At 46.8% G+C, this 62,442-nt stretch overlaps 4 protein-coding genes across 4 annotated transcripts in view; all 4 read left to right on the top strand.

Annotated features, from left to right (window-relative positions):
* The first annotated feature begins 10,307 nt into the window (after nucleotides 1-10,307).
* On the top strand, nucleotides 10,308-20,226 carry LOC142471084 (extracellular calcium-sensing receptor-like). The gene is made up of 7 exons (XM_075577881.1): nucleotides 10,308-10,345; nucleotides 10,682-10,828; nucleotides 11,303-11,594; nucleotides 16,575-17,405; nucleotides 18,070-18,297; nucleotides 19,111-19,234; nucleotides 19,316-20,226. The coding sequence occupies exons 1-7, from the start codon at nucleotides 10,308-10,310 to the stop codon at nucleotides 20,224-20,226; spliced, it is 2,571 nt and encodes an 856-aa protein (XP_075433996.1).
* A 139-nt stretch (nucleotides 20,227-20,365) lies between these two features.
* Nucleotides 20,366-33,556, top strand: LOC142471083 (extracellular calcium-sensing receptor-like). The gene is made up of 7 exons (XM_075577880.1): nucleotides 20,366-20,403; nucleotides 27,342-27,488; nucleotides 27,972-28,263; nucleotides 28,559-29,389; nucleotides 31,383-31,634; nucleotides 32,441-32,564; nucleotides 32,646-33,556. The coding sequence occupies exons 1-7, from the start codon at nucleotides 20,366-20,368 to the stop codon at nucleotides 33,554-33,556; spliced, it is 2,595 nt and encodes an 864-aa protein (XP_075433995.1).
* Nucleotides 33,557-47,451: 13,895 nt separating this feature from the next.
* On the top strand, nucleotides 47,452-52,149 carry LOC142471082 (extracellular calcium-sensing receptor-like). Its single transcript, XM_075577879.1, has 6 exons — nucleotides 47,452-47,669; nucleotides 48,153-48,444; nucleotides 48,713-49,543; nucleotides 50,033-50,260; nucleotides 51,035-51,158; nucleotides 51,239-52,149. Exons 1-6 carry the CDS (start codon nucleotides 47,452-47,454, stop codon nucleotides 52,147-52,149), a joined length of 2,604 nt encoding a protein of 867 aa, XP_075433994.1.
* Nucleotides 52,150-61,412: 9,263 nt separating this feature from the next.
* LOC142471081 (extracellular calcium-sensing receptor-like) overlaps nucleotides 61,413-62,442 on the top strand; it is an 8,536-nt gene continuing 7,506 nt past the window's right edge. The window contains exons 1-2 of the mRNA XM_075577878.1: nucleotides 61,413-61,608; nucleotides 61,750-62,045. Of these exons, the coding sequence (XP_075433993.1) occupies nucleotides 61,413-61,608; nucleotides 61,750-62,045 (492 nt within the window). The remainder of the gene's footprint in view (nucleotides 61,609-61,749; nucleotides 62,046-62,442) is intronic.

Here is a 62,442-nt window from a genome sequence, read left to right as displayed (position 1 = left end):
CATTGATATCTGCCCTCCCCTCCTCTTTGTGAACGAATTCTACGGAGGGGAGTCTGCAGACCATCCATTTCATGTGTTAGGCTATGGCCCCAGTGCCTCCGCTGCACGCGCACCCGCGAGGCTGGTGGCGCGTGCAGCCGATTCCCCGGTCTGCAGTGTGCTGCAGGAAGAGAGACCGGGGGGTGGAGGGGGGTGGGGGCGTGGTGGCGGAGTGACGGGGGCGCGGCCATGACGTCACCCGGCAGGTTCGCCCTCATTGGCTGAACCGCCGGGGGACATGGCCTTGCGCTCCGTCGCGAGTCCTGCTCGAGAAACTCTCCCCCTCGCAGCTGGCCTGGCGCCATTGAGGGGAGGCAGTAGCATGGGGGGACTCAGCCTTAGTCACGTTATTCACATGATTAATTATTGCACGAATATCACCTATATGGCACATTGAATGCCACAATATGAATTAACTGTGTTCTTGTTTTACTATCATTCAATTGCACTATGTTGCACTTTGTTTTGCACTTTATTGCACAATTGCACTTATTAAAATTGCACTAAAGCGCCCACCCTTTTGTTCGATTACTTAATTGACCCATATACCCACTCCCTATAACCCCTCCTATTACCCCATATAACTGCTCCCTATAACCCCTCCTATTACAGCATATAACCTCCCCCTATAACCCCTCCTATTACCCCACATAAACGCTCCATATAACTCCTCCTACCTCCCCATATAACCTCCCCCTATAACTCCTCCTATTGCCCATACACCATAACATGTTAACACAGAACAAGAACTGTGTGGGCAGCAGCAGTGTCACTCTCCCTCTCACAGACTACTACACCATGACATGTATACACTGCACAGGTACAGCGCGGGCAGCGCAAGTGCCAGCCTCCCCCTCACACACACTTCTACACCATGTATTCACAGCACAGGTACAGCGCGGGCAGCGGCAGTGCCAGCCTCCCCCTCACACACACTTCTACACCATGTAAACACAGCACAGGTACAGCGCGGGCAGCGCCAGTGCCAGCCTCCCCTCACACACACTACTACACCATGTATACACAGCGCGGGCAGCGGCAGTGCCAGCCTCCCCCTCACACACACTACTACACCATGTATACATAGCACAGGTACAGGGCGGGCAGCGGCAGTGCCAGCCTCCCCCCCACACACACTACTACACCATGTATACACAGCACAGGTACAGCGCGGGCAGTGCCAGCCTCCCCCTCACACACACTACTACACCATGTATACATAGCACAGGTACAGCGCGGGCAGTGCCAGCCTCCCCCTCACACACACTACTACACCATGTATACACAGCACAGGTAAAGCGCGGGCAGCGGCAGTGCCAGCCTCCCCTCACACACACTACTACACCATGTATACACAGCACAGGTTCAGCGCGGGCAGTGCCAGCCTCCCCCTCACACACACTACTACACCATGTATACACAGCACAGGTACAGCGCGGGCAGCGGCAGTGCCAGCCTCCCCCTCACACACACTACTACACCATGTATACACAGCACAGGTACAGCGCGGGCAGTGCCAGCCTCCCCCTCACACACACACTCTACACCATGTATGCACAGCACAGGTACAGCGTGGGCAGTGCCAGCCTCCCCCTCACACACACTACTACACCGTGTATACACAGCACAGGTACAGCGTGGGCAGCGGCAGTGCCAGCCTCCCCCTCACACACACACTACTACACCATGTATACACAGCACAGGTACAGCGCGGGCAGCGGCAGTGCCAGCCTCCCTCTCACACACACTACTACACCATGTATACACAGCACAGGTACAGCGCGGGCAGCAGCAGTGCCAGCGTCCCCCTCACTCACACTACTACACCATGTATACACAGCACAGGTACAGCGCGGGCAGCGGCAGTGCCAGCCTCCCTCTAACACACACTACTACACCATGTATACACAGCACAGGTACAGCGCGGGCAGCAGCAGTGCCAGCGTCCCCCTCACTCACACTACTACACCATGTATACACAGCACAGGTACAGCGCGGGCAGCGGCAGTGCCAGCCTCCCTCTCACACACACTACTACACCATGTATACACAGCACAGGTACAGCGCGGGCAGCAGCAGTGCCAGCGTCCCCCTCACTCACACTACTACACCATGTATACACAGCACAGGTACAGCGCGGGCAGCGGCAGTGCCAGCCTCCCCCTCACACACACTACTACACCATGTATACACAGAACAGGTACAGCGCGGGCAGCGGCAGTGCCAGCCTCCCCCTCACACACTACTACACCATGTATACACAGCACAGGTACAGCGCGGGCAGTGCCAGCCTCCCCCTCACACACACTACTACACCATGTATACACAGCACAGGTACAGTGCGGGCAGCAGCAGTGCCAGCGTCCCCCTCACTCACACTACTACACCATGTATACACAGCACAGGTACAGCGCGGGCAGCGGCAGTGCCAGCCTCCCTCTCACACACACTACTACACCATGTATACACAGCACAGGTACAGCGCGGGCAGTGCCAGCCTCCCCCTCACACACACTACTACACCATGTATACACAGCACAGGTACAGCGCGGGCAGTGCCAGCCTCCCCCTCACACACACTACTACACCATGTATACACAGCACAGGTACAGCGCGGGCAGCAGCAGTGCCAGCCTCCCCCTCACACACACACTACACCATGTATACACAGCACAGGTACAGCGCGGGCAGTGCCAGCCTCCCCCTCACACACACACTACACCATGTATACACAGCACAGGTACACACTGTCCCAACCTATATCTCTTAAAATAAATACTAATAGACTTGGCATTATTTCCTGTGTCCCATTAAAGGGAATCCCCGGCGCCTCTCCTGGGATAACTCCGTCCCACCGGTTATATAATTACCCTGTTATTAATATCCCTCACGTTACCCCTCCGTGCCCGGCTGTCAGAGACACGTTGCTCTGCAGAACTGAAGAGGTCAGTGCTAATTAGTGCTTTTCTGTTAACGAGGGAATTCATTTATGTATAAAAAGGGGAATTTATTAAAAATAGCCACACGGGCGAGATCTAGAGCGAGAGAAAGAATGAGGTACGATATATACATATTCACTGAATTTACCTGCCTGAGTGCTGTCTCCTTTTTGCCAGTTTCTGGTAATGTATGCTTTTGTTATCTTTATGGGATATGCACCAGCCCATTCAGGATACTATATTGGAGTGCCTGTGAAATATTTTTTAACTATATATATATATATACATATACATATATATATATATATATATATATATATATATATATATATATATATATATATATATACATATACATATATATACATATATATATATATATATATATATATATATATATATATATATATATATATACATATACATATATATATATACATATATATATATATATATATATATATATACATATATATACATATATATATATATATTTAGACAAACAAAAAGACTGCGCCCCTCAGGAATCTGTCTAACCTAACACTTTGGTGGTAAATATATCAAGTATAATAAACTCATATGTATAGGTTACCAAATAGATATCAGTAGCAATATCCAAATTATATAAATGACACACAATTAAAAATAATACTAATATATAACTAAATTAGTGTGAGCTAATGACTAAGTGTCCAAAAAGATGCATGATTAAAATTGCAGACAAAAAAAACCATTGAAAAAGAAAAATCAATAAAAAACCATAAAAAATAAATAGTCCTGTAAATATATTAGGAATATAGATGATGGCCCACTAGTCTGGATTCCGGCTGCTCTCTGTAAGGAACCAACGACCTCCCAGTAGATCTACAAAACGAAAAGAAAGAAAGCGCCCGATCCTAGTGTAATATGAAAAATACACATTTAATATTCCAGTATTAAGTCCAACAAATTTAAACTCACAAACAACTGTGAAAAACAAGCATGTAATGCGTATACTCATTCGCCAACCGCCGGAAGACACTGCTCTGCTCACACGCCACTCTTTTCCTCCGTGGAGTCCCAGCTCCTCTGAGCCACCGTCCAGCAGGGGCCTCAGAGAATGCACAACCTCTCCCGATGTAACCCGGAAATACACCGTTCAGCACAGCAACTCCGGATGGGAGGAAATGGTTATGTGACCCCGTGGAGGAGAAGGGGCAGTAGTTCGCCGATGCGTAGCAGCGTTTGCAATGTCCCAGCAGAAGCCAAAGTGTGAATGAATATGGTGACAGACTGTCAGTAGCTCACACTAACACTCCCAACGCGTTTCTTCACGCTATGGTGATTTCATCAGGGTATAAATGACGGACAGCGGTTGGCGAATGAGTATACTCATTACATGCTTGTGTAACGGGTGTTCCCTCTGGCCTGACCCACCCAATCTCATATTGGCCCGTGTAGTCTAACCAGTCTCCCATTACAAGGCGTGTGTGGTGGTGCACCTGCAAGTAACAGGACTCTTGAGTCTCCCGCTGGGTGTTATTAGGGGATGTCATCAGGACAGGTAGCTGAGGTAGTGGGTACGAGTCCAACTTACTTCATGTGCAGCGCCTCCACCTCATCAGGATCTGTGCTTCCGCAGTGAGATGGTCCTGGTGAGGAACTCCTTCTTGGTGCCATCCACTGTTGAGTAATCTCACACTCACACAGTGGGGTTCTTTTTCTCAAGGACATCTTTATTGAATACAGGGATGTAGCAGACTGCCCCATGCAGCTGCCGGCTCTAGCCACACATCTCTCCGTGATGTCCCTTTGCCAGGTACGCCCTCCCGGACTGAAGTGGGATTCCCTTTTCTCCTAGGGAGATCACCGCTGTGCCAGGTCCCTGGACACAGTGTGGCATAGACAAACTTAATCTATCACTCTGCTGCCGCTAGTTACTGCACTAGGGTCACAAAAGTGTTACTTCTTCTCGGTACCTTCGGGTTACTATTTCTTCACCAACAACAACACTAACTGTCAGTGTTGTGCCCTTTATACTCCAGGGGGCAGGCGCATCTCTGAGGTCACTATCCAGGGACTCAGAGCATACAGCCACTCCCTTCCTTACACAGGGCACCACACAAGGGTGTGAGGGAAAACCTCCATAACTCCCGTTGGCAGACCTGTATTTACCAGGTCTTACCGCCAACAGGGAAGATGTATGCAGTCATTATTATGCATGGCTACATACTCCCCCTGGTTAATACCCACCGTCCCGGCTGGGACCTAAATTTGGTGTACCTTGCGCCAGGAAACACTGCAAAAGAACACACAAATAACATAGCAAACATCATTGCATGGACATAATAATGTAAGCCCAATACACTCACTGACCAGCAGGGAGCGTTAAAGAAAACAACAGACCACTCTATTGGATACTCAATAATAATGCCGAGGATCTGGCTTCTTCACCTCTCGCCCCGCGGCATCATGTACAGTCACGCTGTATTCTCTGGGTACTCCTCGCTCATTGCAGTATACTACCTTATGCATATATACACTGCGCCCTATCTTCCATACCCTCATCAGTTGAGCTACCCTCTGCTCAGCCTGTATCCCTTTTATGGCTCCCCCTCTCTCCACGATATAATACTGTATATCAGTTTTGAGCCATCTCTCCCTATTCTCCTCTATCTCTCGCATTAGAGGTTCAGGGACGTAAGGGTAATCAAGCCCATGGGACTTCCTATACTTCGCCGCAATAGCCCGTTCAGCTCGACACGACCTGGTCAAGCCACCTTGCCCAGCCGCTCCGGGCAACACCCATGACAGGGGCTCATCCGTTTCTACCGGATCATCCAACCCTGCGGACCCCTTAGGTATAACAAGGCCTGCCTGGATTCGATCCCACCTTACCCTTAGGGCCCTAAGGTATGACTCGTCGTCAAAGTCACCGGCAGCCCACCAGTGATCAACCACCCCCTCCCTCTCTAAAATAAAGCGGGTGCGGTCGAACCATGATACATACCCCTCGTACAATGGGGCCCACCACCTAGTCTCCTTCCGTTCCTCGGAGCTAGGATCTGTACTCTCTTCTATGAACTCCTCATCAGGCCCACCAGAAGACACCCCAGACGTACCCTCAGATCTCTCATTAACTCTTTTATACTGAGAGGTGTTTCGTACTGTGATACTAAGCCCACTAGGACAATCGCTAGATACAGACACTTGCCTAGACATACTCCCTCCTCCCTCCGACCCATCATCCGACGTACCCAAGTCCAGGCTTCCAGTCCAATCACCGGAAGGACCCCGTGACTCCCCGGACAACCCTAAGCTGGAACTGGACCCAAATAAAATAGTGACGGGTACAGGGGCTTTAACTAGGGCCTTGGGGCTAACCTTGGGTGTGGATGGGGTTTGGGGACGGGACCGAACAGTAGGTACTGACAGGGTTTCGACCTGCTCTCCAGCGATACCTGTCTTGACGTCGCCACAAAGTCCATCTTTATGCTCAACAGCGGAGCTTCTGGGGTTGCAGTTCAAACGTCCGTTCCCCCTGGTAGTAGGGGATCGTTTCTCGCTGCTTGACCTCAGAGGCGGCACCATCTCCCACTCGGGGCCTCCCTGGTCCGCCTTCACCACTTCCGCACACGCACGTGCTGCGACGCCATCTTGGGATGGATCCCCAATCGAGATCTCTTCCTCCACCATGACATCCGGCAACGCCCGTCTGCTGCGCGATCCAGTCTGGCTCTGGACTCGCTTCTCCGGCTCTACCTCCCCTCGGTTCTGCAACAGGCACTGTGTCTTAGCACCTCGCAGGGTCGGGGTTGATCGACCCGCATCCGATCCACTAGTCACCACGGCAGTGGGACTCCGGCGATCGGGAGGTCGCGGTACGGGAGACTCTCGACTCCGCGTCTCCACACCACGAGGAATTTCATCCCTCCATGGCGTACCAATGGTATGACAGTCTCGTCTGATGACCGTCTTACTCGCCAGCCTTGCACACTCCTCATCCGAGGATTCCAGTTTGCAATTCGGCCGAGGCATCCCGGTAGGAGACCGGCGATGGGCTCCTCGGTGGTCACCTCTCCGATGACTGGATTTCTCTATCGGAAGCACTAATGATGGCTCCGACTCTGCGGGACTGGCCCTCTTGTTCCAGAGAGCTCCCGGCTGTTCTTCTCTTGGAATCGGGACATTCCCGGCTACTCCCACAGCCTGCACCGGTACGAATGTGGTCATTGGCCACATGTACTGCAGTCCGCAGTGGGGGCATCGGGCCTCGCTGCCCACGGCTCCGCCCGGCAGTCTGCACTGCAGGCAAAGACATGCCACAGTCTCCACACCCTCCACACGGATTATCAGGAAGCCTCCTGGAGCCGAATAAGGGTGAGTGGAAATCACAGGACCTTGGTCCACTTTGTCAGCAGCTTCAGCCATCTTTACCAGCGGAGGCACTCGTCTCAGAGGTCTATACTGATCAATGGCTCTTCGCAACTGAAAGGCATGGGCAGAGGTAGCAACCCTTCCTCCCATTTTCTCTGTCGACATCCGGTGTAACCGCAAACCACTCCCCCTGGTTGAAACTAGGGGGATGTCTCGTAGATTTGTAGGCTGACCCAGCACAGGTGCGGAGTGAGTCATAGTCCATGAGGGCGCGGCTCCAGCTTTCGCGCCAAACTCCTCAGCGGGGTGGAGTTTTCTCGTTGGCGCCAATCCTGGCCAACAATTAGCAAACTGCAAAGTTGCAAGACTTTCTGCAGCATGCCCACGCGGCGTCCCGGGGAAGCGGGAACCGCCATTTTGGTAAGCATTGTCCTTTCTTTCATTTAAGGCAGCGTCTGGCTGTTTGTTAATTGGGGTATAACAAAGTCCATTTCGTTCCTCCCATCTAAGCACACTGTCCTGCTCATTATTCTCAGGGGTATCATCCCGAGAACAAAAACACGACAAACACGGCGCAGCCACGGCTTTCACGCCATTCCACAACAAACTCACAAAAGTCTCTTCTGTAGCTTGTTCTTCGTCTGACCGCAATCCTGGACCTTCTGCTCTATGCAGATCCTCCATTCTCGTGGTTCTCTCTCTCCGCCATCCTGGACCTTCTGTTCTGTACAGATCCTCCATTCCGACAGGTCTCTCGTGATCGTTGAACACGTCTCTCGTGATCGTTGAACACCGATTCTCTGTACGTGGAGCTCCGCTCTGCGGGGCAGCTACCACATCTGTACAATAAACATGCCTTGTGCACCACCTTGTGTACCTAACGTAGATCTGACTCGTGTTTGCACTACCTCAGGCTAGGCTCACTCTTTCTGTGTCTACTGTAACACGTTCCTCCAGTCTGTGCTCCTTGGTAAGTGATCTGGAATGGAGACTAGAATACTCTGGCTCTTCCATGCAGTACTTTGGGCGTCGACCTACTTTTGGCTAGCCTAGTGCGGACCCTTCCAGAATTCCTGCTCTCAGTTACCAGTTTACCCCTTCAGGCGTCCCCCGCTAGCGCTACCTCAAGGCGACTAGAACAGCAATAGCCCCCGGCTCCAGACTCACTAACCCCTAACGGATCCCAAGGCGTCTTTGCGGCATGCATCTCCAGCATCTCCCTGACTACCCCTGGCTCCGTCCCACGCAGCACAAAGTGGCAGCAGACACTTCTCTCTTTCCTAATGTGTGCCTAGCAAAAGCCTGTCCTGTTGACAGGTATCTCAGCAGCGCCTCCAATTGTAACGGGTGTTCCCTCTGGCCTGACCCACCCAATCTCATATTGGCCCGTGTAGTCTAACCAGTCTCCCATTACAAGGCGTGTGTGGTGGTGCACCTGCAAGTAACAGGACTCTTGAGTCTCCCGCTGGGTGTTATTAGGGGATGTCATCAGGACAGGTAGCTGAGGTAGTGGGTACGAGTCCAACTTACTTCATGTGCAGCGCCTCCACCTCATCAGGATCTGTGCTTCCGCAGTGAGATGGTCCTGGTGAGGAACTCCTTCTTGGTGCCATCCACTGTTGAGTAATCTCACACTCACACAGTGGGGTTCTTTTTCTCAAGGACATCTTTATTGAATACAGGGATGTAGCAGACTGCCCCATGCAGCTGCCGGCTCTAGCCACACATCTCTCCGTGATGTCCCTTTGCCAGGTACGCCCTCCCGGACTGAAGTGGGATTCCCTTTTCTCCTAGGGAGATCACCGCTGTGCCAGGTCCCTGGACACAGTGTGGCATAGACAAACTTAATCTATCACTCTGCTGCCGCTAGTTACTGCACTAGGGTCACAAAAGTGTTACTTCCTCTCGGTACCTTCGGGTTACTATTTCTTCACCAACAACAACACTAACTGTCAGTGTTGTGCCCTTTATACTCCAGGGGGCAGGCGCATCTCTGAGGTCACTATCCAGGGACTCAGAGCATACAGCCACTCCCTTCCTTACACAGGGCACCACACAAGGGTGTGAGGGAAAACCTCCATAACTCCCGTTGGCAGACCTGTATTTACCAGGACTTACCGCCAACAGGGAAGATGTATGCAGTCATTATTATGCATGGCTACACTTGTTTTTCACATTTGTTTGTGAGTTTAAATTTGTTGGACTTAATACTGGAATATTAAATGTGTATTTTTCATATTACACTAGGATTGGGCGCTTTCTTTCTTTTCGTTTTTATATATATATATATATATATATATATATATATATATATATATATATATATATATATATACTGCACTGACATTGAGCATGCTGCGCTGTACAGTGATTCTAAGTATCTTTATACACTGATAATAAACACGGCAAGCTGTATATTGATGCAAAGTTCCGACACACTGATTTGAAACACACTGCCCTATATAATGATTATAAGTATCTGTATACACTGTTAATGAACAAGCCGCACTTTATAATGATGCTGAGCATCCATACACTGAGAATGAATACAATGTGCTGTATAATGGCAATTTTTCTGATATATATATATATATATAAAACATGCTGCACTGTATAATCATGCTGAGTATTTCTATACACTGATAAAAATCACACCACACTGTATAATGATGCTGAGTTTCTTCAGTATACACTGATAATGAACGCGCCAGGCTGCAAAACGAAGCTGAGTATAAATACACTGATAGCGTACATGCTGCACTCTATAATGGTGACGAGTATCTATATACTGATAATTAACATGCCGCACTGTATAATGATAATGAGTATCTCTATACACTGATAATAATCATGTCATGCTTAGTAGTGATGCTGAGCTTGTACAGTATACACTGATAAAAAAAACATGTTGCATGGTATAATGATAAGTACTGTATCTGTAAGCTGATAATGAACACTCTGTGCTGTATAATGATGCTGAGCACCTCTATTCACTTCCACCTTCTGCTCAGGTAATGTCTTTAACCTATATCGTAATAAAGCCTGGTATATAATGTTCTCCTGCAGCTGAGCAGCAGCGACAGTTTGGGCCAGTATATTTTCTAATACTTTCGGCCTCTCCCTGCCTTTCACCCAATACCATGTGCGCTCGCTGCTATCTTGTGTTCATCTGGTATATAATGTGTTCGAAGCTCGTAGTTCGTATTACATTGCAGGATTTCCTGTCCTATAAATGAAGGATCCAGATTTAACATCCTCCTGTCTGGTTGCAGAGCGATGTCCCTTTTATACTGGTCCATATGGCACCTCGTTCTCTCCTACCTCACTCCTGCCTCTCGTTCTGACAGCCTGGGGTGCAAACTGCGGGGCTCGGACCTCACTGGGGTCTACAAGCATGGAGATGTCTTAATAGGGGCAGTGATTGCGTTCCATCTTGGCATAGAGTACCTGGAAACCATTTTCACAGAGACCCCCCCACAGGGAGCCTGTCAATTGTAAGTTTTACAATGTCCTCTTTGTATCTCACAATATCACTTATTGTCCCTCTCTCCCCATCACCTTCTCCCCCTCTCTCTAAATCTGCTTTTCTTTCCCCCTCTCCCCCCATCTCTCTCTTCCTCTTTCTTCCCATTCTTCTTTCCTTCTCTCTCACATGATCTCTCTCCATACTATTGTATTACTGTTTGTATCACTGATATCTTTGCTCTCTAAATTTCTCTCTCTCCTTATTTTCCTCCTCTTCTGTCCCCCGCTCTCATTTCTCTCTCTATGAATTGAGATTTATTATTCTATCTCTCCCACTCTCACATTCTCTTACTGTGCCCCAGTCCTCCATGGGTACATGATATGAAATTAGGGCCTCATCTCCACAGAATTTTGTCCATCTCCATCTCTATCCTCTGTATTCCCTCCACCATTTCTCTTTAGGTAAAGGGTAATATCCTTAGTGTCTTCCTCTTCACCCCCAGTTTCTATTCTGACGTCTTCCAGCAGTTTCAGGCCATGAGGTTCACTATTGAGGAAATCAACAGAAGACATGACCTCCTCCCAAACATCACCCTGGGCTTTCAAATCTATGACTCTTGTCGTGTACTACAGAGGCAGCTGGATGGGACCCTGAAGATTATAACAGGTCAGAACCAGGGTATCCCCAATTTCTCTTGCCGGGAAAAGCCACTTCTGGCTGCCATCATTGGACACTCAACCTCTACTTTCTCCATTCTCATGGCTCATATCATGGGTGTGTACAGATATCCACAGGTAAGGATTAGTGGGAGCTGTCCACAGTGCTGAACCTCTTATCTCACTTTGCAACAGCAACTCAACCCTCACAGTAACTGTCAGTAATGCATATTATGACAGAGGTATGTGGCTTGGATTGGGGTTATTACAATGGATATTTTTAATTCATTCTTTTTTTTGTTTTTAATATGATGTTTTAAAATAAATCATTAAATAATATTAATTATAGGCTAAAGCAGTAAAATTCAGGGCATTATTGAAAACCCTGCTCTCTGATTGGTTAAAATTCCGGGCATTATCCATAGTAATGCCCTGAATTTCAGCAGCTTGCAAAATGCAGTTGTCAATCTGTTTATTTCCAGCCAATCAGATTTCAGAACAGCTGAGACAGGGCAGGGGATTGGTTTGAATTAAGTAAAAGCTCTGAGACATGGCAGGGGATTGGTCAAAAAGTATCAGCCACTGTTTGACTCCTCCCCCTCCCGAGCTGACTGAGATTTTCTGAGCAGATTCAGTTGAATTGGGGGGGAGGGGGGAGAGACTGCAAAGAAGTGTGTTGTGTATAGCGGTGCAGTGTTGTGTGTGTGTGTGTGTGTGTAGAGGTGCTGTGTTGTGCTGTGTTGTGTGTAGAGCTGGGGGAGAGAGTGCAAAGTTTAGTAAGTGGCTGCATTTTTGATTGTGGCTGCAGTGTGTGTGTGTTGTAGCTCCAGTGTGTGTGTCAGTAGCAGTGTTTATGGGTGTAGCATGTGTGTGTAGCAGCAGAGTTTGTGTGTGTGTAGAGCTGCTGTGTGTGTAGAGGTGCTGTATAGTGAGTGTAGAGGAGGTGCTGTGTTGTGTGTCTAGAGCTCCAGTGTGTGTGTGTGTAGAGGCACTGTGTTGTGTGTGGTGTGCTGTTTTCAGTGTGTGTGTGTAGCAGCAGTGTGTGTGTGTGTATGTGTGTGTGTGTGTGTACACAGAGGGGGCGGCAGTGTGTGGATATAGATATCTGCAGTGTAAGCATATATAGAGGTGGTTTCATGTATTTATGTATTAAGGCCTCGGGCCTTCAACTTTTTCAGCCAGGGCATTATTGACCACTAATGCCCTGTTCTTCAGGGATTATTACTTAATTAATAGCTCTAATGATATCAATATTATCAGTGTTCGACAAATCACCCAAAAATCTACTCGCCCAACCCAAAAATCTACTCGCCACCTAGTCCCGCCCCCAACCCCGCCCCTAGTCCCGCCCCCAACCCCGCCCCTAGTCCCGCCCCCAACCCCGCTTTAAAATAAAATATATAAATAAAATACATTTAATAAATTCCTAGTCAGAACAACATTCGTTTTTGACATAAATGTATTTATTGTATTACATTATACTACAATTAGTCCTTGTTACATGTGTGTGTGTGTAAATGTCGGATCTAGAAATAAAAGCCAGGTGTGAATGACTAGTTTCCTGAACCCCTTAACCAATGTCTGGATGTCCCCGCTTCACAATATCTAAAGCAGCAATCCCACCTGGGATCTTACCTGATCCGCAGTCCCTCAATGTCCAGGTACGCTCATTCCCGCAATGTTATACATTGGGGAGGTGTTCATTACCTGTCTTCTGGGTTAGGGGGGGGTTCCGATGTCTTCCGTGTGAATCTTGAGCCAGATCTGGAAGAAAGCAGTATAGGGTAGTTAAGATTTCGGTGTAGTATAGGGCAGTTAAGATATATAGGGTAAATAAGAGATCCAGAGTGTGAGTGACAGAGAGAGAGAGTGTGGGAGTGACAGAGAGAGAGAGTGTGGGGGAGAGAGAGAGAGAGAGAGTGTGGGGGAGAGAGAGAGAGTGTGGGGAAGATGGAGAGAGCGTGTGGGGGAGAGGGAGAGAGAGTGTTGGGGAGAGGGAGAGAGAGTGTTGGGGAGAGGGAGAGAGAGTGTTGGGGAGAGAGGGAGTGGGGGAGAGAGGGAGAGAGAGTGTGGGGGAGAGAGGGAGAGAGAGTGTGGGGGAGAGAGGGAGAGAGAGTGTGGGGGAGAGAGGGAGAGAGTGTGGGGGAGAGAGAGAGAGAGTGTGGGGGAGAGAGAGAGAGAGAGAGAGAGAGAGAGAGAGAGAGAGAGAGGGAGAGAGGGAGAGAGGGAGAGAGGGAGAGAGGGAGAGAGGGAGAGGGGGAGAGGGAGAGAGGGAGAGAGGGAGAGAGGGAGAGAGGGAGAGAGAGAGTGTGGGGGAGAGAGAGAGTGTGGGGGGGAGAGAGAGAGTGTGGGGGGGAGAGAGAGAGTGTGGGGGGAGAGAGAGTGTGTGGGGGGGAGAGAGAGTGTGTGGGGGGGAGAGAGAGTGTGTGGGGGGGAGAGAGAGTGTGGGGGAGACAGAGGAGAGAAACGGTGGGTGACACACACAGAGGGTGGGTGATACACAGAGAGAGAGGCTGGGTGAGTGACTGGCTGGTTGAGTGGTTTGCTGGGTGAGTGGCTGGGTGGGGCAGGGGTGACTGGGTGGGTGAGTGACTGACACTGACTGGAGGTGGGGGGTGACTGACACTGACTGGGGGTGGGGGGTGACTGACACTGACTGGGGGTGGGGGGGGGGGACTGACACTGACTGGGGGTGGGGGGGTGACTGACACTGACTGGGGGTGGGGGGGTGACTGACACTGACTGGGGGTGGGGGGGTGACTGACACTGACTGGGGGTGGGGGGGTGACTGACACTGACTGGGGGTGGGGGGTGACTGACACTGACTGGGGGTGGGGGGGTGACTGACACTGACTGGGGGTGGGGGGGGTGACTGACACTGACTGGGGGTGGAGGGGTGACTGACACTGACTGGGGTTGGGGGGGTGACTGACACTGACTGGGGGTGGGGGGTGACTGACACTGACTGGGGGTGGGGGGGTGACTGACACTGACTGGGGGTGGGGGGGTGACTGACACTGACTGGGGGTGGGGGGGTGACTGACACTGACTGGGGGTGGGGGGGTGACTGACACTGACTGGGGTTGGGGGGGTGACTGACACTGACTGGGGGTGGGGGGGGGGTGACTGACACTGACTGGGGGTGGGGGGGTGACTGACACTGACTGGGGGTGGGGGGGTGACTGACACTGACTGGGGGTGGGGGGGTGACTGACACTGACTGGGGGTGGGGGGGTGACTGACACTGACTGGGGGTGGGGGGTGACTGACACTGACTGGGGGTGGGGGGTGACTGACACTGACTGGGGGTGGGGGGGTGACTGACACTGACTGGGGGTGGGGGGGTGACTGACACTGACTGGGGGTGGGGGGGGTGACTGACACTGACTGGGGGTGGGGGGGTGACTGACACTGACTGGGGTTGGGGGGGTGACTGACACTGACTGGGGGTGGGGGGGGGGTGACTGGCACTGACTGGGGGTGGGGGGGTGACTGACACTGACTGGGGGTGGGGGGGTGACTGACACTGACTGGGGGTGGGGGGGTGACTGACACTGACTGGGGGTGGGGGGGGTGACTGACACTGACTGGGGGTGGGGGGGTGACTGACACTGACTGGGGGTGGGGGGGTGACTGACACTAACTGGGGTTGGGGGGGTGACTGACACTGACTGGGGGTGGGGGGGGTGACTGACACTGACTGGGGGTGGGGGGGGGGTGACTGACACTGACTGGGGGTGGGGGGGGTGACTGACACTGACTGGGGGTGGGGGGGTGACTGACACTGACTGGGGGTGGGGGGTGACTGACACTGACTGGGGGTGGGGGGTGACTGACACTGACTGGGGGTGGGGGGTGACTGACACTGACTGGGGTTGGGGGGGTGACTGACTGACTGGGGGGAAGGTTACTGACTGGGGGGGTTACTGACTGGGGGGGGTTACTGACTGGGGGGGGGTTACTGACTGGGGGGGGGGGGTTACTGACTGGGGGGGGGGTTACTGACTGGGGGGGACCTCTGGTGTCACACACATACTCCCATACACACATACATTCATTCATTCACACACACACACATTCTCCCACACACACACACACACACACATTCTCACACACACACAGGGGAGGAAAGGCCGCGACCACCACCACGCAAATCCCCCACCCACCCGCGCCCATCTCCCGCTCGTGTGGGGGGCAGGCCGACATCCCCCCCCCCAATCAGCAGGGTGGGTGGGAGGCACGTGGCGAGGTATCCCCCACTGGGCGCGCCAGGTGACAGTCAGCCCCGCCGTGGCCGCCACTGCCCTGCTCCCCTCGCCGGCATGTCACAGTGCCTGGCCAAGCTGCAGGCTGCTTCTTCCCCCCCAGCCCGCGGCGGCATGATGCTCTTGGCGGGGGGGGGGGGGGCAGGCCGACATCCCCCCACCTCATGCGGCGGCTGCGCCATCATGAAGGTAGGGGACGCATGGGAGGCACGTGGCGAGGGCCGAGCCCCCCCCCCCCCCCGCAAGCCAACCGGGCTGCAGCAGCGGGGACCTCCCGCCCCTGACATCGATCGGTGGATCGAGGGGAAGGGGACAGGAGGGGGGAAGGCTACAGGAGCAGGAAGAGGGGAAGGGAGCAGGAGGAGGGGACAGGGGACAGGAGGAGGGGACAGGAGCAGGGGACAGGAGGAGGGGAATGGGACAGGAGCAGGGGACAGGAGAGCTTCCGCGGTGGGGAGTAGGGAGCCATGTGGGGACCAGGGGGATCGCAGGGAAGGAGCAGAGGGGCCGCAGCATGGAGAGTACTTACCCTCCAAAAGAGCTCCAGGCAGAATGGCCGCTCGTTGGGGGCGGGCTCATATAGAGCCTGGCCGCGCGCCCACAAAGGCTGGAGCGCGCGCCAATCAGGAGTCAGGTAGGGGAGTTTTTTTTTTTTTTCAGCGCGAGCAGGGAAATTTCAGCGCGAACGGGGGAATTTTAAAAAAGACACGTGTGCTGCTTGGGCCAATAGTTACTCGCCCGGGGGTTAAATCCACCCGCCCCGGGCGAGTAAATGTATACAATTGTCGAACACTGAATATTATTAATGAAACAGGATAGTTGTACATTATCAAACTCCTTTTTGTCACTTTAGATCAGTCATGTATCCACCAGCTCCCTCCTGAGTGACAGGACACAGTTCCCTTCCTTCTTCAGGACTGTCCCCAGCGATGCATTCCAGTCCCAGGGACTGGCCCAGCTGGTGTTGTATTTTGGCTGGACATGGGTTGGGTTGGTGGCATTGGGAAATGACTATGGGCAACAGGGCATCCAGGTCATCAAGCAGGAGATCCTGAAGGCCGGAGCTTGTGTGGCATTCACCGAATTCATTCTGCTCAGCCGTCTGGATAAGAACACTCCTCACCTCATCAGGGTCATTAAATATTCAACTGCCAAGGTTGTTTTGGTCTTCTCCACAGATTTGGACACAATCCCACTTCTTGATGGGATGCTGAGGCAGAACGTGACTGGGAAGATCTTTGTTGCCAGTGAAGCTTGGTCCATCTCAAAAATATTATCAGTGGAAAAATACTCTTCAATACTCTCTGGCTGCATTGGTTTTGCCTTCTACAGCTCAAAGATTGCAGGATTTAGAGAACATCTCAACAGCGTCCGTGTCTTCAATACCACAGGTGAAATTTGGGCCAAGAAGTTCTGGGAAAAAGCATTTGGATGTGAATTCTTGGACCAGAGAAACCTCAACGGATCATTGACAAATCTTACAAAATTGTGTACAGGCAACGAGGAACTAGGGAGTATCCAGAACAGTTACAACGATGTGTCCAATTTAAGAAGTCCCTACAACATTTATACAGCGATTTATATCATAGCCAAAGCTCTGCATGATCTACAAACATGCCAGGGGTGGAGAGGACCATTTTATAATGGAAGTTGTACAGATATTCAGAACTTCAAACCATGGCAGGTAATAATCTCTTTTAATCATTGGTTTTATGTGAAGGGACAATTTGCCCTGTAAGTCAAGAATATATTGGGGGGTCTTTGTTACTCTGGGGTTCAGACATTAAGTCTGTGAAAGTACCTTCTCTCCTCCCCCTGCCTCCTCTCTATCAGTTCCAACTCTTCTTACCTAAAAAAAATGAGCTCCATGGGATGTCCTTTAAAGCAGATTAACCAGCCTTAGTTTTATTATTTTCCTAACTGTAATAATTTTTATTTACATTTTATTGAAAAGAGCAGAAGCCTGAAGTATAGTGTGCACATGGCAACTCAGGCTATTCTAACTTTCTCCACTCACTGATTAGCATACAATTGTTTTCCATTCATTCTGTATTTCAGACAGGAAACTACTGTAATATCTCCATGGTCGAGTATAGGAAGCCTGGTGTGGGAACAGCCTTTGTTTGGAGAAGTGTAAAAACAGAGACAAACATAGGTGCAAATACAAATGAAAATAACAACACACAATGTCCCATTATGTGACGATGCCATTAAGAATCCCAACACTGGTGGAAAAATCTCTCAATATCCGTCTTCCTGGAAGGGTAGAGAGATTGAATTATTTTTAGTGGACGTTGTCAGTCCATAAAGGGCAAACAAATTTAAGGATGATCCTTTCCCCCCTGCAGCTGTTACACTACATCCAGAACGTACGTGTGAGGCTGAGCAATGGAAGGGAGATTTTCTTTGATAGGAATGGGGACCCACCTGCGGTGTACGATATTGTGAACTGGCAGCTGGGTGCAGATGGCGTGATGAGGCAGATCAAGGTGGGAAGCTACGATACTGCGGCCTCAGATGGAAACACTTTTAATATAAATACAAGCGCCGTGATGTGGGCATCAGGGAGCAGACAGGTATGCAGTGTGTAGGCTTTGAGTGTGAGTTCTGCATGTACAGAACATGGCAGTGCCACATAATATAGACGTGTTTTACAGATTCTCTCTGAAGAGTAATTGAATTGGTGAATCTTGTTTGAATCCCAGTGTCAGTTCTACTTGTGACATTAGGCAAGTTAAGGGAAGTAGACAGGACAGTCTCTCAGTGTGTCTTTACAGCACTGTGTATAGTGGCAGTGTTATAGACAGACAAATATTAAAATAATTGGGAGGTCTTGAAAGTTTACTATTCAATCTATAAATACATACATGTCACTTAGGACTATGGTCCATGGAGTTTGTCTGTCCAACCACAGGGAGGGAGAAAAAAGATAGAAGGGACATATGGAATGTGAAGTCTGTCGCTTCCATTACAGGGTGACAGAGACACAGACATAATGGAGCTATGAGTCTGTCCCTCCCCCCGCAGGGTGACAGAGACACAGGCAGAAGGGAGCTATAAGTCTCTCCCACCCGTCACAGGGTGACACAGTGACACAAACAAAAGGGAGCTATGGGACCGTCCCCCACCTCGAAAGTTGACACAGTGACAAAGACAGAAGGAAGCTATGAATCTGTCCCTCCATCCCCAAGTTGAAACAATGACACAGAGAGGATGGTGCTATAAGTGAGTCCCTCCCCCACATTGTGACAGTGACACAGACTTTGTCCCTCCCACCCTACATGTTGGTGACACAGTGAGGCAAATAGAAGGGAGCTACGAGTCTGTCACTCTCTCTGCTTTGCCTATTGTGTCTTTTTGAACCTGCAGAATTGTGCATTTTCCCCCAGATTCCTCAGTCTTTCTGCAGTCAGAGCTGCACTTCTGGATACAGGAGGGTGTTGAGAAAAGGGGAACCTGTCTGCTGCTTCCAATGTGTCCCCTGTCCCCAAGGAGAGATCTCCAACCAGACTGGTGAGCAGTTAACATAAGTGTCAAAAACCCACAAAAAGATGTAAAGTGTTTAAGTGTATTTTTCACACCTTTATCTTTCAGATTCCATTGATTGCTCCAAGTGTCCATGGGATAAGTGGCCCAGTCTCCAGAAAGACAGTTGTCACCCAAAGACCATTGAGTTCCTCTCATATGAAGAGCTCTTGGGTGCCACCTTGGCTGCAACAAGTCTTTTTTCCTCAGTTATTCCGGTTTTAATATTTGGGCTTTTCATCCGTTATAAGAACACGCCCATTGTCAGAGCCAACAACTACACCCTCAGTTGTCTTCTCCTGGTGTCCCTGTCCCTCTGCTTCCTCTGCTCTTTGACTTTTATTGGTTACCCCCATCCTGAGAAGTGTCTTCTGCGCCAGGCTGCTTTTGGCATGGTCTTTGCCTTCTGTGTCTCATGTATCTTGGCCAAAACTTTCATGGTGGTTTTTGCCTTCATGGCCACTAAACCAGGAAGCAGGCTGAGGAAATGGACCAGCCCTCGGGTGTCCTACATGATCATAGTGTTCTGCTCCTTCTTACAATTTCTTGTGTGCATCTCTTGGCTTGTGCTTTCTCCTCCCTTCCAAGAAAACAACATCCAAAGCCAACCCGGGGTCATCATCGCTGAGTGTAATGAGGGCTCCACCACTGCCTTCTGGTGCATGCTGGGATATCTCAGCCTTCTGGCCACAATCAGCTTCATTGTTGCGTTCCTAGCCAGACAGCTGCCTGACAGCTTCAACGAGGCCAAGTTCATCACATTCAGCATGCTGGCCTTCCTCAGTGTCTGGGTGTCCTATATCCCGGCCTCTCTCAGCGCCCGTGGCAAGTACACCGTGGCCATGGAGGTCTTCGCCATCCTGTCCTCCAGCTGGGCTCTGGTGGTCTGCATGTTTGTGCCCAAATGTTTTATCATATTGTTCCGACCCGACATGAACTCGAGAGAACGTCTCATGGGGAAAGCTAAAGGTTCAAGCTAAGAGATTAAAAAAAATACCTAAAATGTTAAATCTAAATATTAAAATCTTTTACTTCAATTAAAATTGTTACTTTTTATACTGTTTCTGGAATGTTGTACAATAAATATTTATATTTTGAATCTTGTCAATCTCCAAAAAAATGATCCATCCGTCAGAGGGCTGGAGGATGGAGAGAGGGTGAGGGGGAGAGGAGAAGGGTGAGGGTGAGGGCAGCGGGGAGAAGGGTGAGGGTGAGGGCAGCGGCTTATTACACATGGTTGTTACAGCTCAACCCTGTTATAGCGCGATCTGTTACAACGCAAATCCGCTTATAACGCGATGTGAGCGTTGCTCCCAATAATATGCAGCACCATGATGCAAATCTCCTACCATGCTGTTTTCCAGCTTCTCCTGTATCCTGCTGGCTGACCAGGACTTGTCATGTCCCAGGTGGCAGGGATCTGGCTGCCGGCTCGCCCCCCCCCTCTCTCCTCCTCAACTCCTGCGTTAAATAACGTTGCAGTGTCATGTGATGGCACGTTGTCATGGCAATGCGATGTCACGTGACCCCACCGCGTCATTTAACTCCAGTTACCCTGGTGACTCGTCGCTCTGACACTCTCTGTTCTCGGGGAATCTCTGTCAGTCTGATCTTACCACCCACTGTGCTGTCAGAGAGCCAGGAAAAGCCGCAGGTTTTTCAAACTTTTGTAACGCGATCCGCATATAACGCGATGAGATTATTCGGACCCCAAGCACCGCGCTATAATGGGGTAAAACTGTACATGTTATTAAAGGAAAGATATACATTTAGTCTATTCCAGTATTTACCCCTTTTGATGGGCAAGGGTAACCAGGCTATATAATAATGATTAAGCCCTCTGGTTACCCTTGTGCCCTGTGGGTCCCTGGCAGCTTCCTAGCCCTATAAGCCAGGGGCCAGGTATCATCACAAGCAAAAGTTAAAGTGTCCCCTGCTTTTCTGCTTTTCATGTTCCCTTTGCCCCAGTCATGAAACATTCTGTGTGTAAGTTTTAGGTGGGATATTTGGGTAAGAATATAATTATTTTGTTTGCAGGAGTTTGGGGTCCGGAGGTACTGGTAGTACCTTAATTCTACCCGGCGAGCAGGCATGATTTGCTGGAACGTGGGTGGAATTACACCGGGGCTGTCCAGCGTCCCCCAGACTCCTGTTTTTCGAGCTCACAAATCTCAGTCCTATTTCCCTTACAGTCATGAGTCTCCCCGAGGTCCCCCATGTATTAAAATATGTTTTATTGTGTTTTAATCATCAGAGTTCCCTGTGGGGAGGATACTCTGGTCAGCCAGACTTAGTGAAGCCTGCCCAGTAAAAGGCAGTGGGCTGGCCATGGAAAACGATGGAATGTCGACACGTATCCCAATGGTCGATTCATATGTCCCGCCCACAGGGCATCCCGAGCCGGCTTGGCATGCCCCCTCCCCTGACGTCAGCCAAAGAATGAGCCCCTCTTTCTATTAGCTAGTGGGAGGGAATTCCCACACTCTGATTGGTCGCTCCTCCTACCTCCATGCTAAGGATAGCTTAGCGGAGGGTATGTAAGAAGGAGACAGACTCAGCGAAACAGACCATTCTGTGACTTTGTGTCGATGAAGCTAAGGAGGGCTTTTCTAAGTTGCCCTGTTTGAAATAGCAGAGCAACCGGCTTCGTTTTGAAGATAGAGATGTGGGTTTCCCTACACGGGACGGACTGGTGCTCAAGGGAATGGGATACACTAGGAACATGAAGAAAACTGTAATGCAATAAGGGAGAATCCATCAATAATGAGTATCATGATCTTGGACCCGACACTTTAGCATGTATGTGGCAAAATAATTTTACAAATCTGGTGGAAGATAGCAATATCACCAATGATTACACATGGACACACCAATACCAATTGGTTATTGAAATACTTAGCTTTGGATTTCATATGCAGTTTTCAGCCGTCAGGATACTACACACCGTTTACTAGGGAAGCCCCACATCTTTCCTCAGATGCCTGATAATTAGAGTCACTTATCTCCTGGACACGAACAGATTCAGCGTTAGCTTTGTCCCGGGATGAGGTTCAGCTTCCCTAAAATCAGGACAACTCCTATATATCCTCATCTCAGCCCAACCTAAACAAACAGCACGTTCACTGGAACTTTAACTATTTGAGTACCAGTTAGTATTTACTAAGAACTTGACTAAGGCAGTCACTGAAAAAGAGGAAGTATTATTGTAGTAACAGTAAGCATTTACACTTTACCCATAACACGCTGAAAGTTAACCCTTTACGTGCCAAGGTCTTGAATGGGCAAGCTACAAAAAAAAAAAACAAGCACTGCATAGAATAAATAACATTGCAATAAAATAAAGAAAATGCCCAAAAACTATTGATTGGCACAGTGGTACACCCTGCCCATATAATATGGACATGGTTTGCCACTATTGTATTCAATGGGCAACCTAAAAAAACAATCAACAAAAATACAAAACAATTAAACAAAAACAAACCCTAAAAATACAAACCAATTAAATAAAAACAAGCACCAAAAATACAAAACATACTGTAATTAAATAAAAACATTTACCAAAAAAATGCATTGATTGTCACTGTGATTATGTATAGCCCGGAAAGAACATACCGTAGATAAATACATTGACAGTCAATGGGCAACTAAAAAAAATACACAATTAAATAATATACAATCAATGTTTTTCTTACGTTTGCTGTCTTTACCCCTTCCTACACAAGTTGCATCTCTTGACCCTCCAAACAATGCTCCCCCAAACAGCTGATGAGAAGAATTCCATGATCAAATCTTGATTGGAGAGACGTCTCCCCGGTGAGTTCTTCATTCTTTTCTTCTTTCTTTTCTTTTCTTCTTTCTTCTTTACTATACATACTATACTATGAATAAACACAGTGACAAACACAGTGTCCTGCAGGAACACCCAGGGACGCCCGGATCTCCCCACAGGTCACTGGGGTGTCTCCGTGGCCTCCTATATCAATCCTGTGCAGTAAAACTATAAGAAACTGCTTTTATGCATCTTGCAATTCCTTTAGCACCAGCCTGTAGCTGGCACCAAAATAACACATGTTTGTATAGTACGATATGCTTATCACAGCTTAGTGAATAGCAGTTTCATGCCAAAAAATGCTATTTTGGGCATTTGGTGGCTTATCGTACGGCTTATTTTTGCCAGAGTGTTATAGTACTAGAGTATAAAAAGCAGAATCAGTGTGAAATTGCCCTGTTATGGGAGCTGTGTGAATAGCAACACAGGCAATATTGCACTATAAGGGCATGTATAGTACTATAAGCCACTTATCGAAGTTTAGTGAATAAGCCCCTCAGGATGCTGTTCTGTAAATTTTGTGTATATTTGTAAATAATTGTATTTAGTATTTAAATAAAATAAAGATTCCCCTCGCATATACTGCTACACCATGACATGTATACACAGCATAGGTACAGCGCGGGCAGCGGCAGTGCCAGCCTCCCCCTCACACACACTACTACACCATGTATACACAGCACAGGTACAGCGCGGGCAGTGCCAGCCTCCCCTCACACACACTACTACACCATGTATACACAGCACAGGTACAGCGCGGGCAGCGGCAGTGCCAGCCTCCCCCTCACACACTACTACACCATGTATACACAGCACAGGTACAGCGCGGGCAGAGCCAGCCTCCCCTCACACACACTACTACACCATGTATACACAGCACAGGTACAGCGCGGGCAGCGGCAGTGCCAGCCTTCCCCTCACACACACTACTACACCATGTATACACAGCACAGGTACAGCGCGGGCAGCGGCAGTGCCAGCCTCCCACTCACACACTACTACACCATGAATACACAGCACAGGTACAGCGCGGGCAGCGGCAGTGCCAGCATCCCCCTCACACACACACACTGTCCCAACCTATATCTCTTAAAATAAAATACAAATTGACTTGGCATTATTTCCTGTGTCCCATTAAAGGGAATCCCCGGCGCCTCTCCTTGGATAACTCCGTCCCACCGGTTAAATAATTACCTGTTAGAAATGTCCCTCACGTTACCCCCTCTGTGCCCGGCTGTCAGGGACACGCTGCAAACACACAGTGCTCTGCAGAACTGAAGAGGTCAGTGCTAATTAGTGCTTTTCTGTTAACGAGGGAATTCATTTATGTATAAAAAGGGGAATTTATTAAAAATATCCACACGACCGAGATCTAGAGCGAGAGAAAGAATGAGGTAAGCAAGTTTGCTGCACACACATACATACATACATATATACACACACACATATATATATATATATATATATATATATATATATATATATATATATATATATATATATATACACACATGCATGCATACATACATACATACATACATACATACATACATACACACAGAAACATAACTGCATCAAAAAACAATATATTTATATAAACTTGATCAAAAAACACAAATATACCAAAATAAAGGTATGTGGCGGTGCTATGGGAAAGAAAATATAATAACAATGAAGAAAAACAGAAAAACCCGAAAGCAAGCACTCTGATCAAATGAAAAAATAAATAACAGAGAATGTATTGTTCATGGAATAGATAACAAAGTAAAAGCAAAGAGAAAACAAAAATAACAAACACGTTAAAAGCAAACTGGGATCAAACAGACTAAAGAACTAAAAATCCCTGCCATAATGAGTAGAAAAAGAAACCTCAAACCAGTATTAGCACAAAATGTGTGGGAGAAAAAAGGGAGAAATCCCTGAAACTCAATGCGGGATCACAAAGGATCCTTCCTGGAGTGATGACTGGCCAGTCCCCCAAAAATAACCCACTGGAGGGGTAGATATAAAATCAATAATATTAATATAAAAACCTTAATGGGGTTTTGTGTTTGCCTTCCTCTGGATCAATAAGTAAGTATAGATATAGGATAAAGTATCTGTCGTCTAAATGTAGCATAGGTTAAACTGGACGGGCCTATGTCTTTTTTCAACCTCATCTACTATGTAACTATGTAACTATGCAATAATGCTGATAGGTAGTAAATACAGCACATAAATACACTAAGAGCAAAGACATGCACATGAAAGCAATACAGCCCGTAAGCTATACACAAGACAAAAAGTGGGAAGCAGGGTGATCCCTATAAAGCAGGCAGCCTGCACATGACTATGTATGAACTAATATTAAACAAGTTATCTCCTAATGGAGTGTTCAGGAATGCAAATGCAAAAAAAGGTGAATAGTCTAAGCAAACCACATAGGATACAAGATACATAGTATAGTTGCCTTACACAGAGAATTAAGAACCCCCCATCAATGAAAGCAGGTACAATAATATAATGGGGCAAAAGGTAAATGGGACTGCCAGGGACCCCCGCTGTTAATTTGATCGGCCATTAATCAATGCAGAAATGCTGCGTCTAGTTTAAGGCAATTTTAAGGCATGTATCCATCATATATCCAGCATGTACCTGGGTCTTGTTGGCGATTGCCACTAGTTTGTGTTAGAATAACCATGGGCACTATAGTAGGATGCAGGCTCAGAAACGGAATCCACTCCCAAAATATGCCACGTGAATACGTATAGATGCAGAACAGGTGGCAGTGTGAGGCAGTCAATGAAAATAAAAATCAATGTCCATATCGCCGGTATATCTCCTGCACATCCGTCCAGACCATCAGGATTCCTGCACCCTGCCCAAAAACCACCGCCAGCAACCTCTTGAGCAGTGTAAGATCAAAATGCAGCAAAGACCAGCAGGAGACTGGATCCCCGTGTTGCACCTCCAACGGCCGTTTCGCCAATGTGGGCTTCTTACACTGCTCAAGGTTTTCGGGCTGGTGCTGGACTCTATGCAGGAATCCTGATGGTCTGGACGGTTGTGCAGGAGATATACCGGTGATATGGACATTGATATTTTTTCATTGACTGCCTCACTCTGCCACCTGTTCTGCATCTATACGTATTCACGTATATATATACAGTATGTAGAGGTAGCTGTACCGTGTTAGCGGAGCTTAATAATCAAAAGATGAAAAGACGACACTGTTCTGTTGCAAAGCATTTCGTTTGCCACAGAATGGTATTGCCTATTCATTAATATACTGCACTGACATTGAGCAGGCTGCGCTGTATAGTGATCATGAGTATCTTTATAAACTAATAATAAACATGGCAAGCTGTATTATGATGATGCAAGGTATCTACACACTGATTAGAAACACACTGCCCTATATAATGATATTAAGTATCTGTATAATGTACACTGATAATAAACATGCCACACTTTATAATGATGCTGAGTTTCCATACACTGAGAATGAACACGATGTGCTGTATACTGGCAATTTTTCGTATATATATATATATATATATATATATATATATATATATATATATATATATCATGCTGCACTGTATAATCATGCTGAGTATTTCTATACACTGATAACACTCACAACACACTGTATAATGATGCTGAGTATCTACAAATAATAGTTTGTATTCACAAATAATGAAATAATGAACATACCAAACATGATTGTGAGTATCAATAAACTGATAACGTTCACGCTGCACTGTATAATGGTGACGGGTACCTATATTCTAATAATGAACATGCCGCACTGTATAATGACACAGAGTATTTCTATACACTGATAATAATCAGGCACGCTGAATAGTGATGCTTTGCATCTATACACTGATAAAAAAACACATGCTGTATAATGATAAGTACTGTATCTGTAAGCTGATAATGAGCACGCTGCACTGTATAATGATGCTGAGTAACGCTATTCACTTCCACCTTCTGCTCAGGCAATGTCTTTATCCTATATCATAATATAGTATATATATGTACATATATATGTATATATATGTATGTATGTGTATGCACATGTATATATACTGTATAGTGATAATGCCTGGTATATAATGTGTGGGTATCTCTGTTACATTGCAGGGTTCTGATTTCCCGTCCTATAAATGAAGGATCAGGATTTAACCTCCTCCTGTCTGGTTGCAGAGCGATGTCCCTTGTATACTGGTCTATATGGCACCTCGTTCTCTCCGACCTCACTCCTGCCTCTTGTTCTGACAGCCTGGGGTGCAAACTTCAGGGCTCGGACCTCACTGGGGTCTACAAGCATGGAGATGTCTTAATAGGGACAGTTATTGCGTTTCATCTTGGCATAGAGTACCTGGAAACCATTTTCACAGAGACCCCCCCACAGGGAGCCTGTAAATTGTAAGTTTTACAATGTCCTTTGTATTTCTCAATATGACTTGTTGTCCCTCTCTTCTCATCTCCTTCTCCCCTCTTTCCCCAGCTCTCTAAATCTGTTTTTCTCTCCCCCTCTCCCCCATCTCTCTCTTCCCCTTCCTCTTTCCTTCTCTCTCACATGATCTCTCTCCACACTATTTTATTACTTGTTTGTATCACTGATTACTTTTCTCTCTATATTACTCTCTCTCCTTATTTTCCTCCTTCTCTTCTGTCCCTCTCTCTCCTTTCTCTCTCTATAAATTGAGATGTATCCTTCTATCTCTCCCACTCTCACATTTTCTTTCTGTGCCCCAGACCCATCTCCTCAATGGGTAGATGATATGATATTAGGACCTCATCTCCACATAATTTTGCCCCATCTCCTTCCCTATCCTCTGTCTACCCTCCTCAAATTCTCTATAGGTAAAAGGGTCACATCCTTAGTTTCTTCCTCTTCACCCCCAGTTTCTATTCTGACGTCTTCCAGCAGTTCCAGGCCATGAAGTTCACCATTGATGAGATCAACAGAAGACCTGACCTCCTCCCAAACACCACCCTGGGCTTTCAAATCTATGACTCTTGTCTTGTACTACAGAGGCAGCTTGATGGGACCCTGAAGATTCTAACAGGTCAGAACCAGGGTATCCCCAATTTCTCTTGCCGGGAAAAGACACCTTTGGCTGCCATCATTGGACACTCAACCTCCACCTTCTCCATTCTCATGGCTCATATCATGGGTCTGTACAGATACCCACAGGTAAGAATCAGTGGGAGCTGTCCACAGTGCTGAATCTCTCATCTCACAGTTCTCTTTGCAACACCAACTCAACCTTCACAGTGACAGCCAGCAATGTATATTAGCACAGATGTATATGGCTTTGAATGTGCTAATTACTACACTGCATATCTGTAATTAATAACTTTTTGTTTTTTATGATGTTTCAGAAAAAAGCATTATCATAATTTTAAGTAATATTTCTACTGATATCAATATTATTAATGAAACAAGATACTGTAGTTGTACCTTATCAAACTCCCATTTGTCACTTTAGATCAGTCACGTATCCACCAGCTCTCTCCTGAGTGACAGGACACAGTTCTCTTCCTTCTTCAGGACTGTTCCCAGTGATGCCTTCCAGTCCCAAGGACTGGCCCAGCTGGTTTTATATTTTGGCTGGAAGTGGGTTGGGTTGGTGGCTTTAGGAAATGACTACGGGCAACAGGGTATCCAGGTCATCAAGCAGGAGATCCTGAAGGCTGGAGGTTGTGTGGCCTTCACAGAATTCATCCTGCTCACCCGTCTGGATAAGAACACTCCCCACCTCATCAGGGTCATCAAATATACAACGGCAAAGGTTGTTTTGGTCTTCTCCACAGATTTGGACATGATCCCACTTCTTGATGAGATGTTGAGGCAGAATGTGACTGGGAAGATCTTTGTGGCCAGTGAAGCTTGGTCCATCTCAAAAATATTATCAGTGGAAAAATACTCTACAATACTCTCTGGCTGCATTGGTTTTGCCTTCTCCAGCTCAAAGATTGCAGGATTTAGAGAGTATCTCAACAGCGTCCGTGTCTTCAATACCACAGGTGAAATTTGGGCCAAGAAGTTCTGGGAAAAAGCATTTGGATGCAAATTCTTGGAACAGAAAAACCACACTGGATCATCGACTAATCTTACAAAATTGTGTACAGGAAATGAGGAACTCGAGAGTATCCAGAACAGCTACAACGATGTGTCCAATTTAAGAAGTCCCTACAACCTTTATGCAGCAATTTATATTATAGCCACAGCTCTGCACGATTTGAAAACATGCCAGGAGGGGAGAGGACCATTTTATAATGGAAGTTGTACAGATATTCAGAACTTCAAATCATGGCAGGTAATAATTGCTGTTAATCTTTGTTTTATGTGAAGGCCCAATTGCCCTGTAAGTCAAGAATATTTTGGGGGGGGGGTGAAGGGGGGGGAGTTGTCATGGGAGACCAGGTTATTTTATTACACCTTTTTTACCAGGATTTATTGAGCAAAACAAGGTAATAAAATAAATTGTAGTTTATTTGCATAAATTCGCTTGCACACAATGATACACAGAATACAGACAAAGAGACACCCTTACTTTTGGACTGGGTTTGAAAACTATACTTTCCTAGGCGCACCGAACTCAGTAGATGAGTTTTAGATGACTTAGCCAAGGAATTCCCTTTGACACTGACGGGCTTCTCAGGCTTGAAATCAAAGCCGGTTGCTCTGTTATTCATGCAAGAGCAACTTTGAAAAGCCCGCCCGCGCTCTTACTACAGGGAGCTCCGAATCTGATTGGCCCAGGGCCAAGCCAGCTAGAAAAGCCGGGTCAGCGGGAAATACGAAATAGCCAGGAGACATGCGCAGCCTGGCACCTCTCTCCCTGGCTTTCTCAATGCCACCCACTGTGGCAGACTCCTCCAGGTCTGGCAGAACAAGTGGCATCCTAGATTCACGTTATTGTTAGTGATATTTTTATATGTCATGTATATGTCTTTTTATTAAATGCTAATTCATCTGTTCACCTGTTGATACCTCAGCTGTTTGTTATATGTTATGTTTGTCATGTTTATCACACAGTATTATGCTACAGTATGCACTTTATTTGTTTTGGGTTTTTCTAAGCACGGATATCACCAATTGGAGACATCCTGAGATCTGCACATCCAGCAGTCTTGGCTGTACATATCCTTTTTCACATATATTTATATGTTAGGCGCCACAGATACGTATTCTTTTTACATCTAGTAATTTTTCTGGCCAGGGGGTCAGAATTGTATCAACGGCAGCCACTTATATTTTTGCATTGCAATTTATAAGGTATATTGTTCTAGTATAACATTAATGTGCATGTATCATTCTATTTTCAACTAGTCACATACCTTGTCATTATAGGGTAGTTAGCGCTACCTATCCTGTTTTTTTCGTTATCCTAGATGACTGCCATTGTTCTCCGGACCTGGGTACTCGGCCCTTCACCGCTAACCAAATGCTATTCTCACCTCTGGGCATCCTCTGGTTTCTTTGAACTCCGATGTCCAACAGACTTACTGGCACCTATGGGTTGCTTGGGCAGCCTGGCTGGACATGAGTTACGATTGTAAAAAACACATTACATTACACTACAGTACATGAATAAAATATAATTTAATTCCTTACCCGAAGTCTCTGGTTATAAAGGATCGAATTGGAAAAATGTTGTACTTTTATTTTCTATCTCCCTTAATCTCTGTACACTTTATCTTGGACTCAGTGTGGACTAGAGTCAATCTGAGCTCTGAGTCTCCCCTCAACCTTATATATGGTTGGGGCACCAACAAACCCAATACTGGTGCTGGGTTACCTGGGCACCAGCTGGGGTACCCCCCTTAACCTAGGGATTCCCTCAGCTATAGGAATAGATTTTTTATCCTTGTGCCACATTCTCCTTTTTGAGCTGTGATGAAGCAGGGCTCACTAGGGGTGAGTCGCGCTTGTGTTTTCATGGGGAGGTATTGCTGGGGCTATGTGCCTACATGTATCAGAGAACAAGGCATGATTCCCGGGTACATTTATGGGGAATCCGACAACTCATGACCCCAACCTCCTAGGCACATTCTGACAACAGTTCCACTGCAAAAAAACCTTTGTTTGGAGAAGTGTAAAAACAGAGACAAACATAGGTGCAAATACAAATGAAAATAGCAGCCCACAATGTCCCATTATGTGACGATGCCATTAAGAATCCCACCACTGGTGGAAAGATCTCTCAATATCCGTCTCCCTGGTAGGGTCGAGAGATTGAATTCTGTTGAGTAGACGTAGTTCCAAGAGGGCAAATAAATGAGGGATGATCCTTCTCCCCCCTGCAGCTGTTACACTACATCCAGAACGTACATGTGAGGCTGAGCAATGGCAGAGAAGTCTTCTTTGATAGGAATGGGGACCCACCTGCGGTGTACGATATTGTGAACTGGCAGCTGGGGGCAGATGGCATGATGAGGCAGGTCAAGGTGGGAAGATACGATACCGCGGCCTCAGATGGAAACACCTTTAATATAAATACAAGTGCCGTGATGTGGGCATCAGGGAGCAGACAGGTATGCAGTGCCAAGGCTTTGAGCGTGAGTTCTGCATGTACAGAACATGGCAGTGACCGTGAATGCCACAAAATATAGACGTGTTTTACAGAGTCTCTCTGAAGAGTAATTGAATTGGTAAATCTTGTTTAAGTCCCAGTGTCAGTTCTACTTGTGACATTGGGAATATTAGGGGAAGTCGACAGGACAGTCACTCAGTGTGTCTTTACAGCACTGCGTATAGTGGCAGTGTTATAGAATACAAATATTATAATAATTGGGAAGTCTTGAAAGTGTACTATTCAATCTATAAATATATTCATGTCACTTAGGACTATGGTCCATGGAGTTGGTTTGTCCCACCACAGAGAGGGAGAAAAAAGATAGAAGGGACATTTGGGATGTGAAGTCTGTCGCTTCCATCAAAGGGTGACAGAGACACAGACATAATGGAGCTATGAGTCTGTCCCTCCACCCACAGGGTGAAACAGTGACACACACAGAAGGGAGCTATGAGTCTCTCCCTCCCATCACAGGGTGGCACAGTGACACAGACTAAAGGGAGCTATGGGACCGTCCCCCACCTCAAAAGTTGACACAGTGACAAAGACAGAAGGGAGCTATGAATCTGTCCCTCCATCCCCAGGTTGACACAATGACACAGAGAGAATGTTGCTATAAGTGAGTCCCTCCCCCACATTGCGATAGTGACACAGACAGAAACTATGTCCCTCCCACCCTACATGTTGGTGACACAGTGAGACAAATAGAAGGGAGCTACGAGTATGTCACTCTCTCTGCTTTGCCTATTGTGTCTTTTTCAACCTACAGCATTGTGCATTTCCCCCCAGGTTCCTCAGTCTGTCTGCAGTCAGAGCTGTACTTCTGGATACAGGAGGGTGTTGATAAAAGGGGAGCCTGTCTGCTGCTTCCAATGTGTCCCCTGTCCCCAAGGAGAGATCTCCAACCAGACAGGTGAGCAGATAACGTAAGTGTCATGGACCCACAAAAAGATGTAAAGTGTTTAAGTGTATTTTTCACACCTTTATCTTTCAGATTCCATTGATTGCTCCAAGTGTCCCTGGGATAAGTGGCCTAGTCTCCAGAAAGACAGTTGTCACCCAAAGACCATTGAGTTCCTCTCATATGAAGAGCTCTTGGGTGCCACCTTGGCTGCTATAAGTCTTTTTTCCTCCATTATTCCGGTTTTAATCTTTGGGCTTTTCATTCGTTATAAGAACACGCCCATTGTCAGAGCCAACAACTACACCCTCAGTTGTCTTCTCCTGGTGTCCCTGTCCCTCTGCTTCCTCTGCTCTTTGACTTTTATTGGTTACCCCCATCCTGAGAAGTGTCTTCTGCGCCAGGCTGCTTTTGGCATGGTCTTTGCCTTCTGTGTCTCATGTATCTTGGCCAAAACTTTCATGGTAGTTTTTGCTTTCATGGCCACCAAACCAGGAAGCAGGCTGAGGAAATGGACCAGCCCTCGGGTGTCCTACATGATTATAGTGTTCTGCTCCTTCTTACAATTTCTTGTGTGCATCTCTTGGCTTGTGTTCTCTCCTCCGTTCCAAGAAAACAACATCCAAAGCCAACCTGGGGTCATCATCACTGAGTGTAATGAGGGCTCCACCACTGCCTTCTGGTGCATGCTGGGATATCTCAGCCTTCTGGCCACCATCAGCTTCATTGTTGCGTTCCTGGCCAGACAGCTCCCTGACAACTTCAACGAGGCCAAGTTCATCACCTTCAGCATGCTGGCCTTCCTCAGCGTCTGGGTGTCCTATATCCCGGCCTCCCTCAGTGCCCGCGGCAAGTACACCGTGGCCATGGAGGTCTTCGCCATCCTATCCTCCAGCTGGGCTCTGGTGGTCTGCATGTTTGTGCCCAAATGTTTTATCATTTTGTTCCGACCCGACATGAACTCGAGAGAACGTCTCATGGGGAAAGCTAAAGGTTCAAGTTAAGAGATTAAAAAAATAATACCTAAAATGTTAAATCTACAGAATATTAAAATCTTTTACTTCAATTAAAATTGTTACTTTTTATACTGTATCTGGAATGTTGTACAATAAATATTTATATTTTGAATCATGTCAATCTCCAAAATGATGATCCATCCGTCAGAGGGCTGGAGGTTGGAGAGAGGGTGAGGGGGAGAGGAGAAGGGTGAGGGTGAGGGCAGCAGCTTATTACACATGGTTGTTACAGCTCAACCCTGTTATAGCGCGATCTGTTACAACGCAAATCCGCTTATAACGCGATGTGAGCGTTGCTCCCAATAATATGCAGCACCATGATGCAAATCTCCTACCATGCTGTTTTCCAGCTTCTCCTGTATCCTGCTGGCTGACCAGGACTTGTCATGTCCCAGGTGGCAGGGATCTGGCTGCCGGCGCCCCCCCCCCCCCCCCTCTCACCTCCTCAATTCTGGTGTTAAATAACATTGCAGTGTCATGGGATGTCACGTGACCCCACTGCATCATTTAACTCCAGTTACCCTGGTGACTCGTCGCTCTGACACTCTCTGTCCTCGGGGCATCTCTGTCAGTCTGATGCTACCACCCACTGTGCTGTCAGAGAGCAAGGAAAAGCCGCAGGTTTTTCAAACTTTTGTAACGCGATCCGCATATAACGCGATGAGATTATTCGGACCCCAAGCACCGCGCTATAACGGGGTAAAGCTGTACATGTTATTAAAGGAAAGATATACATTTAGTCTATTCCAGTATTTACCCCTTTTGATGGGCAAGGGTAACCAGGCTATATAATAAAGATTAAGCCCTCTGATTACCCTTGTGCCCTGTGGGTCCCTGGCAGCTTCCTAGCACTATAAGCCAGGGGCCAGGTATCATCACAAGCAAAAGTTAAAGTGTCCCCTACTTTTCTGCTTTTCATGTTCCCTTTGTCCCAGACTCATGGAACTTTCTGTGTGTAAGTTTTAGGTGAGATAATTGGGTAAGAATATAATTATTTTGTTTGCAGGAGTTCAGGGGCAGGAGCTACCGGTAGTACCTTAATTCTACCCGGCGAGCAGGCATGATTTGCTGGTACGCACGTGGAATTACACCGGGGCTGTCCAGCATCACTCAGACTCCTGTTTTTCGAGCTCAGTTATCTCATTCCTATTTCCCTTACAGTCATGAGTCTCCCCGAGGTCCCCCATGTATTAAAATATGTTTTATTTTGTTTTATACATTTCTTATAAGGCTCTATGCAGTCAGCCATGTCATCTGCTTAAGGTGCCAGCAAGTCTGCATCGAGCCCGTAGTTCAAAGGGGAGATGGGATGTTGAGAGGTGTCGGGGTGCTAATTGGCCAGGGCAGGGCGGAGTACTGAGTCCGGAGAACAGACTTCCCTGTGGGGAGGATACTCTGGTCTGCAAACTTAGTGGAGCCTGCCCACTAGGTGGCAATGGGCTGGCCACGGGAAATGGCGGAATGTCGGCGCGTTTCCCATTGGTCGATTCATATGTCCCATCCACAGGGCATCCCGAGCCGGCTTGGCATGCCCCCTCCCCTGACGTCAGCCAAAGAATGAGCCCCTCTTTCTATTGGCTAGTGGGAGGGAATTCCCACACTCTGATTGGTCGCTCCTCCTACCTCCATGGTAAGGATAGCTTAGCGGAGGGTATGTAAGAAGGAGGCAGACTCAGCGAACCGGACCATCCAGTGACTCGTGTCGATGAAGCTAAGGAGGGCTTTTCTAAGTTGGGCTATTCGAAATAGCAGAGCAACCAGCTTCGTTTTTAAGATAGAGATGTGGGTTTCCCTACACAGGACGGACTGGGGCTCAAGGCAATGGGATACACTAGAAACATGAAGAAAACTGTAATGCAATAAGGGAGAATCCATCAATAATGGGTATCATGATCTTGATGGACCCGACCCTTTAGCATGTATGTGGCAAAATTATTTTACAAATCTTGTGGAGGATAGCACTGGACTAGACTCGCACTCGATATAGGGAATCAATGGTTCATATATATTCCAGGACATACAGGTGCAGCCACGAGTATCTTAACACTTGCCTTGGAAAATCTGGGGCAATACCCCAGTAATGCTGCAACATTTATGTGAGATTTCTGCATCCAGACTAATGGCCCATCGGATTAACACAGCGGGGGTCCCTGGCGGTCCCATTCAGTTTGACCAGGTGGCGTCCCTCACCGGACCTGCCGTTCATGACACGTGTCTGAGTTTCAGCAATGACATTGGTCTGTATCTCTCGAATGTCATCAGGCCTTTACCGTCCTTGTTGAGAATGTAGTGGTTTATTTCCCATTAGGCCTGGTAGGCCCGGGGCCCAGGTCAACACACTTCCCCCGTCTTTTTCTCTTGCTCCTCATCACCCATATTCAGAGACCCCGCTCTCTTCCCCATGGATTTGTTCTCCAATGCAACTACAACACACATCACTGCGAAATGCTCAAAGAACTAGATTGGTCATCACTAGAGTGTAGGCGCAAAATTCACCTTTCCTGTCTTGCCTTTAAATTCTTCATGGGCAAGTTACCCAGCTACCTGAACAAGCTCCTCACCCCTACCACTTGCAGCACTCATCACCTGAGATCAGACTCCAAAAGACTGCTCATGGTCCCAAGGCTCAACAAAGTATCCGGCCGTTCCTCCTTCTCCTACCGTGCACCCCAAAACTGGAACAACCTACCAGAGACTCTCACATCCACTACCAGTTTAAGTTCTTTCAAATCTAAGGCTGTCTCACATTTTAACCTGGTTTGTAACTGTTTCATATGCCCATAATATATATTTTCTTTAACTGTTCACGCAATGTCTTGTATATAATGTATACCCTGTTCATTTATGTAACTGTATTTGTAACCATGTATTATTTGTCTTACTCTGTGCCCAGGACATACTTGAAAACGAGAGGTAACTCTCAATGTATTACTTCCTGGTAAAATATTTTATAAATAAATAATATGGCCTCTGTAAAGTGGTTATCTTCTCTTTTGTGCCCCCTCCTCCTCCTCCTCCTCCTCCTCCAGCGTTGCAGCATCAAATGACGCTGAAATGTCACATGGTGTCGCGTTGCCATGGAATCGCGGCATTGGGGTCAAATGAAGAAGGAGGAGGATGGCACCAAGGTAAGTGCAACACTGATTTGCCAATCCGCCACTGGGAAGAATGGTAATGGCGACTGTTGACATTTGATTTGGGGTTTGGTCTCCGTTTAAAAAGGCACAAAACATCGGGAGCATGGTTTGGGATCGTATCCTTATATATTTTTTTTGTTATAATACAGATTGGTGAAACCATCGTGTCTTGTCGCTTTTGTGGGCATTGGAGATTTAACGACTTCCATGATTAGTTCAATAGCTGAGATTTTTCCATTAACGTTATTTTGGCCTAGCCATGGGAGGTTGCACTTTAACCAGCATTCTTTTATTTGTAGGTGTAGACCCTGGATCGGCTGTCTGCCTGTGTAATGAAAGGAAAGGCTTGCTCAAAATATACCGATAGAAATGCTTGTTTGGATTATCAATATCCCCAACGATTACACATGGACACACCCATACCAATTATTTATTGTCATACTTTGCTTTGGATTTCATATGCAGTTTTCAGCAGTCAGGATACTACACACCATTTACATGGGGAACCTCCACATCTTTCCTCAGATTCCTGATAATTAGAGTCGCTTATCTCCTGGACACGAACAGATTCAGCGTTAGCTTTGTCCCGGATGAGGTTCAACTTCCCTATTCTCAGGACAACTCCTATATATCCTCATCTCAGCCCAACCTAAACAAACAGCACGTTCACTGGAACTTTAATTATTTGAGTACATGTTAGTATTTACTAAGAACTTGACTAAGGCAATCACTGAAAAAGAGGAAGTAAGCTGAAGCGTCTTCTGCACATGAAGCAGTCACTGAAAAAGAGGAAGTATTATTACAGTAACAGTATACATTTACACTTAACCTATAATACTCTGAAAGTTAACCCTTTACATGCCACGGCCATGAATGGGCAAACTACAAAGAAAAATAACAAGCACTGCATAAAATAAATAACATTGCAATAAAATAAAGAAAATGCCAAAAAAACAATTGATTGGCACAGTGGTACACCATGCCCATATAATATGGGCATGGTTTGCCACTATGGCAGTCAATGGGTAACCTAAAAAACAATCAACAAAAATACAAAACAATTAAACAAAAACAAGCCCTAAAAATACAAACCAATAAAATAAAAACAAGCACCAAAAATACAAAACATACTGTAATTAAACAAATAGCAAATTGCCAAAAAATGCATTGCTTGTCACTGTGCTTACCAATAGCTCAAAAGGAACATATAGTAGATAAACACGCAATTAAATAATATACAATCAATGTTTTTCTTACCTTTTCTGTCGTCACCCCTTTCCTACACCAGGTGCATCTCTTGACCCGCCACACAATGCTCCTCAAACAGCTGGTCAAATCTTGATTGAAGAGATGTCTCCCCGGTGAGTTCTTCATTCTTCTCTTCTTTCTTCTGTCTTTTCTTTCCTTCTGTCTTCTTTACTATACATACTAAGGATAAACACAGTGACACGCAATGCTTTTTTTTTTTTTTTAAACATTGTTTTTATTAGTTTTTTGTGCATACACGTCAAAGAATGCAGGATGTTGTCAATTGTATCAGGTATACACCTAACTTACAGGGAAACTTTACAAGTAACGGACGAACGTTGGGGGACCACAGGACAGGACGCAGACAGACTGACAACATCTAAGGACAAGGAAAAAGAGGGGGGAGGGGGGGAGGGGTGGGGGGGGGAGCGGCCTGGTAGTAGCGCTGATTCCACGTTTCGCCGGGGTCTTTCATCATTGCTGCCTTTGTTCTGCTCCAGTTCGCCTCTCAGAGGAGCTCAGATCCGGAACACATCAGGATTTCATGAGTCGGTGAATCTCTTCACCACTGTACCTCGGGGGGAGCCCTACTGTCCGATCGTCCCGTCCGACTCCCAACCCAACATCCAAGGAGAACCCATCTATCTCTATCAGAGCCATATTGTGGCCTCATTCATCCCCTGAATATCAGTCTGGGCAAGCCATAATGACCATACTTTCTCAAATTTATCGGCTGAGTCGTTAACTAAACTCGTTAACTTCTCCATTCTACAAATGAACCAAATTCTGTTTCTAATTTTATCAATAGACGGAATTGCATTCTGATTCCACAGTGCTGCGGTCTCGCACCTCATAGCGGTAGCAAAATGTGCTATCAGCTTGTTACCCGATCTAGATACCTCGTTTGTAGGTTTACCTAATAAAAATAGCCACGGGTCCAGCTGTATAGTGAGCCCTAAAAAGATCCTCTGCAGCCAATCGCGGATCTGGGTCCAGACCGGCACTAATCTTGGGCAAGACCACAGCATGTGCACCAGATCCCCCTGTTCCCCGCACCGCCTGGGGCAGAGTGGGGAAGCCCCCCGGACAAATTTAGCTAATCTGATTGGGGTGAGATACCACCTTAATAATACCTTATATGAGTTCTCCTTCAATGTCGTGCATATGGAGCTCGAGGCCGCAGCTTTGAACACCGCAGCCCAGTCCTCGTCCTCTAATTGTGTCTGGAGATCCTCTTCCCATTGTGTCATAAAACTGGGTTTGACTGTCCTGACTGAGTCAGTATTCACCACCTCTCTGTACAACGCAGAGATTAGTCCCCGCGTGTCGGCTCCGCGCACGCAGAGCTGTTCGAATTTAGTCAGCGGTGGTCTCACCGGGTGTGCATTATAAAATGCCCGGACCTGGAGGTACCTCATAAAATCAGTGTTAGGTACGCCCGTTTCTGACTGTAATAGTTCAAAAGATTTGATCTTGCCTTTAACCTCCAGGTCCTTCAACCGACTAATCCCTAATTGCCGCCAGCGCGGGAAGCATTTTTCCGCCAGCCCAGGAGCAAAGTCCAGATTGCCAAATAAAGGAGCCATCAGTGTGTGTTTGGAGGTCAGAGAGCAGCTAGTTTTAGAAGCCTCCCAGACCGAGAGTGAGTTGAGCACAGAGGATAGTGGGATGAGCTTATCCTTCACCCGTGTCCTCGGGTACCAGATTAGGTCCCTGAGCTCAAGCGGGGCGCACACCTCCTTCTCCAGTGCCACCCACCTCCTGAGCCCCGGGTCCCCATGCCACTGCGTGATTTGACACAATTGTGCCGCTTTATAGTAGGATAAGACGCTCGGGACTGCCAGGCCACCAGCTTCCTTGGATTTTTGCATAATTTTCCCTTTAATCCGTGGTTTTTTATCTTTCCAAATAAATTGGGAAATAGCCTTTTGGAGCCCTGCGATGTCTGCTCTAACCACGGCAACCGGGAGAGTTTGGAACAGGTATAGAATTCGGGGAAGGATGTTCATCTTGACACTATAGATCCTCCCCAACCAAGAAATACCATATGCCTTCCATTCCTGCAGCTCTTTTTTGAGAGTCCTCAGCAGTCTGGGATAGTTCGCCGAATATAAGGAGCTCGCCTTTTTTGTGATCTGCACTCCTAGGTATTTCATGGCGGATGGACGCCATCTGAACTCAAAGTTGAGTTCTATCAACTTCTCCATTTCTCTTGGCAGGTGTAGGCTTAAGGCCTCTGATTTAGTTTGATTTATTTTGAAGCCAGAGATCTGGGCAAAACGCTCTAGAAGCTCGAACAGATTAGGCAGCGAGATAAGCGGCTTGGCAAGGGTTAGAATGATATCATCCGCGTACAGAGCCACTTTGTGCTCCTGCGAATGGATCTGTACCCCAGCGATATCAGCGTTACTCCGAATTTGTGCTGCGAGTGGTTCGATGCATAAGGCGAATAGCAGGGGCGAAAGCGGACATCCCTGCCTCGTCCCACTTTTAATTGGGAATAGTTCCGAGGGGAATCCCTGGTGAACTACTCTGGCTGATGGTGCCGTATATAGTGCTTTGACAGCCTGTTGGAATTTGCCTCCAAACCCAAATGCGCCAAGCGTGGACTCCAGGTATGGCCAATCAATCCTGTCAAAGGCCTTTTCCGCGTCTAAGCTTAGGGCCACACCCCGAATCTCGTTGGCTCCCATGAAATCTATTATATCAACAATTCTTCTAGTGTTTTCGGCCGCTTGTCTACCTCTAATGAAGCCAACTTGATCCGGGTGGATGAGCCCCGGCAGGATTACATTTAATCTATTGGCCAGCAATTTAGCGTAGATTTTTACATCTGTGTTAATTAATGATATTGGCCGGTAACTTTGGCAGCTAGTGGGATCCTTGTCCTCTTTATGAATTACCGAGATTGACGCCTGGAGCATCTGTCCCGGAAAGGGCTCTCCTGCTAATACTCCATTAAACAGCTGGAGCATGTGTGGAGCTAAGACTCCGATAAATTTTTTGTAATACAGATTGGAGAACCCATCCGGGCCTGGGGCTTTTGATGCTTTTAAGTTTTTTACAACCGCCTCTAGTTCTTCCCTTGTGAAGTCTCGTTGCAGAGCCTCTCGCTCCTTTCTGTTTACTTGTGGCAAGGCTGCGTCTGCTAGGAATTTCTGTAGATTACTACTTGTCCTAGCATTGTGAACTACCTTCTCTCCATTATACAGCTGTTCGTAGAATTTCGCAAACTCCCCTACTATGACTTTAGGGTTTGAGGAACTCTGGCCTCCTGCGGTCGTAATAGAATGAATGTTAAAATTTGGTTTCCTATTACGGAGTCTGGTGGCTAGCATAGTGTCCGGTTTGTTAGCTTTCTCATAGAACTTCCTCTGTGTCCAACTCATGTCTTTCTCCGCTCGGGAAGTAAGGAGGAGGTTTAGCTGAATTCTAACATCCTTCAACTCCCTCAGATCAACATCTCTACCTGTCTGGTTATGTAGAGTAGAGAGCTCATGTAACCTGTGATAAAGCTGGGCTAATTTGGCTTCCTTTTTCTTTTTCCTATTTGCCGCTATACCGATTAAAACCCCCCTAATCGTGGCCTTATGAGCCTCCCATAACAGTGATTGGGATTCTACACTGCCACTATTTATCCGGAAATACTCTGATATTTCAGATTTCACTTTGTTTTGGGTCTCCGGGATTTTGATTATTGATTCATTTAGCTTCCAGTTTGCTCCCGGGCTGGCATTACTCAATTGGGTGCATCTTAGCTCTACCGATGCATGGTCCGACCAAATAATATCATGTATGCTTGTGTCGGAAATTTGTGGGACCATTCTGCCCGATACAAAGAAGTGGTCAATCCTACTGTAGCTGTCATGTGGGTGGGAGTAGAACGAATAACTGCGGTCTCCCTGGTGCTGCTCTCTCCATATGTCCACCAGGCTAGTCTGTTTAAGGCCTTTCAGTAATGAGCTATTCCCTTCTTTCTTATTATTTTTTTGGGACGTAGATCTGTCTACCTTTGCATTCATGACTGTGTTAAAGTCGCCCCCTAGAATTATTTGTCCCTCAGCCCATACCTGCAGCTTCTGGAAGAATGTGTTGTAGAAGTCTAGCTGACCTTCGTTTGGAGCGTATATACACGCTAATGTCATTCTGACCTGCTTAAGGAGCCCGACCAGCACCAGATACCTTCCCTTTGGGTCCCTTTTAATCTTTTCAACCTGGAAGGGGGTGTGATTTTGGAATAGGATAGCTACCCCTTTCTTTTTCTCTGCCCCTGATGCTAAAAAGAACTTACGAAAGCTAGAGTCAAGAAATTTCGGATTATTACGCCAGCTGAAGTGAGTCTCCTGTAGGAAGACCACGTCAGCCCCTCTCCTCTTGAATTCAGTGAAAGCGACTCTCCGCTTACGTGGACTGTTGAGCCCTTTGGCGTTTTGCGATATGAAAATTACCTCCATTTTATGTAGTAGTGTCTGTGTGGACCTAGAATGTAAGCCGGTCTGATCTTACCCCTGACCCTGGACATGTTCTGTTCATGGGCTCTGTGGTGTAGACTCCAGAAGCGCCTATTCAACCCACCGCCTGTTGGGACTGGAGAAGGAAAGGGAAAAAACATGAGGGGAGAATACACACATAAAACACCTAAATACATCATGAGAACCGTATTGGTCTTAAAAGACCTCGGGTTCAATGCCCGGAGGAGAGATTTTCTCCCTGGACCCTCCTCCCCCTTGGTCCCTCTCTGTGGCTTCCAGAACTCGCCACAGATCTCCGGGTCAGAACCAGGTAGGTGGGATATGACCCCCCTCCTGGCGAAGACGCACATGCCTGCAGGCAGAGTGGTGGCTGCCCCCCTCCCCGCCGGCCGCTCTGTGCGTTACAAAACCTAACAACTAACTTCTCTTCTATCTATTTTATTAACTCTTATTAATCCAAACTTAAGCGTTTAACTACCTTGAGCTCGAATCATGAGCTCTTCCCTTTTATCTAAAACTGTAACTACAACTTCCCACCCTGTTCTCTGCCTGCCCTTTTAACCGCTGACCGTTTCTACCTCCCCTCATGCATTCCTCCCTGCTTCCGGGCTCGGGTGCTCTCCCTCTCTCCCCCTCCCTCTAGGATCCTGCCGGGTCCCTCGTTGCCACATTTCTGTTATCTCTCCTGGGAGACCTCCGCTTGCGCCTCTCCGGTACCCCTATGTTCTCACTCATGTTCTTTTGTCCGCTATCTACTCTATGCTATACTTACTCTGTACATGATACTTTGCCCCTGTACTCTGCTTTGTTTATGGCTATTAGGCTTGTCTATGCTGTCTTCCCCCCTTTGTCTCCTGTCCCTGATGGGGGCCTGTGCTACCTCTTCCCCTCCCCCTCCCCCCTCCCGCCCGTGCATGTCCCCTCCTCGAGCGGCCAGGCAACCTCCTTCTGCACCGCTGAGTCTTTTCTGCGGGACTCCGCCTGTCCTGTGATCGCCTCCCCGGCGGAGGAGCTCGCGTGCCCCCGCCAGAGGAGATCGCTGTACTCCCAGCCGGTCACCTCGCATCTGACGTCATCCTGGCGTCCGCTCGGGCTCTTCGCCGCGCCTCTCCTCCAACTCTCGTGATAGCTGGATCCATGACGTCACCGGTGTGGGCGTGTTGATCTCAATCCGCGGTGGACTGCCGAGACGAGAGGGCTGGATCGGGGGAGGCTCCCTGGGCGGGTCCATCCGGCAGAGCAGATCTTCCCGCCGAAACCCCCGCCGCCATTGGAGATCTCGCGCCCTTCCGTCCTTCTTCCTCACCATTAGGTGCATATCCGCCATTTTGGGGACCCATGCGCTGCGGCCATCTGCTGAATGCCGTCATCTTTGGACCCGGGACAACTCCGGAACCTCAGCAGTCTCACGGTAGGGGGATGTCTGGTGTAGCCTGTGTGGCAGGGTGTGTTTAAACTGCGCAACGGGCGCAGCTGCAGCTCTTGAACTTTATAGAGTCTCTCCTTTACGGGCTTTTCCCTCTGCCCCCCTCCTTGCTGATTCTCCTCTCCGGCGTGGGAGAGGTGCCCTGCTTTCCTGTCAGGGAGTCCGTCCTCTTCCCCTGCTGGGCTCCCTCCGCTCCATTGTCCTGTGGTCCCCGCACACCCAGTTTTTTAAGGAAGGCTGCCCCTTCTGAGGGGTGCTTGAGCACCTGCGGTCTGCCGTTTTTGATGGCTACTAGGGCGAATGGGAATGCCCAACGGTAGCGCACCTCATTGTCCCTTAGGGCCTTAGTTATGTGCCCCACAGCTCTCCGTCTGGCCAGTGTCAGCGGGGACAGATCCTGGAAGATCAACAGGGTAATCCCCTCGAAGGTAATGTGTGGGGTGGCACGGGCTATTCTGCTCACCTCTTCTTTGACAGAGAAGTAGTGGAGCCGGAGGATCACATCCCTAGGGGGGTTGGAGGGCACGGGTCTGGATCGTAAGGCCCTATGGCATCTGTCCATCCTAAAGTCTGAGGCCGGGCTGCCTGGTAATATTGAGGCCATCCAGCGGGAGAGTAAAGCTTCTGGGTCCAGAATTTCTTCTGGGATCCCCCTCACTCTGAGGTTATTTCTTCGATCTCTATTCTCCCCGTCCTCTTGTCTGGCTTCCAACTCTGCCACTCTCTGTTCCAACGCTTGTACCCAGGAGTTTGTCTCCTTGTGGGCAGTTGAGCTAACGTCCATGCGCTCCTCCAGGTCGTTGGTCCTCGTCCCTATCTGTACCAGATCATGTCTGAGCCCCTCCACCTCTCCTCTGAAGAAAGATTTGAGATCAATTAATAGTCTTGATATTTCTTTTTTGATGACTTTTGTTTGTTCTGCTGCCGCTCTGGAGCCCTCTGCATCCTGGGCTGAGTCTGAGTCAGATACTGCTGACATCTCTGCAGTCCCTGCCTTGCTTTGGCCGGTGAAGTAGGCCCTGATATCTGACTTTCGTCGAGTCTTTTGTCTTGTAGCTGCCATCCTTTTTTGGGGTTTATTATCTTAACTGGGAAGGGTTTAGGCAGCCGTCGCTATGTTTTTTTTCTCAAAAATGCTGGTTTTGCTATTGTTTAATTGCTTTATTGTGCCGGCGGTTGGAGGAGCTGTGTGTCTATGCAGCCATCCTCAACCAGCCGCGCATGCGCATCGACACGCAATGCTTTTTAAGGCAAATGTTGTGTTTATTTAATTATTATGTATTGTATTTTTTATTATGGTGATGTGGGGGCCTGCGGGAAAGCCCGCGGACCCCCGTATCTCCCCACCTCTCTGGCATCTCCATCTTTGGTATCTCCATCTCATCAGCCTCCGGTATCAATCCTGTGCAGTAAAACTAAAGGAACTGCTTTCATGCATCTTGCAATTCCTTTAGCACCAGCCGGTAGCTGGTGCCAAAATAACACAAGTTTTTATAGTACGATATGCTTATCACAGCTCAGTGAATAGCAGTTTCATGCAAAAAAGGCTATTTCAGGCTAATTTTGCCAGAGTGTTATAGTACCAGAGTATAAAAAGCAGTTTCAGTGTGATATTGCCCTGTTATCGGAGCTGTGTGAATAGCAACACAGGCAATATCGCAATATAAGGGCAATATAAGGGCATTTATAGTGCCAGCCTCCCTCTCACACACTACTACACCATGATATGTATACACAGCACAGGTACAGCGCGGGCAGTGCCAGCCTCCCCTGACACACACAATACTACATCATGTATACACAGCACAAGTACTGCGCGGGCAGCGGCAGTGCCAGCCTCCCCCTCACACACACTACTACACCATGTATACACAGCACAGGTACAGCGCGGGCAGCGGCAGCCTCCCCCTCACACACACTACTACACCATCTATACACAGCACAGGTACAGCGCGGGCAGCGGCATTGCCAGCCTCCCTCACAGACTACTACACCATGTATACACAGCACAGTTACAGCGCGGGCAGCAGCAGTGCCAGCCTCCCCCTCTCACACACTACTACACCATGTATACACAGCACAGGAACAGCGTGGGCAGCAGCAGTGCCAGCCACACACACACACATACTGTACACTGTCCTAGCCTATATATCTTAAAATAAAATACATTCCCTGCGCCTCTCTTGGGATAACTCTGTCCCACCGGTTAAATAATTATCCTGTTAGAAATATCCCTCACATTACCCCTTCGTGCCCGACTGTCAGAGACACGTTGCTCTGCAGAACTGAAGAGGTCAGTGCTCATTAGTGCTTTTCTGTTAACGAGGGAATTCATTTATGTATAAAAAGGGGCATTTATTAAAAATATCCACACAGGCGAGATCTAGAGAGAGAGAAAGAATGAGGTAAGCAATTTTGCTGATTATTTATATATATATATATATATATATATATATATATATATATATATATATATATATATATATATATAATATATCATTCATTGTAACATCGCCGGAAGAAGAGATCAGTGTATCTCGAAAGCTCGCACAAATAAAAGCATTTCGTTAGCCACAGAACGGTATCATCTATTTATTTTTTGATTATTGAAGCTCGGCTAACACGGTACTGATACCTCTACATATATATATATATATATATATATATATATATATATATATATACAATAAAAAAAGAATAGACAATACCTCTGCATATATTTATATAATGCTGCACTGTATATTTATTATGAGTATTACTACACACTGATAATGATCACGCTGCGCTGTATAATGATGCTGAGTATCTATAAACAGATAATGATCATGCCTCACTGTATAATGATGCTTGGTATCTATACACTGATAATGAACACACTGCATTGTATAAATATACAGAGTATCTCTATACACTGATAATAATAATAATAATAATAATAATAATAATAATAATAATAATAATATTAATAGCATGTTCTTGTATAGCGCTGCTAGTTTTACATAGCGCTTCACAGAGACATTTTGCAGGCACAGGTTCCTGCCCAGTGGAGCTTACAATCTATGTTGTTGGTGCCCGAGGCACAGGGAGATAAAGTGACTTGCCAAAGTTCACAATGAGCCGACACTGGGAATTGAACCAGTCTCCCCTGCTTCAAACTCAGTGCCAGTCAGTGTTATTCACCGAGCCTCTCCTTCTCCCTAATAATCATGCCACGCTGTATAATTATGCTGAGTTTCGATACACTGTTTATAAACATGCCACGCTGAATAATGATACTGAGTATCTATACACTGATAAAAAAACATGTTGCACTGTATAATTATAATAAGTATCTATACATTGATAATGAACACGATGCGCTGTATAATGATGCTGAGTACCTCGATTCCCTTCCACCTTCTGTTCAGATAATGTATTTATCCTATATAGTAATAATTGTGTAAATGTAAATGTAATATAACCATATAGTAATATCCTATATAGTAATAATTGTGTAAATGAAATGTGTTGGAAGCTCTGTTACATTGCAGGGTTATGATTTCCCGTCCTATAAATAATGGATCAGGATCTAATGTCCTACTTCTGTCTGGTTGCAGAGCGATGTCCCTTTTATACTGGTCCATATGGCACCTCGTTCTCTCCTACCTCACTCCTGCCTCTCGTTCTGACAGCCTGGGGTGCAAACTGCGGGGCTCGGACCTCACTGGGGTCTACAAGCATGGAGATGTCTTAATAGGGGCGGTGATTGCATTCCATGCTGACATAGAGTACCTTGAAACCATTTTCACAGAGATCCCCCCACAGGGAACATGTAAATTGTAAGTTTTACAATGTCATCTTTGTATCTCACAATATCACTTGTTGTCCCTCTCTCCCCATATCTTCTCCCCCTCTCCCCATCCCTCTAAATCCGTTATTCTCTACCCCACTCCCCCACCTCTCTCTTCCTCCTTCTTCCCCTTCCTCTTTCCCTCTCTCTCACATGATCTCTCTCCACACTATTTTATTACTGTTTGTATCACAACTAACTTTTCTCTCTAAATTTCTCTCTCTCCTTATATTCCTCCTTCTCTTCTCTCCCATCGCTCTCTTTTTTTCTCTCAATTAATTCATATTTATCCTTCTATTTCATATTCTCTTCATGTGCCCCAGACCCATCTCCTCCTTGGGTAGATGATATGGAATGAGGACCTTCTCTCCACAAACTTTTCTTCTGTCTCCTTAATTGTCCCCTGTCTACCCTCCTTAATTTCTGTATAGGTAAAGGGTCCTATCCTTAGTTTCTTCCTTCTAACTTCCAGCTTTTATTCTGAAGTCTTCCAGCAGTTCCAGGCCATGAGGTTCACCATGGAGGAGGTCAACAGAAGATATGACCTCCTCCCAAACATCACCCTGGGTTTTCAAATTTACGACTCTTGTCGTGTACTGCAGAGGCAGCTGGATGGGACCCTGAAGATTCTAACAGGTCAGAAACAGGGTATCCCCAATTTCTGTTGCCGGGAAAATCCACTTTTGGCTGCAATCATTGGACAATCAACCTCCACCTACTCCATTCTCATGGCTCATATCCTGGGTCTGTACAGATACCCACAAGTAAGAATCAATGGGAGTTGTCCACAGTGCTGAATCTCTTATCTCACTGTTCTCTATCCAACACTTAAAGTAACTGGCAGCAATGTATACTAGGAAACATTCATATGGCTGTGAATGGCTTATTATTACACTGCACATTTTATCTAATTATTTTTATTATGATGTTTCAGAAAAAGCATTACCATAATATTAAGTAATAGCTACTGATATCAATATTTTCAGGGAAACAGGTTATCTGTACCTTATCAAACCCCATTTATCACCTTAGATCAGTCACTTCTCGACCAGCTCCCTCCTGAGTGACAGGACACAGTTCCCTTCCTTCTTCAGGACTGTCCCCAGCGATGCCTTCCAGTCCCGAGGACTGGCCCAGCTGGTGTTGTATTTTGGCTGGAAGTGGGTTGGGTTGGTGGCTTTGGAAAATGACTATGGGCAACAGGGCATCCAGGTCATTAAGCAGGAGATCCTCAAGGCCGGAGCTTGTGTGGCCTTCGCAGAATTCCTCCTGCTCAGCCGTCTGGATAAGAACACTCCCCACATCATCAGGGTCATCAGAAATTCAATGGCCAAGGTTGTTTTGGTCTTCTCCACAGATTTTGACATGATCCCACTACTTGATGAGATGCTTAGGCAGAACGTGACTGGGAAGATCTTTGTGGCCAGTGAAGCTTGGTCCATCTCAAACATATTAAGAGTGGAAAAATACTCTACAATACTCTCTGGCTGCATTGGCTTTGCCTTCTCCAGCTCAAAGATTGCAGGATTTAGAGAGTATCTCAACAGTGTCCGTGTCTTCAATACCACAGGTGACATTTGGGAAAAGAAGTTCTGGGAAGAAGCATTTGGATGCAAATTCTTTGACCAGAGACTCCTCACCAGCTCATTGACTAATCTTACAAAGTTGTGTACAGGAAATGAGGATCTAGAGAGTATCCAGAACAGTTACAACGATGTGTCCAATTTAAGAGGTCCCTACAATCTTTATACAGCGATATATATTATAGCCAAAGCTCTGCATGATCTACAAACATGCCAGGAGGGGAGAGGACCGTTTCATAATGAAAGTTGTACAGATATTCGGAGCTTCAAACCATGGCAGGTAAGAATTGCTGTTAATCATTAGTTTTACGTGAAGTTACAATTTGCCCTGTAATTCAAGAATATATTGGGGGGTCTTTATTACTCTGGGGTTCAGAAATGAAGTCTGTGAAAGTCACTTGTCTTCCTCCTGTCTTCTCTCTATCAGTTCCACCTCTTCTGACCTATTTTGAAAGTGAGCTCCATGTGATATCCTTAAAAGCAGATAAACAAACCTTAGTTTTATTATTTTTCTAGCTGTAATAATAATTTCTCGTCATTTTATTGAAAGGATCCAACGCCTGCAGTATAGTGATCACAATTACAAATTAAAATAGCATCACACCATGCCCAAGATTGTGATGTTTTCATTAAAAATCCCACCACTGTTGGACAGACAACTCTCAATATCTGTCTTCCAGGCAGGCTAGGGGGAATTAATTCTGTTCAGTAGACATTTTCAGTCCATAGAGGGTAAATAAATAAGGGGTGATCATTTTCTCCCCTGCAGCTGTTACACTACATCCAGAACGTACGTGTGAGACTGAGCAATGGTAGAGAGGTCTTCTTTGATAGGAATGGGGACCTCCCTGCGGTGTACGATATTGTGAACTGGCAGCTGGGTGCAGATGGCATGATGAGGCATGTAACAGTGGGAAGATTCGATACCGTGGCACCAGATGGAAACACCTTTAATATCAATGCAAGTGCCGTGATGTGGGCATCAGGGAGCAGACAGGTATGGAGTGTGAAGGCTTTGAGTGTGAGTTCTGCATGTACAGAACATGGCAGTGACCGTGAATGCCACATAATATAGACGTGTTTTACAGATCCTCTCTGAAGAGTAATTGATTTGGTGAATCTTGTTTGAATCCCAGTGTCAGTTCTACTTGTGACATTAGGCAAGTTAGGGGAAGTAGACAGGACAGTCACTCAGTATGTCTTTACAGCACTGTGTATAGTGGCAGTGTTTTAGAAGACAAATATTATAATAATTGGGAAGTCTTGAAAGTTTACTATTAAATCTATAAATGCATCCCTCCTTTGGTCCATGGAGTTTATTGGTCCCACCACAGGGAGGGAGAAAAAAGGTAGAAGGGACATGTGGGACATGAAGTCTGTCGCTTCCATCACAGGGTGACAGAGACAAATACAGAAGGGACCTATGAGTCTGTCCAACCCATCACAGGATGACAGCGCCAAAGACAGAAGGGAGTTGTGGGACCATCCCCCACCTTGTAAGTTGACACAGTGACAAAGTGACACAGACAGAAGGAAGCTATTAATCTGTCCCTCCACCCACAGGTTGACACAATGACACAGAGAGAATGGAGCTATGAGTGAGTCCCTCCCCCGCATATTAACAGTGACACAGACAGAAAGAAACTATTTCCCTCCCACCCTACATGTTGGTGACACAGTGAGAAAACAGAAGGGAGCTATGAGTCTGTCCCTCTCTCTGCATTGCATATTGTGTCTTTTTCAACCTGTAGAATTGTGCATTTTCCCCCAGGTTCCTCAGTCTGTCTGCAGTCAGAGCTGTACTTCTGGATACAGGAGGGTGTTAAGAAAAGGGGAACCTGTCTGCTGCTTCCATTGTGTGCCCTGTCCCCAAGGAGAGATCTCCAACCAGACAGGTGAGCAGATTACATAAGAACCATGGACAAACAAAAGATGTTAATCGTTTAAGTGTATTTTTCACACCTTTATCTTTCAGACTCCATTGATTGCTCCAAGTGTCCATGGGATAAGTGGCCAAGTCTCCAGAAAGACAGTTGTTACCCAAAGACCACTGAGTTCCTCTCATATCAAGAGGTCCTGGGTGCCACCTTGGCTGCTATAAGTCTTTTTTCCTCAGTTATTCCGATTTTAATCTTTGGGCTTTTCATCCATTATAAGAACACTCCCATTGTCAGAGCCAACAACTACACCCTCAGTTGTCTTCTACTGGTGTCCCTGTCCCTCTGCTTCCTCTGCTCTTTGACTTTTATTGGTTACCCCCATCCTGAGAAGTGTCTTCTGCGCCAGGCTGCTTTTGGCATGGTCTTTGCCTTCTGTGTCTCATGTATCTTGGCCAAAACTTTCATGGTGGTTTTTGCCTTCATGGCCACAAAACCAGGAAACAGGCTGAGGAAATGGACCAGCCCTCGGGTGTCCTACATGATCATAGTGTTCTGCTCCTTCTTACAATTCCTTGAGTGCATCTTTTGGCTTTTGTTCTCTCCTCCCTTCCAAGAAAAGAACATCCAAAGTCAACCTGGAGTCATCATCGTTGAGTGTAATGAGGGCTCCACCACTGCCTTCTGGTGCATGCTGGGATATCTCAGCCTTCTGGCCACTATCAGCTTCACCTTTGCGTTCCTGGCCAGGCAGCTACCTGCTAGTTTCAACGAGGCCAAGTTCATCACCTTCAGCATGCTGGCCTTCCTCAGCGTCTGGGTGTCCTATATCCCGGCCTCCCTCAGCGCCCGTGGTAAGTACACCGTGGCCATGGAGGTCTTCGCCATCCTGTCCTCCAGCTGGGCTCTAGTGGTCTGCATGTTTGTGCCAAAATGTTTCATCATATTGTTCCGACCCGACATGAACTCGAGAGAACGTCTCATGGGGAAAGCTAAAGTTTCAAGATAAGAGATTTAAAAAATAATATCTAAAATTTTAAATCTACAGAATATTAAAATATTTTAATTCAATTAAAATTGTTACTTTTTATTGAGTATCCGGAATATGGCACAATAAATATGTATATTTTTAATCTTGTCAATCTCCAAAATGATGACCCATCCGACAGAGGGCTGGAGGATGGGAGGGGAGAAGGGTGAGGGCTGCGACTTATTAAGTGAAGAAGAATCAGGCACATGGTCTTAATCATCAAATGAAAAGGGGCTTAATGTGCCAAGGAATCCAACGGTTCGCCAGTAATACTGTCTTTCTCATGGTGTAGGCCGCGACTTATTACACATGGTTGGTACAGCTCAACCCAGTTATAGCGTGATCCGTTACAACGCGAATCCGCTTATAACGCTATATGAGCGTGGCTCCTAGTAATATGCAATACCATGATGCAGATCTTCCATCATGCTGTTTTCTAGCCTCTCCTGTGCCCTAAAACAAAAACAGATAGAGTGCGCAAATTATTAATTCTATTTTTTAAACCCTTCACCACCGTTGTGTTAATTTTATAACATAATACAACCTCTAAATCGATGGGTGATCTGCAGCTATGTGAACAGGGGTAAAACCCCTAGGCAACTGAAACACAAAGAAAGACAAGAGCGCAAACGCACATAGTGAAGTTTGTAAAAATGGGTGTATATAATATTAGGGTATAATATCTGCGTACATCAGATTAGTGGGTAATAAGCATTTCATGTGCAATACATGAGTTTACCAAACGCCGCACTGCCGCCTCCAAGCCTCAGGAGTTCTTTCTCACAGCATCCAGGACAAGCTGCCACGGTTGTAGTATGGAACCTCCGCTGCGGTGCCGTATCCTGATCGATATCCTTCCCCAATCGCTGCCGTCACTACCGCTCACTCCTTGGATCTGCCTCCGACTGCCACTTCTTCATGGAAGAAGAAGCTTATGCTTCGAAACGCGTTGGATAAAGATTTTTAAAAGTCCTAGAACTGTATCTCCACACTCTGCGTGGTTTATCTACATTGGACTGATTTCATGCAAAGAGCTGCACTCGGCATACTGCAGTAAAGCTACCATCACGCTTTACGCCCCAACCTCCCTTTGCGGCCGGTCGCAAAACCCCGCGGGACACGTGACCTACCAACACAGTACTCTGAGGCGCAGTGGCAGTCGGAGGCAGATCCAAGGAGTGAGCGGTAGTGACGGCAGCGATTGGGGAAGGATATCGATCAGGATACGGCACCGCAGCGGAGGTTCCATACTACAACCGTGGCAGCTTGTCCTGGATGCTGTGAGAGAGAACTCCTGAGGCTTGGAGGCGGCAGTGCGGCGTTTGGTAAACTCATGTATTGCACATGAAATGCTTATTACCCACTAATCTGATGTACGCAGATATTATACCCTAATATTATATACACCCATTTTTACAAACTTCACTATGTGCGTTTGCGCTCTTGTCTTTCTTTGTGTTTCAGTCTCCTGTGCCCTGCTGGGTTGACCAGGGCTTGTCATGTCCCAAGTGGCAGGGACCTTGGCTCACATTGCCATGGCAACGCAACTTCACGTGACGCCAGAAGGAGGCTCACGCCATTTGACGCCAGTTACCATGGTGACGCACCGCTCTGACACTCTCTGTTCTTGGGGAATCTCTTTCAGTCTGATGCTACCACCCACTGCGCTGTCAGAGAGCCAGGAAAAGTCGCAGGTTTATAAAGTTTTGTAACGCGATCCGCATATAACGCAATGAGATTCTTTGGACCCAAAGCACCGCGCTATAATGGGGTTGAGCTGTACATGTTAACATTAAAAGAAAGATATAAATTTAGTGAATAATAGTAATTACCCCTTGTTACGGGCAAGGGTAACCAGGCTATATAATAAAGGTCAAGCCCTCTGGTTACCCTTGGGCCCCGTGAGTCCCTGATAGCTTCCTAGCACTATAAGCCAGGGGCCAGGTTTCATCACAAGCAAAAGTTAAAGTGTCCTCTACTTTTCTGCTTTTCATGTTCCTTTTGTCCCAGACTCATGCAACTTTCTGTGTGTTTTAGGTGAGATATTTGGGCAAAACACGAAATAGTATACCCATATAATGCCTGCACTCAGCCTCTTATATAGAACTCTATATTTTTCACTGGGAAGAGATGGAAATCCATCTCCACTAATCATTTAAAAAAAAAATTAAGGTCGCAAAGAAAATGTAAATTTAAAAACCTATTTCAACAATTAGCGTATCAAAAAGTCTTGTATACAGTATAAACATGAACTAATTGATATTGAATTGGCCACACTTTATCCAAGGTAGGTAGCTAACATATGCATCCAATGATATGTGTAATCATTATTAAAAGGAACATTATACGTGAATAGTGTAAGGTGCAGATAAACGGTAATAATAGTGTAACGGGAAGAAGGGAAAGGGAATAATCCCTAAGGTGAGTGAATGATAGTGTGACACCACAGAATGATACTCTAATCTGCAGTTGATAATGTGACACACAGTGTTAAATATAATAAACCGTGTATCCTAGTGACAAAAAGTGTTAAATATAATAAACCGTGTATCCCTTATCGTAGAGCATATTAGCGAAGACTTGGAAGTTCCCCAGCTCATATACAGTGCACAAGCATAACACCTATAAACTTAACCTGTTTAATAAAACATACTTTGGACACTTTTACTTGGACACTTTTACCTGTCGAAGTCTTTTGGTTTTGAGGGGTAGAATGGGATTCTATATCACTCTGCCCACTAGCCATATCCCTCACACACTGGAAACCTGACTTAGATGGTACAGGCATACCCCGCATTAACATACGCAATGGGACCGGAGCATGTATGTAAGGTGAAAATGTACTTAAAGTGAAGCACTACGTTTTTCCCACTTATTATTATTGATGCATGTACTGTACTGCAATCGTCATATACGTGCATAACTGATGTAAATAACGCATGCGTAACAGGCTCCATAGTCTCCCCGCTTGCGCACAGCTTCGGTACAGGTAGGGAGCAAGTATTGCTGTTCAGGACGTGCTGACAGGCGCATGCGTGAGCTGCCATTTTCATATTGGACGATATGTACTTACTCGCGAGTGTACTTAAAGTGAGTGTCCTTAAACCGAGGTATGCCTGTAATAAACTAATAGCCACATTGGCGATTAAACATTTTATGAAACCCAAAAAAAACATATTTCTCATTTTTTCTTCGAAGTCCCCTAGTGACATGAAAAGACGCTTATCTGCAATCTCAGCGCTGTAGCTCGTTCCCTTTCTGAAACTAGGACTTAGGTTTCACAAAACCCCTCGCAACTTAATATACTGTTGGAGAACCCACCCCCCCCCCTGAATCTCTATACTGATTCTGGGGTACCTGGGCATATACTGGGGAACCCTCACGAACTTTGGGACCCTTGACTGTACCCGGGATACACAAATCCGTATACCCCCTTTTACCTTTCTGGTCTGTGCTGAAGCAGGGAAACCTAGCGGTGAGTCCCAAGTTACAGGCCCCGGTATGGGGGGGCCGGTATCTCCTGTGTGTTTAAATCTCCTGGTCACGTGAAGTGGAATATGTAAATATTACGGGGATACCGATACCCCATACCCGGGCCTGTAACTCGGGAAGCAGGGTGTCCCCGGACCTGTAATTAAATCACGCTTCAGCTCCGTAGACCCCCTGCTCCTGCACACTAGTATTAAAAGAAATAAATAAAATACTTCCTTACTGTAGCGGCAAGCTGCAAAGGCAATGAAGGGGTTAAGCCACAGTACCTGGTTTATTGAGGGAACAGGGGGGTTGGGACTGTATGGCCCCTTACACACACTACTACACCATGACATGTATACTGTACACAGCACAGGTACAGCACGGGCAGCAACAATGCCAGCCTCCCCCTCACACACAGTACTACACCATGTATACACAGCACATGTACAGCGCGGGCAGTGCCAGCCTCCAACTCACACACACTACTACACCATGTATACACAGCACAGGTACAGTGCAGGCAGTGCCAGCCTCCCACTCACACACACTACTACACCATGACATGTATACACAGCACAGGTACAGAACGGGCAGTGCCAGCCTCCCACTCACACACACTACTACACAATGACATGTACAGTGTATACACAGCACAGGTACAGCGCGGGCAGGAGCAGTGCCAGCCTCCCCTTCACACACAGGAAGGGGAGGAGCTGTGAGCCAAGATGGCGGCAGACCCTGGAGGAGGGAGAGAACTTGGAACCAGGTCTCAAGCTAATCTGAATGCGGATAAGAAAGTTTCCCTGGAAGCTAAAGTGCAGAAATGTTTGCAAAAGAAAGAGTCAGAAAATATGGAAAAAGAGATGAATGAAAATGTTGAGCAGAAAGAATCTGAGATGGAGAATACTGGAAGTACTCAGAACCAGACGGGTAAGAGAACTGCGGCTAAAACCAGCTCAAGGTCTAATGAAGCCAAGAGTAAAAGGCAGGCAGAGAATGAGAAAAGGAGACTTGGGGTCACAGAAATTGTTATCCCACAAATTGGCAAGGACATACACACTAATGCACAGGCAACTGCAGCTACACCTGAGACAGAGACCCCGCAAGCAGCTGCTCCTGATGCAGTGACCCCGCAAACAACTGTACCTGACGCAGTGACCCTGCATACAGCTGCACCGGAGATAGAGAAACTGCATACATCTGTACCTGAAACAGAGAGACTACAAGCAGCTGAGGGTTACTGCCAGGTGCAGGAATTAGCAGCCACACCCAAGGCAGACACACAGCAAACAGCCCAGGCTGAGAGCCTGAATGATGCTGGCAATACACCTGAGACAGAGCAGCAAACAGCCCAGGCACAGGAAGAAGTGTCTGAAATAGAAATGGCTGAAGCAGTGGAGAACGCTGAAGCAGTAGAGGCTTTTGAGGCGCAAGAAATGGAGATTCCTAAAGTGGGAGAGAAATCCATACAGCCTGCAGCAGCATCAAAGCCCTTAGCAGAAACAGGAGCGGCAAAAGCAAAGTCCTTAGCTGAAGCAGGAACGGCAGCAAAACCAACAGGAGCGGCTGAGCCAGCTCCCCCACAGCAGTCAGCATGGAGTACAAGACGCCCAGGTACATCTTATTTGTCATTTGATGATGCCAGAAAGCGCAGGAACTTTGTCAGACTACATTATTGGGGGGATATGGTTCCTATACCGGACAGATTTGTTGTAGGAAAAGACTTGATCAAAGTTTCTCTTGGCTTCCAACCCAGTGAGGTGTATGCTTTGTTACATGCTCCTAGTAGCAGAAACTACGAAGTGAGCTTTAAGACACCAGAAGCCTCCCCCTCACACACACTACTACACCATGTATACACAGCACAGGTACAGTGCAGGCAGTGCCAGCCTCCCACTCACACACACTACTACACCATGACATGTATACACAGCACAGGTACAGAACGGGCAGTGCCAGCCTCCCACTCACACACACTACTACACAATGACATGTACAGTGTATACACAGCACAGGTACAGCGCGGGCAGGAGCAGTGCCAGCCTCCCCTTCACACACAGGAAGGGGAGGAGCTGTGAGCCAAGATGGCGGCAGACCCTGGAGGAGGGAGAGGAGTTGGAACCAGGTCTCAAGCTAATCTGAATGTGGATAAGAAAGTTCCCCTGGAAGCTAAAGTGCAGAAATGTTTGCAAAAGAAAGAGTCAGAAAATATGGAAAAAGAGATGAATGAAAATGTTGGGCAGAATGAATCTGAAATGGAGAATACTGAAAGTCCAGCTCAGAACCAGATGGGTAAGAGAACTGCGGCTAAAACCAGCTTAAGGTTTAATGAAGCCAGGAGCAAAAATCAGGCAGAACATGAGTAAAGGAGACTTGGGGTCACAGAAATTGTTATCCCACAAATTAGCAAGGACATACACACTAATGCACAGGCAACTGCAGCTACATCTGAGACAGAGAAAATGCATGCACCTGTACCTGAGACTCTGCATACAGTTACACCGGACACAGTGACCCTGTATACAACTGTACCTGACACAGCAAACTTGCTTACAAGTGTACCTGGCATAGAGACCCTGCAAGCAGCTGAGGGTAGCAGACAGGTGCAGGAATTAGCAGCCACACCCAAGGCAGACCCAAAGCAAACAGCCCAGGCTGAGAGCCTGAATGATGCTGGCAATACACCTGAGACAGAGCAGCAAACAGCCCAGGCACAGAAAGAAGTGTCTGAAATAGAAATGGCTGAAGCAGTGGAGAACGCTGAAGCAGTTGAGGCTTTTGAGGTGCAAGAAATGGAGATTCCTAAAATGGGAGAGAAATCCATACAGCCTGCAGCAGCATCAAAGCCCTTGGCAGAAACAGGAGCGGTTAAGGCGGACGCTCACAGAGGTATGCAAGGGAGTCTGGTTATAGTGAAATTAAATAAGGCTTTTATTGCGCCTTTTTCCTTAACATCAGGAAACCATCCAAACAAAGGGTAAACAAAGCTTCTATTCACTTGGGAGTATTTCTAGTAAAATACTATGCAATCCACAACTTCCTTTAGATAAGCATGTCTCCCAGCCCCAAACATATAGCATGAAATAAGCAAATATAAAAAGTCTCATAAATGAAAGTCTAATCTGTTCCTTGTGGTTTGGAGTGAAAATCTTCTCTGTTCCTGCATTGCTACCTTTCCTCAGGTTTTGTCAGCATTCAGATTTAGAAGTTTCCCCTGTGTCTTGAATGCAGCTCTGCTGTTTCTTCTGGAAGGGCTCAAGACAAGTTGTGAGAGTCAAGGACAATCTCTGCTCTCTCTCCAAGTTCAGCTCAGATGTGAGCTAAGGAGTCTCACTTCCTGTCTCAAAAGACAGGCTTTTCTAAGCAATCTAATCAGGCAGGTGGTGTTTGTTAATTGACTACCAGCAGTTAACCACCACACTGCTGGATTAGAGGCACATTACCTGAACAGGGATAACTCCCCTGTTACAAGCGGCAAAAGCAAAGTCCTTAGCTGAAGCAGGAACGGCAGCAAAACCAACAGGAGCGGCCGAGCCAGCCCCCCCACAGCAGTCAGCATGGATTACAAGACGCCCAGGTACATCTTATATTTCATTTGATGATGCCAGAAAGCGCAGGAACGTAGGCAGACTGCATTATTATGGGGATATGGTTCATATACCGGACATATTTGTTATAAGAAAGGACTTGATCAAAGTTTCTCTTGGCATCCAACCCAGTGCAGTGTATGCTTTGTTACATGCGCCTAATAGCAGGAACTACGAAGTCAGCTTTAAGACACCAGAAGGGCTAGAAAAATTCTGGTTTCGTTACAGAGAAGTGAAGGATAATCCAGAATGGGAATTCTTTAAAGTTATCCAGGTATCTCGCCCTGTAACCGTGGAAGTGAATATTGTCTTTGATATTGAGACTGTAGCAGTAGAAGATATATATTTTTGGCTACAAAGACAGTGCGATGTTCAGTCTAGTCCAGTGAAAAATATGGATGCTGAAGGTTTCTGGAATGGGTGCTACAAGTTTTAAGTTAAGCTCAGGTACACACACAATGTGGCATGTCACCTCCCAAACGCCATATATTTTGGAAGGGATCGCGGGCGATGTTTTTATTGGGGACAGCCTAAAATGTGTTTTAAATGTGATTCCCCCAGGCACTTAAGCTCAGCGTGTGACAAAATCAGGTGCACTTTATGTGGTTCTATTGGTCATCACAGCTCTGAGTGTGACAAGGACATTGTCTGTAACCTGTGCTATAAATGTGGTCATTCCTTTAAAGATTGCCCAGAAGCCGAACACAACCATTATGGGCAGAATGAAATGTCTAGAGTACAGAATACAGCATCTCCTAGTGATAAAGAGAATACCACAGACTCATCAGAAAGTCTTCAACTTACACCTGCAGAAGAAGTTTTTTTAAAGTCTCTGGGTCTGACATAAATGCTTCCAGCCCAAAGGGGGTCAGACGGAGAACACAGGAGTGATCTGAGTTTTGTACCAAACACAGAGAATTCTACTCAAGAAGGTGATGTACCCCCCAAGGATGGCGGCGAACCCTGCAAAGATGGCGGCGAACCCTGCAAAGATGTCGATAATGAATGGGAAACAATAACAAGTAAAAACAGGACTGCCCAAACAAGCTCAGCTAGAAAGAAAACTACAGAAACTGTCCAAGAAGAGATCTCGCTGCACAATAGCTATGAGGTATTGGAGGAAAAGAGTTGGGGTGAAAAGATGGATGACGCAGACCCCGATATGTCAGACAGTCAGACCTCACATCGGTCTGGATCTATTCAGGACATTGAGATGTCCGGACCATCAAATATGAGAAATCTGCCATCAGAGAGTCCCCCCGGGAGAAAGAAAATGGTCAAAAAGAAAACTGGTGCAAAAAAGAAATAAAAAGGGTGGTGGTGATTCACTAAATATGCTAAAGTGCCCCTCTCCGCTGAAGGTGGCAACTAATTAATGTGAATAGTGTTAAGGGGAAAAGATACAGACTCAAGTCTTTTCTAGTCTAAAGGACATTAAGAATTAGATTTTCTTTTTGCAGGAAATTTGCCTGATTCCTTTGTGTTATTTATCTAACAGTAAAGTGTATATAACAGGGGGAATCTGAGAGGTTGGAGAGAGGCGTTTAGATATCTTTGAAAAGAGAATCTCTCCAAGATACATGTATTGTTTATGTCATTCTCTGGATGCTATTCTGCGAGTATTGTGTGTATTTGTAAATATTTGTATTTTGTATTTAAAATAAAAAAAGATTCCCCTCACACACTACTACACCATGTGTACACAGCACAGGTACAGCACGGGCAGCGGCAGTGCCAGCCTCCCCTCACACACACTACTACACCATGTATACACAGCACAGGTACAGCGCGGGCAGCGGCAGTGCCAGCCTCCCCCTCACACACACTACTACACCATGTATACACAGCACAGGTACAGCGCGGGCAGTGCCAGCCTCCCCCTCACACACACTACTACACCATGTATACACAGCACAGGTACAGTGCGGGCAGCGGCAGTGCCAGCCTCCCCCTCACACACTACTACACCATGTATACACAGCACAGGTACAGCGCGGGCAGCGGCAGTGCCAGCCTCCCCCTCACACACAGGAAGGGGAGGAGCTGTGAGCCAAGATGGCGGCAGACCCTGGAGGAGGGAGAGGAGTTGGAACCAGGTCTCAAGCTAATCTGAATGCGGATAAGAAAGTTTCCCTGGAAGCTAAAGTGCTGAAATGTTTGCAAAAGAAAGAGTCAGAAAATATGGAAAAAGAGATGAATGAAAATGTTGGGCAGAAAGAATCTGAGATGGAGAATACTGAAAGTCCGGCTCAGAACCAGACGGGTAAGAGAACTGCGGCTAAAACCAGCTCAAGGTCTAATGAAGCCAAGAGTAAAAGGCAGGCAGAGCATGAGAAAAGGAGACTTGGGGTCACAGAAATTGTTATCCCACAAATTGGCAAGGACATACTCACTAATGCACAGACAACTGCAGCTACACCTGAGACAGAGACCCCGCAAGCAGCTGCACATGACGCAGTGACCCCGCAAACAACTGTACCTGACGCAGTGACCCCGCAAACAACTGTACCTGACGCAGTGACCCTGCATACAGCTGCACCGGAGACAGAGAAACTGCATACAACTGCACCTGATACAGAGAGACTACAAGCAGCTGAGGGTTACAGCCAGGTGCAGGAATTAGCAGCCACACCCAAGGCAGACATGCAGCAAACAGCCCAGGTTGAGAGCCTGAATGATGCTGGCAATACACCTGAGACAGAGCAGCAAACAGCTCAGGCACAGGAAGAAGAGTCTGAAATAGAAATGGCTGAAGCAGTGGAGAACGCTGAAGCAGTAGAGGCTTTTGAGGCGCAAGAAATGGGGATTCCTAAAGTGGGAGAGAAATCCATACAGCCTGCAGCAGCATCAAAGCCCTTAGCAGAAACAGGAGCGGCAAAAGCAAAGTCCTTAGCTGAAGCAGGAACGGCAGCAAAACCAACAGGAGCGGCCGAGCCAGCTCCCCCCCAGCAGTCAGCATGGAGTACAAGACGCCCAGGTACATCTTATTTGTCATTTGATGATGCCAGAAAGCGCAGGAACGTTGTCAGACTGCATTATTGGGGGGATATGGTTCCTATACCGGACAGATTTGTTGTAGGAAAAGACTTGATCAAAGTTTCTCTTGGCTTCCAACCCAGTGAGGTGTATGCTTTGTTACATGCTCCTAGTAGCAGAAACTACGAAGTGAGCTTTAAGACACCAGAAGGGCTAGAAAAATTCTGGTTTCGTT

Source organism: Ascaphus truei, chromosome 20 (genome assembly GCF_040206685.1).
Source record: "Ascaphus truei isolate aAscTru1 chromosome 20, aAscTru1.hap1, whole genome shotgun sequence".
In the NCBI taxonomy this organism is placed as follows: domain Eukaryota; kingdom Metazoa; phylum Chordata; class Amphibia; order Anura; family Ascaphidae; genus Ascaphus; species Ascaphus truei.
The sequence above is the reverse complement of the archived record's forward strand: the minus strand, read 5'-3'. Positions and strand labels throughout refer to the sequence as shown.

Coding starts and splice junctions, on each gene's coding strand:
- LOC142471084 (XM_075577881.1), top strand. CDS start 10,308: ATGCTGAGCACCTCTATTCACTTCCACCTTCTGCTCAG. Junction 10,829..11,302: donor CCACAGGGAGCCTGTCAATT/GTAAGTTTTACA, acceptor CTTCACCCCCAG/TTTCTATTCTGACGTCTTCC. Junction 19,235..19,315: donor AGAGATCTCCAACCAGACTG/GTGAGCAGTTAA, acceptor TTTATCTTTCAG/ATTCCATTGATTGCTCCAAG.
- LOC142471083 (XM_075577880.1), top strand. CDS start 20,366: ATGATCCATCCGTCAGAGGGCTGGAGGATGGAGAGAGG. Junction 20,404..27,341: donor GGCTGGAGGATGGAGAGAGG/GTGAGGGGGAGA, acceptor TTGTTCTGACAG/CCTGGGGTGCAAACTTCAGG. Junction 31,635..32,440: donor GCAGTGCCAAGGCTTTGAGC/GTGAGTTCTGCA, acceptor ATTTCCCCCCAG/GTTCCTCAGTCTGTCTGCAG.
- LOC142471082 (XM_075577879.1), top strand. CDS start 47,452: ATGTCCCTTTTATACTGGTCCATATGGCACCTCGTTCTCTCCTACCTC. Junction 47,670..48,152: donor CCACAGGGAACATGTAAATT/GTAAGTTTTACA, acceptor TCTAACTTCCAG/CTTTTATTCTGAAGTCTTCC. Junction 48,445..48,712: donor GTCTGTACAGATACCCACAA/GTAAGAATCAAT, acceptor TTATCACCTTAG/ATCAGTCACTTCTCGACCAG.